The sequence below is a fragment of the Lactuca virosa genome, chromosome 4 (genome assembly GCF_052849685.1).
Source record: "Lactuca virosa cultivar CGN04683 chromosome 4, Lactuca_virosa_CGN04683_v6, whole genome shotgun sequence".
Classification (NCBI taxonomy): Eukaryota; Viridiplantae; Streptophyta; class Magnoliopsida; order Asterales; family Asteraceae; genus Lactuca; species Lactuca virosa.
Window position 1 is genome coordinate 97,283,365 of NC_136429.1, and position 72,089 is coordinate 97,355,453.

Consider the following 72,089-nt stretch of genomic DNA (forward strand, 5'->3'; position numbering starts at 1 on the left):
TCTTCAGACGAGTGAGGGGTACTGCAATCTTGGAGAAATCCTGTATAAATCTCTAGTACTACCCTGCCAATCCCAGAAAACTCCTGATATATGAGGGAGATTTCGGAACCTCCCACTGCATCACCGCCTCGATTTTGGCCGGATCGACCAAAATCCCATCCTGGTTAACGAGATGTCCAAGGAACTGAACCTCTCGCAACCAAAACTCGCATTTTGATAACTTGGCATAAAGCTGTTCTCGCCTCAAAACTCCCAAAAGCTCGCAGAGATGCTCCTCATGCTGCTCTCTGGTCTTGGAATACACCAAGATATCACCTATGAACACAATAACCGAGCGATCGAGCATCGGCCTGCATACCCGATTCATCAGGTCCCTGACTACTGTCGGCATGTTGGTGAGCCCAAACGGCATCACCACGAACTCGTAATGTCCATAACAAGTCTGTAAAGTGGTCTTCTCCACGTCCTCCTCCCTCACCCTGACCTGATGGTACCCGGACCTCAGATCTATCTTGGAGAACCAAGATGCTCCCTGCAACTAATAGAAAAGATCATCAATCCGTGGAAGAGGGTAACAGTTCTTCACCGTTAACTTGTTCAACTCCCGATAATCAATGCACATCCGGTGTGAACCATCCTTCTTCTTGACGAAGAGAATCGGCGCTCCCCACGGAGAACTGCTCGGACGAATGAACTGCTTGCCTAGAAGCTCCTGCAGCTGAGATGACAGCTCCTGCATCTCAGGCGGTGCCAATCAGAATGGTGCCTTAGCAATAGAGGCGGTACCTGGAACAAGGTCGATCCTGAACTTGACCTGCCTTTCAGGAGGCACTCCGGGTAACTCCTACGGAAACACATCAGTGAAATCTCTAACAACTGGAACATCAGAAACCGAGACCTGGTCCCTGACCCGTGTATCTACTACATACGCCAAATAACCGGCACACGCGTGCTGAATATACTTCCGAGCCCTGGCTACCGAGAAAAACCTTGAACCCATCCAGGTGCCCTCTCCATAAATAACCACTTCTCCCCCACTTGGGTTCGAACTACCACGCGCTGACCCTCGCAGTCGATCATGGCACCGAAACGACTCAGCGAGTCCATACCCACTATCACACAAACATCCCCCATGGGAATCGGGATCAAGTCAATTGGGAAGGATACCCCAAAGATCTCTATAACGTAACCCCGATAGACTGAAGAAGCAGAAATCTCGTGTTCGTTGGCAATGGAGACTCGCAACGGACACTGTAGATTTCCTAAAGGAAAACTGAACTCCCTACTAAACGATCGAGATACAAATGACTGACTCGCCCCCAAGTCAAACAATACAAGAGCAGGCAAGGAGTTCACTAAAAAACTACCTAACATAGGTACAAACATATGAGCATACAATAAAGATAATCAATGAGATAAGGAATAGAAACATACCAGCCACCACATCTGGTGTTGTCCTGGCCTCCTCGGCAGTGAGCCGGAACACACATCCCCGAGCCCTCGGGGGCTCTGCTCTACCCTGATTCCCGTCAGTAATCCTCAAGGTAGTCGGCACTAGAGCCTGCCCTAGCCTGGCAGCTAGTAGGGGATACTGGGCCTTCATATGACCCACTTGCTCACAATGGTAACAAAGTCTGACCCCAGAAGATGGAGTCTGCTGCCTACAATCCCTAGAAATGTGGCCCTGTTTGCCACACTTGTGGCACCCTGAATAAGATCGACAAACCCCATCATTCACCTCGCTGCACTTCCCACAAGTACGACCCCTCTGACTCCCCTTCCTGGAGTAAGCGGCCCTAAACAGTTTCGACGCAGGCTGTGACTGCGCCGGGGCCTGCCTCTGCTCCCTCAACTGAAGCTCAATCTCCAGCTCACACCACCTAGCGGCCTCCTGTAACTCCAGCAAAGTATCACATCTCTGAGTGGACACGAACTGGCTGATGTCCATCTTAGGCATGCTCAGATATCGGGTCATCTGAGCCTGCTCAGAAGAAAACTCAGGGCAAAACATCGCCCTCTCAATATACATCCGGGTGATTTCCATCACCGACTCTGTACCCTGTCTCAACTCCAAGAACTCCTGAGCCAACCTTTCTCGCTCAACCCTAGGAATGTAGCGAGTGCGGAACATCTCCCTGAACTGATACCATGACACTGCAGCCCTCTGCTCATCGGAGTATGATCCTGTAACAAGTCTCCACCAGTCCTTCGCTCCGGACGTCAGGAGGTTCAGAGCGCATCTGACCTTCTGGTCAGCAGGGCATGAACAAGTGAAGAAGCATCCCTCCACATCAGATATCCACGTCATGGCCACAATCAGGTCCTGAACTCCATCAAAATTCAGGGGCTTCGTATTATCGAAGTCTCGATACTGAAACACCTGTCCTGGCCTAACACCCGCAGCCGCCACAGCTGCAGAGGCTGCAACAGCAGCAGTCTCAGCAATGGTTGCATATCTGTCATCAAAATACTCCATCATCGCGGTCTTGATAGACCCAAACATCTTCGGAGTCTGACCCCGGAAAATCTCAACCACCTCCTCACGGATGATCTCCCTGACGCGATCCTCTGTCAATGTTGCCCTATCCTGACTGCCAGGTCCTGATCCTGACCTGGATCCGGTCTCAAATCGCCTCGTAGTCACCATACTGAAAATATACCAGGAAACTATCAGAAATTTCATATAATAACGGGAACAAACTCCAAACGAAACCCTAGGGGTTGTGACTTCCTTGCTACGCGTATGGGTCATGTGCTTTCAGTAGTACGGGACCATACTACTTTCCACACCTACCCATATTTGTCTCAAGGATCATCACAACGCCCTAACAATATACACAAGCATAGGCGAGCGCTCAATCCTCACTCCTAGAGGAATGCTAAACATCTCACACCTAGCCGACTTACCCCGCACAACTCATCCATGATACTTCCACCAACCCTACAACACTCGTGTATGCTAGCCATACATAACACTGGACCCTATGGACATTCGAATATCCAATCCTACCCTAAGCCCTTCATCAAACAAGAACAGTAAATAAGGCCAAACCAAACATTCTCAGGCTATAAGATCTTAGTTATATACAACCATGATGCATACACTAAGTAACTATAGTAATTATGTCAATTTCATATAAGGAGAACCCTAGGCTATCAGGCATCATATAATCAAGCAATTCTATCATGCAATTCCTGAAGATCTGTAGCCTATCACTAGCATGTTGTTCTAACATATCACAATATCAAATAACACTATGGTATTTTTCGGTCTACTTATTGGCTCCGGCTGATCGTACACATCGCATCCTCCTTTAGTACTTTGAAAACTATTTGAAAACCATTTGAAAATCTTTTCCTTAGTTTGAGACTGGATTCACATGAATGTTCCTCCAATTCACTCAAACCAAGGCTCTGATACCAACTTGTAACATCCATAAAATTCACAAAAAATTTAAACTTTTTCAAACATCCAAAAACCACCATTTATTACAAATTGTTTTTAAAATAGTCTGTCATCAGAGTAATCCCATAAATCATAACATAAAATTGTTGGATTAATGTCTAAGTCCATAACTATAATTGGTAAGACTTGACCCGACCCGGCATGGTCCATTTGGGTTGCATGGCATCATGCATTTGGATAGACTATAATGAGAGAAATAACACTTAAGGTTGGTTAATATATTATAAGTTCTAATATATTAATAAGGTTATTTAATTAGTATTGATCAAGAATTAATTTGGAATTAATTAAGTGATCAAAAGGAGACTAATTAAATATATGTGTTGATTGTGTAAATCATTCATTCTTATATATGTGGGCTTGTGATCCAAGATTCCTTATGTTAGACTAAGTCCATGGGGTGACCCATGGATACTCCATGGAGGTTAAAATCCATGGAGAATAAGGAATGGGTAAAGTTATGAGTTACATGGTGTAACCCTAATAGCCACCATATAAAAGAATCCCATGGCTCAAAAAATCGTGCACTAATGTGTGAGTGTGAGGGCTAGACGATTTCAAGGAGTGTTCAAGTTTCTCTCAAGTTATTTCAAGTGTATTTGGTGTTGTGTGAACCATTTGAGGTGTCACACTTGGGGCACTAGGCACTCAAGCTTCATGAAGACATTCTACATCAAAGAGGTATGTATTCTATCTTGTTATATTTATTATTTTGTATGCTAGATTAGGATAATACCTTGGATGTTCATAATTGTATGTATAATAGAGAAAACATAGATCCAAGGTATTTAGGGTTGCATGTACACTTAGGAGTGTTAGAATGCTCATAACCCAACAGTGGTATCAGAGCCTAGGCTTGTTTTCTTGTTATACTTGCAAAAGTAGCTGAAAAAATCGAGTTGGATGCATATATTCGATTGTTTTGGCTGGAATTGGACTAGGAACATTACCCTAAGATGTTTTTGGACTTATAAACTTGTTTTTGATGTGGTAATGTTCATGCTAATCCAATTTCTAAGATAATTGTCATAATTTCAAGATTTGTATTAGTTTGTATGTTCATGCTAATTTCTTGAAGATTGATGATTTGAATTATCTTGTTCTTATGAGGTTCTTAGATTAATAGAAAAGTTGTGTGAAATAGTTGTTTTCAATCCATTTTAATCTAAGAGTTGATTCCAAAGTGTGTTTTTGTAATTTTTCCTCAAGTTATATGAAAAGTCACATTTAAGAATCATAAAACTCATAAAAGTTGGCAAAGGTTACAAAATGAAGAGTCTAGTTCTAATTAAATGGTTTTATGACTCCATAACTTGTCCTCAAGTTATGGAGGTTCAAGAGTCTCTTCATTAAATTAAAAAAAAGTGTAACCTTAATTAGTTCCATAAGTTACAATAAAAAAAGTTATATTTTTTTATTAATTAGTTTAAAGTCTTCCATAACTTGTCCTCAAGATATGGAACTTGAAGAGTTTTTTTTTTTAATTAAAACTACTTTAAACTCATAAGTTATGGAATTAATTAGTTTTGAATAGTTTCAAAACTTGCCCTCAAGTTTTGGAATTTGAAAAGTTTTCACTTATGAATACTTTAATTCCAAGTTAGCCCTTAGAATTTTAAAAGTTAAAATTCAACCCTTATACTTTATAATATTATAAGTTAATAATATTTATATATATGTATAAGAGTAAAGTCAGTCTTACAGTTAGTAGGCCTCATTCGAGAAGCCGGTCTATAAGGGGGGTATAAGGTTACTGCCTATAAAATGGCAGTTTAATGGGTGTCCACTCTCACCCACCGCTTCCTTGACTGCTGGAGGGTCGTTAGCCGAACGGGTAGGACAAGGACTATAATTCTCCTTTCATTAAAAGTATTAATGATAAATACTAAGTAACTAAACTCTTATTAATACCCAATCTTAGTTACTTAGGAAAATGTGAATTTGGTGCTAACCCATGAAATTACACTTTGCACTTTGCTTAAGTCGTTAGTGGAGCGTGTGTGGTTAACCGGCACACTAACCTGGACTTAACAAGGTAGGCAAAGGGTAACTTAATATTTATTATAGTATCGGTGGAGCGTGTGTGGTTAACCGGCACACTGATTAAGGGGTAAATATTAAGGGTACCAAGTATATTTGCATGGTTATTCACACCTTGTTTTGTGATCCTCGGCATCCCAATCACAAAACCTGAAGGGCACACTCGAGATTGAAACATGCCTTTGAACAGTTCAATAAATCTCAAAGATCTAGGACTTTCAAATCCAATTAAAACCTAATAAATTATTTCGTTTTTCATGGTGGAAATTGGTGAATCGGCATTCACCTACCTTCAAATATTTTATAGCTTGGATTACGGCATCCCTCTTCTAAGTTATAAAATAGTTTGTTGGGTCCTAGCCTTAATATTTCATATTGGGTGTTATATTAAGGACTTTAAATCAACTATCTTGAATATCTCCCAAAAAGATGTCTGGTCTAGACATTTATGATCTTCCCAAATCTCTTGAAACAAGCTTTCCTAAATGAAGATGATGTCCCATGGATATCATACTTCTTTCACCTCCTCCAATTATTCTCCCTAACCCACAAGTTCCTAAAAAGTTTAAGGTCACTCAAGCCCTATTGGCAAGGCAAGGTCTAGGTGTGATCACATCTTGGAGATGTAGTCACATATTGACAAGCCGGGAGAGTTGGGTGTCAAAGTCTTGAGAAAGTTGGTGGCTCAACTACTTTCTAAGTCACATAGTGAGTTCTTTTGGGAATCCTATGAAACAGACTAAGACAAGACCCTTAATGATCTTATCTATTTGCTAAGATCAACTTCCTAAAACGCTATGGACATTGACAATGATGACACTGGATATCCAGTAAAGCTCTTTCTTCCCAATGGAAAGGGATCGGCCATAGTTAACTCGGTTGACCCAATGGTAAAGAGAGAGGCGAAGTCTGAGATAGTCCCATTATCAAGGGTCCATAGGTAACTATTGCCAAAGGAAGGGGCATTGGTTACGAAGCTGCCAAATTTACCTAAGGATGTTAAAGTCAATAAGTTTGGCTCTACTTCAGGTAAAGTCCATTGTCTAACTCTATTAAGTACATGCTGATTCTGATCGCGAAGATGGATTTCAATCGCATGGTTCGGTGATCAGAATTTTGGGCTATTACTTAAGAGTTATGATATTTATATTGCTTAGGAATAGATAACAACAAGGTTTTCATATGGATTGTAAGGATAAGTTTTTCCGCAAAGTTTTAAAATAAAAGAAAAAGGTTTTGATTTTATTTATTTTAAGTATCCTTACAATGGCATTTGTGAAAAGTTGTTGCTTATAAGATTCCATTGATAGCAATATTGGAAAAATGGATTTGATTCTTTCGGTTGTGGTAGTGTCTAATATTACCAAATAAGGAAAGATTCTCATCACCCAAGGTTCAATTGGACCGAAACTTGGAATCATGCAAGTTGTATAGTATGATGAATGAGAACTTTCAGCTTGGAAAATTAAAAACTAATTCCTTATGTGAATAAGGAAAGGACTAAGGGATCGAGTACACATTCTTGTGCACTGGTCAAGTCCACCACAAAAGATCAAGAAGACTATTCGTCATGATTTACTTAAGTTCAGTAAATATGATTATACTTATAAGTTTAAGTATAAGTCTGTAGCATTGGAGAAGTTTCAATGTGAGACAGAACGAATAAGAAGAATCAAAGTATGGCAGAAAGATAAAAGTTTCTCAAATCTGAAAAGATGGGAGAGTACTTTAGTATCATGTTTATGATCATCTTAATGATTAAGATACCATATCACAATTGGTCCTCTAAAGTCATCTTAGTGCATTCTTATGACTAAGAAGAGGAGTCATGAATTGTTGAAATGGTTAAATCAAAAAGATGAGTCATACTTCGTTCCAAAACAATTCTTAGAGTCATACTCCAAGATTGTAACTTGAGTGACATATCTTAAAGAGGGTTTGTTAACACTAGTCAAATGTAAGAGTAAAAGGTTATCTACTCTTGTACATTTGAAATTGGTAAGTTGTGATGTTTTGGATAAAACAGAGACCAACTTAGGCCAATTGTGTAAAGTGTTAGTCTTGATAAAGAATTCGCACTATCTCTTGAATATTTGACAAGGGAGTCTTATATGTCAAGAGGACAGTGGGAGTCTTAAAGCTCTTGAAAGTTTCAAGACTTAATCAAGAATAAAACCTAAAGTCCTTCACTAGCACACGACTTGAGGTTTATAACCTATCGTGTTGAAATTTTTGTGCCTATTCAATTTGGCTTTGCATAGGAGTTCTGAGAGTTCTCAATTGGTTGCACAACTACTTGGAAGCAATGGCAGGCACCTGAGCTGCCAAATGGCAAGAATTTAAGATTGCACAAGTTTAATCAATATGAGTTTGGATTTGTCACTAACCTTGTCTTGTGATTATGGTTTTGACAAATTCACATGGATAAGAACACATACACTATTAAATCTAAGTGTCATAAGGTTTTTCTCCGATTCATGAAAATGATGGTGAGGAAACACTTTCACTAAGTAGATTTTAGCTAGATAGCAATTGTGATATTTGCATTCTCAAAGTCGTTAGTGGAGCGTGTGTGGTTTACCGGCACACTAACATGGACTTGTGAGAAGTGGCAAAGGTCTAAACAATTGAGACTATGATTACGGCATCCCTTTTCATAGTTCTAAAATTTTTTAGACACGCATGTGAGCTATCTAAGAGAGGTGTATGATTTTGATAAAGTTTTATCAAAACAATCTAGTATCAGAAATCTGAACTTTGGTAAGAAAGTCAACTAATTTCTGAGTACATGTCAAAGCTAGTGGGAGCATAAGTGTTATGCTAATAATCATCATGTTAGTGGGAGCATGATAATTATGACAAAGGTTGCAAGTTAGCAATGTTAATTATAGAAAACAAAAGTTTCAATTCGTGAGGTTGCAGGGGTTGAAAAAGTTGTTTTGCTATAATTAAGGGAGAGGAAATTATACTTCATTTCAATTCTAAAAGCTTAGATTGAGATTTTAATCGTATTTAATCAAGGATATATATATATATATATATATATATATATATATATATATATATATATATATATATATATATATATATATATATATATATATATATATATATGAATTTCATGTTGGAATGGCTCAACATAAGGAAATTCTATATATGGGTCCATTATTTGCGTTCTAAAATTCGATTATGATTACGGCATCCCTTTTCATAATCTGAATTTTGAGAACTTGGCAAATTGAAATGGAAATATTATAGCAAAAGACTGGTTTAGTCTTTATGTGAGACATCATGAATCGTGTCCCATATGCTTCGGATATAGGATCGATTACATGTGCAATATTCATCCTTTCTAAAATTTTCCAAATGCCTGGGGCATTATGAAGGGAAAAGGTCTAGAATTGGATATGACTAAAATGATTAAGCAATTGTCGAGGACAATCTAAGGTTTACCAAAGATTGGTTGCTCAAGGACAGTTGGAAGTATAATGTTAATTCTGGAAGGACCATATTGACATAATCTGTAAGGAGGCAACTCTTGTTCAGAAGTGATAGTCAAAATGGAATATGGAAATGTTTCAAAGTTAGAAATTATTCAACCTGTGTAAGATTAGAAAACTTAATGCAAGAAGCATGTCCAAAGCAATGTACTTTGAATATGAGACTTAGTTTCCATGGAGTTGATCTCCATTGGAATACCTTATAATGACTGTTGACAAGTCTTTGTGACTTTGTACATATTCATTACAGGAGGGTCAGTGCATATAAGTTTAAAATCTAAACAGATTTCGATAAATGATAGGAATTTGAAATTCTCACATTTTTCGATAAGGATTTGGGAGTGTGAAATTAGAATCATTGAAATTATGTTCAATTGGTTTATTTCACAAAGTAAGGATCATAGACAAACATAGAGTGCATACTTGGTGTATGGCAAAGCTATTGTTTAAGAAAAACATAGTGTACATGCTTGGAGCATGGGACAACTAGTGTTTTTAATTCAAGTATAAAGTTGATAAAACCGAAACAATGAATAATGAGTAATCAGTATGGTGATAAATAAAAGTGTTTATTTATATTCATAGGGTTTGATACCATATTTGATTCATTTATTCTTGTGTTTCACTTTCCATGTTTTGACTTCCAGAATAACTAAGTCGCTCTTCCTGAATGATTAAGTTATTCAAACCATCCACAGTCGGTCATATGTTGGAAGTAGATATGAATCAAGACTGTCATGGGTTGGTTTGTAGAGGTCCAAGTTGGTGGACAAAGTGGTGCTACAACACTCATGAGTGCTCATAAGTTCTGAGTATTGGATCCAACCCGCGCTCATTTGAATCACTTCATGGATTTTATCACGAGTGATCATGAGACGATAATATCTTATATTCTTCAAACCTAGAGATATGAGTTGTTACTATGAGTTGGTTATACATTGATTGCACGAAAACGCATTGGTAACTCGATGTTATAAAACGTGCCTTTGTGTATGATTCAACAAGTAGTAGAACAAGCCATATGAGTCGAAGTTTATCCATTCCTTTTAGCTTCGGGATAAAAGCGATATATGTGGGCCCCTCGATGATTTAAAGATGATACATGTGAGTGCTTGGCCAAGCCAGGACTAATTTGATTTGTTCAATCAGTCAGTCATCATGAATCGGAAATCGGGAAACAACAAATGGACAGAGAGAATGATTGATAATCCATGTCTCAGTCCATATGATATCTAGAATGGAGGAATATATGGTCCTTTATCTAATGGACAAGTCATTGACAAAGGTCAGAGTTCATCGACAAGGTCAGAGTTCGACAGAAGCTTTTGAGAGCTACGATTGCTGATCGGTTCCTGAAGTCATACGCAATAATAGTTTTAGACTTATCCAAGTGGGAGACTGTTGGATTAATGTCTAAGTCTATAACTATAATTGGTAAGACTTGACCCGACCCGGCATGGTCCATTTGGGTTGCATGGCATCATGCATTTGGATAGACTATAATGAGAGAAATAACACTTAAGGTTGGTTAATATATTATAAGTTCTAATATATTAATAAGGTTATTTAATTAGTATTGATCAAGAATTAATTTGGAATTAATTAAGTGATCAAAAGGAGACTAATTAAATATATGGGTTGATTGTGTAAATCATTCATTCTTATATATATGGGCTTGTGATCCAAGATTCCTTATGTTGGACTAAGTCCATGGGGTGACCCATGGATACTCCATGGAGGTTAAAATCCATGGAGCATAAGGAATGGGTAAAGTTATGAGTTACATGGTGTAACCCTAATAGCCACCATATAAAAGAATCCCATGGCTCAAGAAATCGTGCACTAATGTGTGAGTGTGAGGGCTAGACGATTTCAAGGAGTGTTCAAGTTTCTCTCAAGTTATTTCAAGTGTATTTGGTGTTGTGTGAACCATTTGAGGTGTCACACTTGGGGCACTAGGCACTCAAGCTTCATGAAGACATTCTACATCAAAGAGGTATGTATTCTATCTTGTTATATTTATTATTTTGTATGCTAGATTAGGATAATACCTTGGATGTTCATAATTGTATGTATAATAGAGAAAACATAGATCCAAGGTATTTAGGGTTGCATGTACACCTAGGAGTGTTAGAATGCTCATAACCCAACAAAAATATGAGGAGGTGCACGATCAAGCCTTCGCCTTCCCGTGATCATCCAAAGTACCTGAAACAAAATTCACAACTGTAAGCACGAAGCTTAGTGAGTTCCCCCAAAGTACCAACACACACAAAATAACACATATAACAAACAGCATACTACGGGTCCAATCAACCATCGGGTTGGAATACCCCAGGCCCATCAACCATCGGGTTAGAATGCCAACATACTACGAGTCCAATCATCCTCAAGATGGAATACTCTGGGCCCTCAACCATCGGGTTGGAATACCCCGGCCTGTTGTCATACGCATAAAGCGATGAAGCCTCAGCCACCAATCAAATATGTGCACATATAACATATAATCATATAACGGTCTACAACCAGTCAAACAGATCTAACAGATCAGTAAGCATAGCAACATCCTATGTACCAGGATATAGATCATGACACAATAACAACATCCTATCTACCAGGATATCGATCTAACAGATCATAACAGTACTCAATCATACGACAAATCAGGATAACAATCCAAAGGGTCGGCCTTGGTGCCTTAGACCCTGTTAGTATAGTGAGGAAAACTTACCTCACAAGTAACACTGAATGATAAGGTCAAACTCCCAAAACACAGCTCCGAACTCAACTGCCTACAACCACCATGTAACTAACTTCATTAAAATCTCAAATACCAAAAATACCCTTTAATTAAAACTTTGTCAACCATGGTCAAAGTCATAGTCAACAGTCACGGTCAATAGTCAAGGTCAACAGTCCATGTTGACCCAACTCATCGAGTGCATCTACTAACTCGTTGAGTTCCTTCATATCTCAGAAAATCGTTAAAAGCTCGAGACAGCTCGCCGAGTTACCAGAGCAACTCGTCGAGTTCTTCAGCATCCAGAAAGCGGGAAAACCCGATTCAACTCGTCGAGTTTGCTAAGCAACTCGTCGAGTTTTCCTAGTATTAATACATTCAGTCGCTTTCCAAGCGAGTCTCATGCCTCCAAACTATAGATCTGGTCCCCTATGGTTGAGATACCACGTAAAGTTGCAATCTTTACGTCCATGCATGGCATCAAGGGGCTAACACACTAAAATCAAGACTTGATAAAGTTGGCGACTTTAAGTCCATAGAGGCCATGAGATGTCCAGATCTGAAGTCCTAGCTTCATAACATGCTCAAATCCCAAAGTGGGCTAATAATGGCCATAAACTTTCAAATGAAGAGATCTAGCAAAGGATAATCAAGATAACGACTTTATACCTCCAAATGGTTGCAACAACACTGAAAATCCCGGATCTGAAAAAGCACCAAAGAACACTCTTTAAGCTCACACACACTCAAAATGGGGAAAGAGGCATGATTAGGGTTTTCTATGGACTGATGGGACGGTGAGGGAGGCTAACAATGGGTCATAAGGTCTTTAAATAGGGTGCAACCCCCTGAAAATTAGGGTTTCATGTTCAGCCCTCAACTCGTCGAGTTGGGGCCTTCCAACTTGTCGAGTAGACCTTAAAGATACGCGGCCATTTAAAATTCTACATGACGAGTTGGAGCCTCCCAACTCGTCGAGTTGCCCTGAAAATGAGTATATATTAAGCTTTAAATTCATACATGGGAATTGGAGTGTTACATTCTCATTGGTTCTTACGTACACACAATGCTTGTTGAGAACATATGAACCTCTCTCTCTCTCTCTCTCTCTCTCTCTCTCTCTCTGTATACACACACACACACACACACACATATATATATATATATATATATATATATATATATATATATATATATATATATATATATATATATATATATATATATATATATATATATATGTTAGAATTCATTTGAGACGGACATAATTTTGTGAGACCGTGAATATTTCAATGTAAAATATCTATATATATATATATATATATATATATATATATATAGGGGTGAGATCCGTTGAGAACTCATAGTTTCCCGAGAACCCGAGAACTAAAGGTGGAGCGTTGGATTAAAATTAACTCATTTAGGGCATGAATGTCATCTTACAAATCCCATTTAACTTTTTGTATTATTGGAAATATTAATAAAAAGCTCTCAAATTAACATTATAAATCAAATTTTCAAATTTTTTTATAAAAATAATAATTTTCGTTTTTAAAAAAAAATTGCTGATTTTTTAATTTTTTTAGAAAACATAAATTTTTAAAAAAAAGTTCAAAAAAACATTTTTTTTAAAAAACAGTAAATTTTATAAACTTAGTAAATTGTTTAAAAAAAACTATAAGTTTTTTAACAAAAAAAAAATCATCGTTTTAGGAGCATATATACCTATTTTTTCAAGTGCATGTATACATATTTCTTATAGTATAGTATTCATAAGTAAATCATAAAAAAAACACATTTGTATTTACTAATTTATAAACACAATAGTACAAGTACTTTATTCGATACAAAATAAAATATAAAAAACTAAAAATGCTACAAAATTTCAAATCGCTTTCATGTCTTCGTGACAAAATTTCTATATTTTCTTCAATTTATCACTTTTCACATCTTCAATATTTTCCCAAAATTCTTCCAAATTTACAAGAAAATAAAAAAAAAATTGATTAATGCAAGAACATTCACAAAAATACATACGTATAAATCATGTAAGATTCATATGTGATTGTATCTTTTAATACTCACTTGTGATTGTATCTTTAAGATTTAAATGTGAAACTTACAAGAAAATTTTTTAAAAAATAATTAACGAAGAAGGCTCACACAAAATGCATGTGTATATATAGATGTAATTTATATGTGCTTCACTTGTGATTTACATGTAAATCACATGTAATTCATATGTGACTTACGTGTGAATTACATGTGATTCATATGTGAGTTACATGTGATTTACATGTGAATCCCATGTTATTCATATGTGAATTATGTAACATCCCAATCTTCAGGTACAGATTTTAAGCTTTATATATTGAGATTTAAGGGCAACTCGACGAATTGGAAGGCTCCAACTCGTCGTGTAGAGATTTAAATGGGCGCGCATCTTTCAAGGCCTACTCGACGAGTTGAAGGCTGAACATGAAAACTCTAATTTTTAGGGTTTGCACCCTATTTAAAGGCCTTAACTCTCATTGCTAGCCTCCCTTATTGCCCCTTTGTCCATAGAAACCCTAGTTCGTGTTTCATCTCTCATTTTGTGTGTGTGTGAGCTTGGAGTGTGATTTTTGGTGCTCTTTTGGAAGGAACTTGAAGCTTGAAGAGTGTTGATTGGGAGGAAGGTTGTAGATCCGGTGTCTACATTGTTGTGGCAACCATTGTGAGGTATAAAGTCGATACCTTGGACTTTTATTGCTTAGATCTTCTCCTATGGAAGTATATGATCATTTTTAGCTTATTTTGGGGTCATTCTTAGATTTGAGCATATCATCAAACTATGACTTCAGATCTGGACATCTCATGGCCTCCTTAGACTTAAAGTTGCCAACTTTATCAAGTATTAGCCCTCCTCCATACCCTAAGTTCCTTAATAAAGCTTTGATGGAGTGTTTTAGCCTTTTGATGTCATGCATGGACGTAAAGTTAGCAACTTTACATGTTATCTCAACCTAGGGGACCAGATCTATAGTTTGGGGCATTAGACTCGCTTAAAAGTGGTTGAATGAGTTAAGACAAGAAAAACTCGATGAGTTGCCTTGCCAACTCGGCGAGTTGGCTTGGGGTTTCTCCGATCTTCTAGACACTATACGAACTCGACAAGTTGACTAGGGTTTTCCCGGTTTTCTGAGTTCTGAAGGAACTCGACGAGTCAGGAAGATACACTCGACGAGTTGGGTCAACATGGACTGTTAACCTTGACTGTGACTCTGACTTTGACCATGGCTGACCAAGTTTGACTTAAAGGTTATTTTTGGTATTTTGGGATTTTGATGGAGTTAGTCACATGGTGGTTGTAGGCAGTTGAGTTTGGAGCTGTGATTTGGGGGTTGGATATAGTCAATCAGTGCTGCTTGTGAGGTGAGTTCTCCTCTCTATACTAACAGGGTCGAAGGCACCAAGGTCGGCCCTTTGGATTGTATCCTGGTTTATCATATGATGTTATGTGTAGTGATCTATTGGATCTGTATCCTAGTATATGGGATTATGTTATGTTTGATGATCTGTTAGGCTTATATGATAATTGTATGTGCTAGCTAGCATTTAATATTATGTGATATTATGTGATGGCGGGTGGGTTGAGGCGGTCCTGCTTTGTTCTCAAGGCCAATAGACCCAGGGCGGCCCGGATAGACTGAAGGCCCAAAGGGGCGTACCACTCAGGCCGAAGGCGCGGAGAACGGTCCAGACAGGCTGAAGGCCCGACGAGGCGGTCCAGACATGTTGAAGGTTCTAAGAGTGGGCCAAATAGGTTGTAGGCCCGATGAGGCGGTCCAGTCATGCTGAAGACTTTGTATGCATATTGTTGTTTATGACATTGTTCTGTTTGTATGGTGTTGGTATTTTGGGGGAACTCACTAAGCTTTGGGCTTACAGTTTTGGATTATGTTACAGGTACTTCGAATGATCGCGGGAAGGCGAAGGCTTAATCGTGCACCTCCTCACATTTTGTGTTATGATTTCTGGGATTTCTCTGATGTTAAACTATTTTTAAAACAATTTGTAAACAATGAATGGCTTTTGGTTTGTATAAAAAGTTTGAATTTTTTATGAATTTTATGGATGTTACAAATTACATGTGAATCACATGTAATTCATATGTGATTCACTTGTGATTTACATGTGATTCATATGTGAGTTACATGTGATTTACATGTTTATCCCATGTGATTCATATGTGAATTACATGTGATTTACATGTGAATCACATATAATTCATATGTGATTCACTTGTGATTTACATGTGAATTACATGTGATTCATATGTGATTTCCATGTGATTTACATGTGAATCTCATGTGATTCATATGTGAATCACATGTAATTCATATGTGATTCACTTGTGATTTACATGTGAATTACATGTGATTCATATGTGAATTACATGTGATTCATATGTGAATCACATATGATTTACATGTGAATCGCATGATATGAATGAATTACATGTGATTCATTTGTGAATCACATATGATTTATATGTGAATGACATGTAATTCATATGTGAATTACATGGTTAATTACCATATGATGGTTAATGAATTACAAGGACTTCGGTTGAATATGGATTTTGGAACAATTCCAAGGCTAAAACTAGAAGTTATGTAGTTGCAGATAGGATCATACTGGTTCCATATTCCATAAATTTTACCAAAGGTTGAATATGTCTTGCATTTTAAAAGTATAATAGTTAGTTTGCAACAAAATCACAAGTACAAGATTGATGGTGAACATGGAATATTTAGACAAATTCAACAAAAATAATCAGCCAAACGAATTGTACAACAAAAACCAAAAACTTCACTCCTCGACCTCTTCATTTTCATTTATTAGATAACCAAATCGAATATATTGGGCCTTAATTCTACAAACTAAAGCAATTTCATCTCATAACTTCAGTTGATCCAAACACAAGTTGAAATCGATAAATAAAAAAGGCATAAGAGAAACAGAATCCTGCGTACCCTAATTTTCAAAGATCTCTTTGCTTGTAGTAGGATTTACTTGCAATCGGATGCTAGTAATATGTCGTCAAGAAAAAGGTAGATTATATGAAAGAATTGAAAGCTACGACCATCATCAAGGATCGGTTTGGATCAAAATTATCTTAAATTCGGATCGATGTGCAAGAGAGAGATCTCCGGTGATGAAGGAGCGAAGCCAAGAAGAAGAAGAGCGAAAACCTATAAAGTAGTCTGGTGTGATTAATCGGAGTGGAAGGAGTCCGACGACAACCATGTATCCGATAAAAACGATCTTTGATTTTTCGTTCTTATTGACGTTAAAGGCGGATGCGCAATAGATTAAAGCCATTAAAGAAAGATAAAAGCCATCGGAGAAAAATCAGGTACATCATCGGAGATCACAAATCCTTCGTCGTCAAGGAGGCAAGATGAAGCGGAGAATTAGAGAGAAGTTTCATTTGACGTGAATCTAAGAGATTTAATTTGGGGAAGTATATTAATTAATTTATCCCTAAAATGCCCCCTTGTCTAATTTCATAAGATACCCACCATGTCCTATTTTTTCAATTATTTACAAAAATACCATCAAACTGATGGGTTTTATGCATAAGAACAATCCTATGTGGTCATACAAACCCTAATGCTTGGATCTAGGTTTCTCTATTGTACATGCAATGAATCCAAGACTTATAAGCCCTAATCTAGCATACATAATATCAAAATTAACATATAACATCAGATCTAGATGTTTACCTCTTCAAAGAGTAGCTTGAATCTTCTTCTCTTGAGCTTAGAATCATAATTGTAATTCCTTTAATGGATCACAAACACCACACAAGCAAGAAGGCAACTTTGAGAGAGAGGAGGATGCTAATTTTCGGCCTAGAGTTTTCTCTTGGGAACAAGTGGCCGAAAATTGCATGCAAGGGTCTCTATTTATACTATAGGCTGCTAGGGTTTCAGTCTAAACCCTAATGGACAGCTTAATGACCAAGCAGCCCAAGGAACCTTCTGGAATAGGGCCCTTGGACGAAAATATGATAATCCTTCATCATAATTTTGTTCCCCCTTAGTCCATTAGGTTTCCCAGCCCAAAACTCAACTATCACACACTTGACAGTTTAAGTCCCTTTATTTAATTAATCTCTTTTAGTCACCAAATTAATTCCTAATTAATTTATGACTAATACTAATTAAATAAATATGATTTCTCTTTTAATATATTATTCTTATAATATATTAATAAACCATAATATCCTCTCTCTATTTCCTTAAATTACCTTGTCAAGTTGCTTTGGTGAAGGCAACCCAAAAGGACCACGCATAACCGGGTCAAGTACATACCAAATATAGTTACGGGCTTAGACACTAATCTAACAGTCTCCCACTTGGATAAGTCTAGTAACTATATCTCACATATGACTTCAGAATCCAGTTTGCAATCGTAGCTCTTATACGCTTCTGTCAACTCTGATCAAAATCCTGTCCTTCAGATAAGGGATCGTATAATCCTCTGTTCTAGATATCATGCTTACAATACTTATTGTTCAGCATTTATTCCTCGATCTCTGATTTGTTCGACATAGAACTCAGTTGAACACATCAACCTCATCCTGACCGGGCCCGGCACATAAGTCAAACCAAATCATCGAGTGGCCAAGATATTGCTTTTATTCTCTTAGAATGAAAGGAACAGAAAAACTTCGACTTATATGATTTTATCATTTACTAGCTAAGTTACACACAATAATGCATTTTATAACATCAAGTTACTGATGCGTTTTCGCATTATCAATGTATAATCAACTAGCAAACAATAACCATATCTCTAGGTTTAAAGATTATATGATATTATCATCTTGCGATCACTTGTGATAACATTTCATGAAGTGATACTAGCAAGTGTGGGTTTATTCCAATGCTCAAAACATATTTCATAAGCACTCATAAACTTTGTAGCAAACCTTTGCTATGTCTAAAACCTTTTAGACAATCTACAAACAATTTATGACAATCTTCTTTCATATCTACTTCCAACATATGAGCGATTGTGGACCGTTTGAATAATCTTATTATTCAGGAAGTCAAAACATGCAAAAATCGAAACAATAGATAAATAATCAACACAAGATAGTAACTTTCTTATAAATAACACACCTTTATTTAATCATCAAATGTTGAATATAAAATTATCCATTACAAGTTTCCTACCTATCTAATCTAAACTAATATCGTCCTTTAGCCCAACGCTCCTAGCGTGCTTGAAATGCTTGACCCTACTCAGTCCCTTCGTAAGGGGATCTGTTGGGTTATCTTCTAACGATACCCTCTTCACAACGAGGAGTCCCTCTTCTACCCGATGTCTAATAAAATGGTATTTTCTGTCGATATGTCGAGATCTGCCATGATCCCTTGGTTCCTTGGTTAAGGCAACCGCTCCTTCATTATCACAGAAAATTTCCATGGGCTCCTTTATGGATGGCACAACTCCAAGGTCTCCAATGAAGTTCTTCAACCATATAGCCTCCTTTGACGCCTCGCTTGCCGCAATGTACTCTGATTCGCACGTTGAATCAGCTACGGTCTCTTGCTTGGAACTTTTCCAAGTCACTGCTCCTCCGTTCAGGGTAAAGACCCAGCCTGACTGCGATTGGTAATTATCCCGATCCGTCTGAAAACTAGTGTCACTGTACCCTCGCACCCTTTCATCACTCCCACCGAGGACTAGAAACCATTCCTTGGTCCTTCGTAGGTACTTAAGAATATTCTTGACAGCAATCCAATGCGCTCTACCAGGGTTCCCTTGATATCTGCTGACCATGCTCAAAGCGAAGGCCACATCAGGTCGAGTACAGGTCACAGCGTACATAATCGAGCCAACTACGGAAGCGTAAGGTACTCGGCTCATATCAGCTATCTCTGCCTCCGTACTCGGGCTCTGAGTCTTACTCAGTTTGGTATTGCATTGAATTGGCAACTCCCCTTTCTTGGAATTTTCCATACTAAAACGTTTTAGTACCTTTTCCAAGTATGTATCCTGACTGAGTCCTATCAGTCTCTTACTTCTGTTTCTCACTATCCTTATTCCCAGTATATATGCAGCTTCTCCGAGGTCCTTCATAGCGAAACACTTCCCAAGCCAGTACTTGACCTCCTGCAAGGTTGGGATGTCGTTTCCTATGAGCAGTATGTCATCGACATACAATACGAGGAAGCTCACTATACTCCCACTGGCCTTGACATACACACATGACTCATCTTCGTTTTGCAGAAAACCAAACTCTTTGACCTTCTCGTCAAAACAAAGATTCCATCTGCGAAATGCTTGCTTTAATCCATAAATGGATTTCTCAAGCTTGCATACTCAATTTGGATGCTTCGCATCGACAAAACCCTCTGGCTGATTCATGTAAACATCCTCAGCCAACTTCCCATTAAGGAAAGCAGTTTTAACGTCCATCTGCCATATTTCATAGTCATGAAATGCAGCTATTGCGAGCATTACCCTAATAGACTTTATCTTGGCAACTGGCGAGAAGGTCTCATCATAGTCAACTCCAGGTTTTTGAGTAAAGCCCTTCGTGACCAATCGCGCTTTATAAGTGTGCACTTTCACATCCATGTCTGTCTTCTTCTTGAAGATCCACTTGCACCCGACTGTCTTACGACCTGGTACATTATCAACCAAATTCCAAACTTGGTTGTCATACATGGACTGAATCTCGCTGTCCATTGCCTCTTTCCATTTAGCAGACTCTGGGCCTGCCATGGCTTCCTTGTAGCTATTAGGTTCGTCCAGATTTATTAGTGTACTATCACTAATAAACGTATCCCCGTCAGTAGTAATATGGAAACCATAAAACTGGGGTGGAACAATAACTCTACTCGAACGTCTAAGAGGTAAGGACTGGTCAATTGGTTCAACAGGAGTTTCCTCCTCAGGTTGAACGCCAGTGTCAGAGGTTCCTTCATCTCCTGACTCTTGAAGCTCTTCAAGGTCAATCTGACTCCCACTGTCTCCTTGACTTATGAGTTCTCTCTCTCTGAAAACTCCTCTTCTAGCAACAAAGACAACATTGTCACTTGGTCTATAGAAGAGATAGCCAAAAGACTTCTGTGGATAGCCGATGAAATAACACTTCTCACTACGACGTTCTAGCTTGTCGTGAGTCTCTCGTCTTACGAAAGCTTCACAACCCCAAACCTTGATATGTGCTAACGAGGGAGCTTTCCCTGTCCACATCTCGTGAGGTGTCTTGGCAACCTTCTTGGTGGGAACTAAGTTAAGGATATGGGCGGCAGTCTCTAAGGCATACCCCCAGAATGAGATTGGTAACGAAGCACGACTCATCATAGAACGAACCATGTCCAACAAGGTTCGATTACGTCTCTCAGCCACACCATTCAACTGTGGCGTTCTAGGAGGCGTCAATTATGAAACTATTCCACATTCTTTTAGATAGTCGTGAAACTCAAGACTTAGGTACTCTCCTCCTCGATCAGATCGAAGCATCTTGATTTTCCTGCCCAGCTGATTCTCCACTTCATTCTTAAACTCTTTGAACTTTTCAAAGGTTTCTGACTTTTGCTTGATCAAGTAGATATATCCATATCTGCTATAATCGTCTGTAAAAGTCACGTAGAAGCGACAAGCGTCCCTTGTGGTGGATCTAAGGGTCCACATACATCTGTATGTATGAGATCCAATACACCCTCACCCCTTTCACATGTACCAGTAAAGGGTGACTTGGTCATCTTCCCAAGTAAACAAGATTCACACACGTTATCGTCCCTAAGGTTGAATGACTCCAAGACTCCATCCTTTTGGAGTTGGGCTATGCGTTTCTTGTTAACATGGCCAAGGCGACAATGCCACAAGCATGCTTTGTCTAAACTTGTGGACGAATCAATATTCAAAACATCATTTCCTAAATTATCTATAACTAACACAGATTCATAAATCCCATTACAAGGTAATGCATTGAAATAAAAGACACCATTCAAATAAGCATTAATAGAACCATTACTATTATCAAATGAATATCTGAAACCTTGTCTAAACAAACCATGAAAAGAAATGATGTTTCTTGCCATATCTGGCGAATAGCAACAATTATTTAAATCTAGCCCTAACCCATTACTCAACACTAAGGAATAAACTCCGATCTTGGTTACTGGTGAAGACTTCTTGTTTCCCATGATCAAGTTATCCTTCCATGTTCCACTTCCCTACTTTTTCTTAGCCCCTGCAAATCAGAACAAATGTGGTAACCACATCCAGTATCAAGGACCCATGAAGTAGCAAGTGATGAGTTATTAGATTTAATTAAATACATACCTGCAAAGGTGGGCTTTATCTTCCCATCCTTAATATCCTGCAGATATTTAGGGCAGCTTCGTTTCCAGTGGCCCTTCTGGTGGCAATAGAAGCACTCTGCTTCCTTGGGGTCAGAAGAGGGTTTAACAGAACCTGCTTTGGTCCCACTAGAAGAGGAACCATCTTGGGTCTTGCCCTTATGGTGGCTCTTAGAAGGATATGGGCGGCAGTCTCTAAGGCATACCCCCAGAATGAGATTGATAACGAAGCACGACTCATCATAGAACAAACCATGTCCAACAAGGTTCTATTACGTCTCTCAGCCACACCATTCAATTGTGGCGTTCTAGGAGGCGTCAATTGCGAAACTATTTTGCATTCTTTTAGATAGTCGTGAAACTCAAGACTTAGGTACTCTCCTCCTCGATCAGATCGAATCATCTTGATTTTCCTGCCCAACTGATTCTCTACTTCATTCTTGAACTCTTTGAACTTTTCAAAGGTTTCTGACTTCTGCTTGATTAAGTAGATATATCCATATCTGCTATAATCATTTGTAAAAGTCACGTAGAAGCGACAAGCGTCCCTTGTGGTGGATCTAGAGGGTCCACATACATCAGTATGTATGAGATCCAATACACCCTCACCCCTTTCACATGTGCAAGTAAAAGGTGACTTGGTCATCTTCCCAAGTAAACAAGACTCACACATGTCACGTCCCTAAGGTCGAATGACTCCAAGACTCCATCCTTTTGGAGTTGGGCTATGCGTTTCTTGTTAACATGGCCAAGGCGACAATGCCACAAGCATGCTTTGTCCAAACTTGTGGACGAATCAATATTCAAAATATCATTTCCTAAATTATCTATAATTAACACAGATTCATAAATCCCATTACAAGGTAATGCATTGAAATAAAAAACACCATTCAAATAAGCATTAATAGAACCATTACTATTATCAAATGAATATCTGAAACCTTGTCTAAACAATCCATGAAAAGAAATGATGTTCCTTGCCATATCTGGCGAATAGCAACAATTATTTAAATCTAGCCCTAACCCACTACTCAACACTAAGGAATAAACTCCGATCTTGGTGACTGGTGAAGACTTCTTGTTTCCCATGATCAAGTTTATCCTTCCATGCTCCACTTCCCTACTTTCTCTTAGCCCATGCAAATCAGAACAAATGTGGTAACCACATCCAGTATCAAGGACCCATGAAGTAGCAAGTGATCAGTTATTAGATTTAATTAAATACATACCTGCAAAGGTGGGCTTTATCTCCCCATCCTTAATATCCTGCAGATATTTTGGGCAGGTTCGTTTCCAGTGGCCCTTCTGGTGGCAATAGAAGCACTCTGCTTCCTTGGGGTCAGAAGAGGGTTTAACAGAACCTGCTTTGGTCCCACTAGAAGAGGAACCATCTTGGGTCTTACCCTTATGGTGGCTCTTAGAAGGAGCCTTCCTCTTCTTTCCCTTTCCTTGGCCAATTGCCAACACAGGAGCAGCTACAGTAGAGGATGATGCAATAGATTTGTCCTTGAGGTTGCTCTCAGCTGTCCTCAGGAGCCCTTGAAGTTTACTCAGGGTGACCTCTTCCTTGTTCATGTGGTAGGTCATTCTGAACTGGTTGTAGCAGGAAGGCAAGGAGTGGAGGATGATGTCGATAGCCAAATCCTCATCAAACTTAACATTAAGTTTGAGAAGACGATCAACATACCTTTGCATTCTTTGCAAATGAGCAGTTAGGGATTCTCCACTCCCCATCCTAGCGGTGATCATGTTGGTAATGATCTCATAGCGCTCTTGCCTCGTGCTCTGGTGGTACCTGTCCAGCAAATCTTGATGCATCTCATATGGATACATGTCCTCATAGGACTTTTGGAGTTCGAGGTTCATGGTGGCCAGCATGATGCAATGAACTTTCGTCGCATCACGCTCGTGGGCCTCAAAGGCGGCCATCTCTTCAGGAGTAGCTTCTTCTGGGTTGATCTTTTCTAGTTTCTCATCGAGGACATATTCTTTGTCCTCGTAGCGAGTTATCATGCGAATGTATCTCATCCACTCGTTGAAGTTCGACCCATCAAATGTCACCTTTTGACACAGGTTCATCAACGAGAATGACCCAGAAGTGTTGTTGTTTGCGTTTGCGTTAGACATCTGAAATAGAAAGGAAAAAGTTTGATTAGAAATGAATCCCTAATTAAACACCCAAATGAGAAATTAGGGCTAGGATCCAACAACATTATTTACAACTTAGAAAAGGGATGCCGTAATCTAAAAGTAAATAATTTGAAGGTAAGTGAATAACGATTCACTAATTTTCATCATGAAAAACGAAAAGAGATTAAGTTTTAAATGTATTTGAAAATTCCTAGATTTCTTTTGAGATTCATTGAACATTTCAATGGCATGTTTAAATCTCGATATGCACTTCAAATTTGCGACTGGGATGCCCAGGATCGCAAACAAGTTGTGAATAACCATGCGAATCAACATGGTGCACCCAATGTCTCTATCACCTAATCAATGTGCCGGTTAGCCACGCACGCTCCATTGATCTATGATAAGCATCGAGCCACCCTTTGTCACCAATGTCAATCCCAAATTAGTGTGCCGGTTAGCCACACACGCTCCACTAACGTTTGACAGGGGTACAAAGTGTAATTCCATGGAATAGCATCATTTTCACATTTTACCCTAAAGTAACTAAGATTGGGAATTTATAAAACAATGTAGTTACTTTAATATTTCCATTATACTTATAATGAGGAATTAAGTGCCCTATCCTATCCGTTCGGCTAACGACCCTCCACCAGTCAAGCAAACGGTAGGTGTGAGTGTACACCCATTAAGCGACATTTTATAGGCAGCAACCTTATACCTACCTTATAGACTGGCTTCGTGAATGAGGCCTACTAGCGATAAGACTAGCTTATTCTTATATATATATATATATATATATATATATATATATATATATATATATATATATATATATATATATATATATATATATATATATTAATCTTGTAATAGATAAAGTATAATATTGAATTTTAAACTTGTAAAATTCTAAGGGTTGAAATTTAAAATTTTTTAAAATTAAACTTTTCAATCAAAAAATTAAATTTCAAAACTTGGGGCAAGTTTTGAACTTTTCAAAACACAAGGGATCAAATAACAAATAATACAAATCAAACAATTAATTTAGTGATTATCTATATTTGACCTAATTCAATTTCTTGCAAGATAAGTTACCCAATTAATTCAAAAAATCAATTTTAATCATATAAGGAATTTATTATCTAATCAATTGGTAATTATCTTGTGTTTTGGCAAGGATAATCTTTCAATAACAATAAAATTCGAATTTTATCAGTTAAAAACATATAAGGCAATTATTCTTCACCAAAACAGCAAGAAATCCCGAGATATCCTCTGTCTGAGTCCCAAACTCGCCGAGTAGCAATCTGAACTCGCCGAGTAGGGCCAACTCGCCGAGTCCAGATACTGACTCACCGAGTTGGTTCGGGCAGAGGCAAGAAAATCGTTTTTCAGCAACAATTCGACAATTGCATCACATACTACAGAAACCAATCAAGGCTCTGATACCACTGATGGGTTTTATGCATAAGAACAATCCTATGTGCTCATACAAACCCTAATGCTTGGATCTAGGTTTGTCTAATGTACATGCAATGAATCCAAGACTTATAAGCCCTAATCTAGCATACATAATATCAAAATAACTTATAACATCAGATCTAGATGTTTACCTCTTCAAAGAGTAGCTTGAATCTTCTTCTCTTGAGCTTAGAATCACAATTGTAATTCCTCTAATGGATCACAAACACCACACAAGCAAGAAGGCAACTTTGCGAGAGAGGAGGATGCTAATTTTCAGCCTAGGGTTTTCTCTTGGGAACAAGTTGTGACAACCGTCAAAATTGAGTCAAGTCAAAGTCAAACAAAGTCAACAAGTCAAAACCAATCGACTCAATTAACCCTTGTATATTAGGGTTTACACTATGTAATTACTGTACAATGCAATATCTTAATGAGAGAAACATCATTTGGAAAGTTCGTGTGTTGAATTTCCTAAGTAAACATTGAACCAAAACGATAAAACATTATTGCACACTCATCGGGAGTGTGTACGACACTAAAACACGGTTTAACGGGGTTTATGGACCTTGCGTTGCGAAGCCGGACACTCAAAAAGATCACAAATGAAACCTCTCTCAATCTCTTTCACTCAATCTCTCTCTATTAAAATCTCTCCCAAATCTCTCCCGAATCTCTCTCAAAAGTTACTTTAACTTTTTGTAATCATTTGGGTCATCTCGACCCTTAACCGGGTCAAAAACCACTTGAAACGGGGTAAAAACGGGTAAAATAACCTTAAGGAACCAAAACCCTCCTATTAGAAGCGAAAACTCTCATGAGAAGCCTCTCAGGACCGAAGCCTCTCATGAGAAGCCTCTCAGGACCGAAGCCTCTCATTAGAAGCCTCTCAGGACCGAAGCCTCTCAGGACCGAAGCCTCTCAGGACCGAAGCCTCTCATGAGAAGCCTCTCAGGACCGAAGCCTCTCAGGACAGAAGCCTCGCATGAGAAGCCTCTCAGACAGCCCATGCGAGAGGTCTCGCAGACGGCCCCTTTTTACCGGTTTTTTGACTACGACTTCGTTTTAACTCCGTTTTTCATTATTTTAACGTGGGATTTCCACCCAAAACTTTATTTTATAAACTAAGGCCCCAAAATATATAAATCTCCAGGGTTTTTATAAAAATATATTAAAAGAATTAGTGGTTGAACTAATTATTGAGGGAATATTTGTTTTTCCTTAATTTATGGCAAAAGCAAACCACCACCACCTCACTCTATGATTAGCCACTCTTTCCCACTACCCCTTGTCACCTTAGTGGACCTTTACACCCAATCTCCAGCTCTTCCCACGTTCTAAGAGCTGGAGAATTGGTCATCTCTCCTCATTCTCATTAACTTCTTTCATTCTACACTTAGCAACCAAAGAACACTCTCCAAAATTCTCTCATCTTTTCTCTCAACTTCAAGAACTTCAAGGATTTCTCCAGGGATTTCTTTCTTCAATTAGTAAGTATCTTCATCATTCATATAATTATTACACTCCATTCTACTCAAATCATTGATATCTTACACAAATTCCATCTTATTCGGTGTTAGATTCTCGAATCATCAAGACATCTTCTTAGTGTTCTTGGGTTGAACACTTCCTCTCTCTTACTTTCATCTACTGAAACCACATAGGGTGAGTTCATACCCCTACATTTACATGTTTTTCTTAAGTTTTAAGGGGGGAATACAAGTAAAATCATCAAGAACACAATTAAACTTTTTCTAACAGATTACATCAGAAAAGATGGACTTCGATTACGGACTGTTTTGGTCAACTTAAATATTTTAGTTTGCAAAACTGTTCCAGGTGCAAGTAGTTCAAACTCTTAGCTTTAAAATGGCTACTTGCACATCTCCATATGATTTTTCTACAATTTATGGTGATTTTTACAAAACTGCCTATCATTTCAGAGGCAAACCCGGACCAGTCTGTGATTATGAACATTTTCACCTCTGTTAGAAATCACTAAAAATCATGATAAAATTTACGAACAAACTAGACTCATATTCCAAACTCTCAGAATTTGCGGATTTGGATTTGGAGCTTTGATGATTTTTCTATAAATTTTCTAAGAACAGTAACAGAAACTGTATTCAAGAAAAAGCTGCTGTCAATTTCATTTCACCTTGTAACATGTTGAGCAAGGTGTATATCTTTTTGTGATTATATGTTATTGCAATATATGACATTTTATCTTAATATTTAGACACACATCAGTTTACAAATGGATTTGGACATATAAAATATAAAGAATAACAAGTGATTATAATCAAAGTACAACCGATACATTCAAACATTTAATAAACTATTTTGAATATAGTTTGCATACATTACAACGTACTACCCTTGGTTGATAAACTATAATAGGTATAGTTTATGATACATTACATAATACATACATTTAAAAAGGGTACATTTATACAAAGGATATTTTCATTAAGCAAGGTACGGCCATACGGTACCAAGTTTTCATAACACGTAATTCCGTTAATGACTTTATGAAACATTACATAACACATACATTTAAAAAGGGTACATTTATACAAAGGATATTTTCATTAAGCAAGGTACGGCCATACGGTACCAAGTTTTCATAACACGTAATTCCGTTAATGACTTTATGAAACATTACATAACACATACATTTAAAAATGGTACATTTATACAAAGGATATTTTCATTAAACAAGGTACGGCCATACGGTACCAAGTTTTCATTACACTACATGTAAATTCGTTAATGACTTTGTGAGACATTTACTTCAAATTACCATTAAGTCCTGTATTGTAACCAGAGTCTCCTTGAGGGAGAGCGTGATAGTTGTGTATAGATCTATATTGGGTTTGACAAACCCACACCTAAACTGCATGCAACAGTTAGACCGATAGGTCTGGGGTGACAAATGTCATAACATTTCCGACGCCTGAAGAACGTCGTTTCAGGCCAACTAGGTCATAGCATGGTTATAATAACTCACATGTGGTATTAACAAACATAGAATTTACGGGGATTTCACAAAAATCAAACGAGTTTATGTCGATTTAAACTTGCATTGTTTTACTATAAGGAACGAACACTACTTGTACATTTCGGTCTTTGGGTTTTAAGACTACATTTACACATTAAGGAAAATATTGGATTTTCTGGAACGAACACTACTTTTACAAGAAAAGGTTATAATAAACTCACACAAAGTATTAATGAATATTGGAATTTACGGGAACTTCATTAAAATTAAATGAGTTTACGTCGATTTAAACTTACATTATTTATTATAAGTAAGAAAAGTTACTTGTACATTTCGGTCTGTGGATTTAAGACTACATATACATTTTAAGGAAAATATTGGATTTTTCTAAAACAAATACCACTTTTACAAACGAAAGGCTTTTAATAATACCAAACAAAAGCTTATGAACTCACCAACCTTTGTGTTGACACTTTTTCAAACAACTTGTATTCTCAGGAAATCATTAAACAGGTAATCAAGTGCTTTTGAGGATGGGACGCTAAGGCGTCTACTATTTCATATTTTGTCAACATATTGTAATTGATTCGTAAACATGTAATTCATACAATGATGTAACTTTTTCAATTATATATATGTTGGTTGTGTTTGCTTGAATTACTATTACAATTGTTGTTATGATACTATACATGAAGTCCTCCACCCCCGGACGTTTCCGCCATCCTTGGTTTGGGGGTGTGACACAAGTGGCCGAAAATTGCATGCAAGGGTCTCTATTTATACTATAGGCTGCTAGGGTTTCAGTCTAAACCCTAATGGACAGCTTAATGACCAAGCAGCCCAAGGAACCTTCTGGAATAGGGCCCTTGGACGAAAATATGATGATCCTTCATCATAATTTCGTTCCCCCTTAGTCCATTAGGTTTCCCAGCCCAAAACTCAACTATCACACACTTGACAGTTTAAGTCCCTTTATTTAATTAATCTCTTTTAGTCACCAAATTAATTCCTAATTAATTTATGACTAATACTAATTAAATAAATATGATTTCTCTTTTAATATATTATTCTTATAATATACTAATAAACCATAATATCCTCTCTCTCTCTTTCCTTAAATTACCTTGTCAAGTTGCTTTGGTGAAGGCAACCCAAAAGGACCATGCATAACCGGGTCAAGTACATACCAAATATAGTTACGGGCTTAGACACTAATCCAACACAAACATCTTAACCATTTATTATTTTGATCTAACGGCTATTGTTTATTTCTCGGGTTCTCGGGAAACTATGATTTCTCAAATGATCCTTCATATATATATATATATATATATATATATATATATATATATATATATATATATATATGATTATCATTACCTAGAAGTGAAAGAGTTCGACTTATGTCCACGTCCTTGATCTACTTCCTCCTCCAATAAGAGTGTTTTGGGCGGCTATTTTTAACCTATTCGGTGGATGTAGAAGCAGCTTGGCTTCCTTTCACACCTCCTTAACCATAAAAGACTTCGCTAGTTTTGGGTCAAAATATTGGTTTATACTTTGCTTTTCTAAGCATTTATTGTTTTAGTATTGGGCCGAAACTATTATTGGTTTATTTGTAGCTTGGACTGAAAACGCATGTGTTTTCGGTCTAGTCTTTGTGTTTTAGGCTTGGGTGTAGTCCATAGGTATATATAGGGGCAAGGGGAGTGTTTTAGGAGAGCATTATTAGACAAGAGGGGTGTTTTTGGTCAAGGGTGTGGAAAGGGAAGCCATTGTCAAGTGAAGCATGTGCTAGAGAGAGAAAGTGAGAGGGAGAACTAGTGTGTGTGAATCTTGTGTAAGGATTATCATTCATATCATCAATACATTGAAGATTAAACAAGTTCTTCTTCTTCTTCTTCTCCATTCTATCTTGCATCATCCACTTGATTGGGATTCCGCACCATGAAGTGGATTGGATTGATACATCAAGCGATTTTAGGGACTTACAGTTGGTATCAGAGCTTGCATCGTATCAATCATTTTGGCAAGATCTTGAACGTTTTTGGATTTTTTTTCTTGAAGGATTTGGAATTTTTGGATACTTTTTAAAGAAATATTAGGGGTTTGTTCTTCTTGTTTTTCATAAAAACGAATTTTTGATCGATTTTTGGAGTCAAAAAGTGAAAAAATCGCGTTTTTTGGTCGTAACCAGCGAGGTGTGGCGGCGGTTTTCGGTCAGCAGCTAGGGTTTGCGAGGGTTTGCAGCCGAAATTACATTTGCGGTTCAGCAGTTCACACCAGAAAACGAGGGTTCGCAACCGGTTTGCGGTCCGAAGCGTTTACAGCCGAAGCGAGTTTGCGGTCCGAAGCGTTTACAGCCGAAAGCCGTTTGCGGTGCGAGGTCGCGCACGTGTTCGGCCTCAGAAGGTTTTTGGTGCGAGGTCAGCAGCACGTGTTCAGTCAGCACCCATTCTCGGTCCAAGCGAGTTCTCGGTCAGCGGGTGCGAGGTTCTCGGCCAGCAGGTGTTCGGCCCACGTGTTCGGGCAACAACGATTTTATAAAAAATTTTGGGTGGAACAAGGATCGAACTCGTGCCTCCCACTCTCACAACCCACCATCTTACCAATTGGTCTAGCATGCCACATGTTTGACATTTTCCCGGTTTAGTTCAAGTAGTATCGTGATTTCGGTTCCAAGTTTCGATTTTTTGACAATTTTGGCCCAAAAATTAATTCCTCGAATTTTAAAGTTTCATTTTCTAACCAAAGCTTTGAGTTTTAATTTTAGACTTCCTAAATTGACCTTTGACCTTAAAAATTGACTTTGACTTTCAAGTTTGACCTTTGACTTTAAACTTTGACCTTCTCGTTTAACTTTCAAGTTTTCAAGTTTAGCTTTTCGGTTTGACTTTTAAGTTTGACTTTTAAGTTTGACTTTTAAGTTTGATTTTTTTAATTTGACTTTTTAAGGTTGACTTTCAAGGTTTCAAGTCAAAGGGCATTTTTGGTAAACAATGAGTTCCTCAAACACCCCAGTCAATGAAGTTTCGTGCTCTCAATCTTGTTAAGCTACAATCAAGTTTCTTCGTGATCAAATCGATTTATTAAAAAGAGAAAATAAGGACCTTAAATATGAAGGATATACACTTAGGAAAGGTCAAAACCCCTTAAAAGAACAACTAGAGGCCAAAACCAAGGACTTTAGAACACTTCAAGAGGAATACAGCAACAAATGTGAAAATTATACATATGTTAAGGAAAAGCTTGCTAACTTGACTGGCGAACTTGATACATTAAAAGCTAAATATAAAGATTCATATTTTACCTTTAAGAAATTTGATGTGTCAAGTGAGGTAGTTGTATCGATGATAGAAAAACAACTAACATTTAAAGATAATCAAAACAAGGATCTAGGGTATCATAGTGTTCCACCTCCTTTCAATGACAACTATAACCCACCCCTTGAGACCAATGAGGAAGAGATACCTACTCAGTATGGCCAATCCCCTGTGCCCACTTCAGTTAAGACTGAAAAATTTGGGCCAATTGAGAGTGTTGAGGTAAAGGATTCTAATGTTTCTACTTCCTGTGCAGGTAAAGTAGTGGAAGAGAAGGACAAGGAGAACATAATTAATTCCAATTTTGTTGATTCTATTGACTGTCAAACAAATGTCTCCTTGAGCTCTGAATCTGTTGCTTCTAATCAACCTGTTGTTGGTAAATACAGGCCACCAAATCAAGCGAAGCAGACTACTTGCTGCAAGTGTGCTTGTGGGAACAATCAGAGACAAGGCAAGGGCACGCCACTAGGGGCAGGAAGAAACAAATCCTACATGAATAAACAGACGTGTTTTCATTGTGGAACACTTGGACACATTGCAAAAAATTATCCAAATCACTCATATGTTCCCTACTATGCACAAGGGTAGAAGAACGCGCAAAGAGGGAGATTTTCAAAAAGAAACCCTTCGAGGTCACAATCACGCATTGGTCACTGTAACGCGAACAAGGCCAAGAATCAAGCTCCCAAGAACAAGAAGGGAATGCCGACCAAGAAGAAAATATCAAGAGATGCTCCAGTAAAATCAAGACCAGTTAGGTCAAAGTCATCTCGGAAATCGGCTTCAAGTTCCAAAGCAAGCGATAAGGCACCCAACCGATCGAACAAGAAATGGGTTAAACCCGACTACAGATGGGTACCGAAGGTTCAAACTCCTAAATCCTCAAATGATTCTAACATTTATTCATCTTCTGTTTGTGATAAGCAGGACATGTCATGGGAGAGAGTACCTTGCGTTGATGACAAAGGTCAACCCAGTTTCAAAATGGATTGGGTTCCAAAGACCAATTAATCTCGCACTCTGTGTTGGAGCAGCTATGGAGGCATATCATCAGACTTCGGTTTGTTGATAGTGGTTGTTCCAAGCACATGATAGGGGACATCTATCAACTGTACAACACTCAGAACTTTAAGTGAGGGTATGTGCCCTTTGCAGGAAAGGAAGATAGAAGAGGATCACACATGGGGTTTGTTCTTAACGATGTGAAGAATTTTCGGATCTACTCTGAGATTGAAATATGCGTGTTGTTCTCATACCTTCTGGATGCAAATTCAATTGGTGAATTACAGTTTGAGTTTTCTTCTCGATACTCCTGAGCCTTTCTTAAAATGATTCGTTTTGAAGACAATCTTTTATTTTCTTATAGTTTTTCGTTTGTAGGTATTGTTGGGAAAGTGATATGAAGCTTAGTGCTAAATGGCAATCTGAAATTCGTGTAATGCACTAAATTTGAACTGTCTAGACTATGTGTTCAATGTGCTGGTAGGCACAAAGGATTCAAAAGGACTAGACATAGATTAAAAATGAAAGGACTTGACAGTATGGACTTAGATACTTCTATTTGGACTGACAATACAACACTCAGGTAGATTGAGCAGTGAGATAAACATGGGAACCTACAGGATACACTAAAAATCATTTGTATATAGAATTGTGGCTTAACATTTCCTCGATGTATGGACTCATGTCCTTAATTCCGGTATTGATAGGGCAACTGGGGGTTCTGATAAAATAGGTCTGTAGGAAATTATTTTCTTGCTTTCTATCTGTCAGTCATATGTTGCTTCCTTTGCGTGATTGGAACATATCCGACCTGGAATGCAATATATGCAACTCTATCTCTATGTATCTTCTTATTTATGCTATTCTTTCTATCTGTTAGCCATATGATGTCCCCTCTGCGTGATCGGAAGATCTGACCTGGGACACATCATATGCACCCTTCTATCTCTTTAATCCTCCATCTATGTTAGTCATATGTTGTTCTCTCTGCGTGATTGGAAGACATCCGACCTGGGATACAACATATGCACTTCTAAATCTAACTTCTTTCTTAATGATTGTCTACTCACCTAAAGTAAAGAGTTATTTGGAAGTTATTGATTACCGAGGTATGTCGGGAAGTGGGGAACACGTTCTAGTACATCTAAATTTGAACCATGTAATAGGTTGTCTATACATCTCGCTGCTGAATTTAAGTGGACAACAATATTCTTGGTCGTCGTCAGCTAAATGGTCTATTTAGGAATATATATCACAATGACTTGTCACTTATAATCTGTCCAATTTTTCAATATCCTTTGTGTTTAAGTGGATCACAATACTAGTGATTGACCAGATCTAAACATGCAGACGTGTGTTGATAAACGATATTGGATTGCCTGACAACTTTGATGCCAAATCAGTCTTAAATTTAGTTATCATTTTTATTTCTGTTAAATTTGTACATAATTTTCCTCTATGCACAAATTTAGGGGGAGAATTAAAAAATTTTAAAATCAAACAAAAATCAGAAAAATTAAAAATTTAAAAATAGTGTTATTTCTGTTTTATTTTTTTAAAGAAAATTAAAAAAATCCAAAAATATTTTTGTTTCTGTTTTATTTTTTTCAGAAAATATGAAAAATCCAAAAATATTGTGTGCTAAGTTTTTTTTATTTTTGTTTTTATCTCAAATTTTCTTTGTCTTGAAAAGTGAATTCAGATGTAGATGAGACCCATGGAGACTGTATCGAGATTTTCTGAGCCAATGCTTCATCCGTGATTGTCAAAGAACGTTCATTCGAAGGAACAAGAAATGAAGATTATTCTTTCAACATATAATCTTTCAACCCCAGAAGCAAGGTGAAGCTGACTTGAAGATTATGTGGCAAGTTGCAATGAAGCCTCCTCAATCAATTTGCTGCTATCCATGTACATGCTGAAGTGATCCAGAAGTTTCATTCTCTGTTCTCTCTGAAGATTCTCAAGTTGAAAGTGCAGATTTTCAAATATCCTTTCAAGAAGCCTCCACGCCCAACGTGCGTTCAAAGTCAAATTCTACAAGAAGCATCCACACTCAACGTGCGTTCAAAGTCAATTTTTTGAAGAAAAGCCCGACTGTTCAAGATGAAGTCATTCACATAGAAGATTCATTTGTTCATCTTGAAGTCGTGAAGAAATCGAAGACAAAAGCTGAAGCCAAGCTCCAAGTGAAGATTGAAAAGAAATGCAAGCTACAATCCAAGGGGGAGTTTGTTGGGTCAAAAGAAAAGAAAGCTATAAACCAAGGGGGAGATTGTTGGGTCAAAATATTGGTTTATACTTTGCTTTTCTAAGCATTTATTGTTTTTAGTATTGGGCCGAAAATATTATTGGTTTATTTGTAGCTTGGACCAAAAACGCATGTGTTTTCGATCTAGCCTTTGTGTTTTGGGCTTGGGTGTAGTCCATAGGTATATATAGGGGCAAGGGGAGTGTTTTAGGAGAGCATTATTAGACAAGAGGGGTGTTTTCGGTCAAGGGTGTGGAAAGGGAAGCCATTGTCAAGTGAAGCATGTGCTAGAGAGAGAAAGTGAGAGAGAGAACTAGTGTGTGTGAATCTTGTGTAAGGATTATCATTCATATCATCAATACATTGAAGATTCAACAAGTTCTTCTTCTTATTCTTCTCCACTCTATCTTGCATCATCCACTTGATTGGGATTCCACACCATCAAGTGGATCGGATTGATACATCAAGCGATTTTAGGGACTTACAGCTAGTGGGTTTTGCTCATACCCTTGCCACCGGCTGCTTCTAGCTTTTCCAGTTGCCATGATCGATGGCTAAGTCACTCCGACGAACATCTCTCCACGTTTTTCTCTATTTTCTACACCGACTCGAAAATAGAGATTCATATTAACGATGATGTCTTCTGTCTTCCTCCTTCTCTCTCTAAAGACCTGTATAAGCATCGGCATACAAACTTTTCGTTGTTTAATTGCAACAATCGGCATCATACGCCTGCTTCTTAAGAGGGTGTTTGACTTAGCTTTTGAGGGGCAAAAGTCCTTTTTGTAAAAGGACTTTTTACAAAAGTTGTTTTTTAAAATGTGTTTGTATTAGATTTTGAGGGACAAAAGTCAAAAGTTGTTTTTAAAAAGTGTTTGGTTTACCTTTTACATGTAAAATGACTAAAAAAGACATGCTTACATATTTACATTGATTTACTACTTTACATATATTATTTTATACTTAAATTTTTTTTAAACACATATTATAATTTTGTAACATTTTATTAGAAAATATAAAATATAAATTTCTTTTAAAATATTTATAATTTTTTGGATTAGACCATGACAATATTAAAATTACGTTCATACAAATTGTAAATAATTCATAAAAAATATCATAGATAATATTACATTCATCTTCGCATTGCGATTATATCTTGTGCAATAATATCCCGTATCGTTGCCATATATAAATCATCATCGCTCGTGCGACGTGTACTTGGACCTTCTTCGTAAACATCACTACTAGTATCACCTCGTACGGGATTGTAGGATTCTTGTTGTGCCCTATTTAACGCTTCATGAAGTATAGTTAATCAAAACACAAAAAATAGAACAACAATGAAAGAAAACAACACAAATAAGATGAAACAAATTGGAATAATTTCACAAAATGGGTATCTGTTAACACAAATATCGGTCCCTGTGAACAAAAAATTTCATCAGCTTAATCCATATTTCATCAATTTCACTAACTATTAATCAATATTTCATCAATTTCATAAAGGTATGATAATCACAGAAACATCACAGAACATCACAGTACAATCCAAACACTCTCAAAGATATGATAATCAGTATTTCAGAACATCACAGAACATCACAAGTATCATAATCGAAGGAACAAATCACAGTACAGTTCAAGGAAAATCAAAAATCGACATTTCTTTGCTACTGAAAATCGGAAATCGACAGAAACAAAAACGAAATCGGATTTTAATTATCGGAAATCGACAGAAACGAAAACAAAACTTACCTGATCGGAGACGGAGAAAGGAGACGCCGATGTTTAATTGCAGGAAGATCGTCGGTGGCTTGTGAACGATCGATCAGTGAACGAGAGATGAGAGAGAGAAGAACGTGGGTGAGCGGAGAGAACGAGAGAGTAATGAATCGTATTTACCTGAATTGATTAGGGTAGTTGGGGGTATAAAGGTAATTTAAGTTTCAAGTGGTTCAAAAGTTACAAAAGTTACGTTTCCGTGACTTTTTAAAAGACTCATTTTCCTTTTATTTAAAAAGTTTCTTTTAAAAGTTCTTTTCATTTTACCAAACATCTTTTAACTTCTTTTTAACTTTTAGGAAAAGATAGAATTGAAAATTCAATTTAAAACCTAAAACAAACACCCTCTAAATCTTACGCCTTTTACTGATTTCATTATCGCTATATGTTCTTCATCAATTTACAAAAAATTTCCCCCAATTTGTCCTCAGTCGAACCAAGCAAGGCGATGGTCGACATACTGTTACCTGATTTCTTTGAAAGCATCATTAATCTCAAGGATTCTTCTTCGTCTTCATATGCTGCTTAACCGTCTTCTTATTTCAGGTACTCGTGTGTTTTAATTTGTTAATTTGGAGGTGAGGAGACCACGTCGATGACGGGCTCTGTCTCCTTCTTCTTTTTCTCTTTGATTTTTTTGTTAATCCTTCTTCTTCTTCTTCAAGTTGACAATCATGTGATTACGTGGTTGCAAAATCTCCTAGCCTTCCACTCTCATGCTCTTACATGCATCTACTTGAAGGTAAAAACAATCTATCATTTGGTAGTTTTAATAGTCTGTTCCTGTAGCTTTTGTTGACTAGCTTCATGGCCATCTATGTCTATCTTGATTTTTTCAGAGACTTGGAGCTTTGGATTTGATAGTGAGATTAAATAAAATAAATGATAGTAGGAATTAGGTAGAAAAGATAATGATATCTTGTTAATTTGTGACAAGCTTGATAATTATTGGTTGCAAATTTATCACTTTGTTCGAATCTTCTTTTTCTTTTAGTTATTTCTAATTGTCCATAGCTCCCAAAAAAACTCTATTAATGGCATCACCGGGAGGTGCAAAGGTACACTGATGAATATCAATCATTTACAAGAATGTCGACATACGAAACCTATTAAAGATTAAGGTCGTTCTAAAAAAAATTAAGCTTAAGAGAAAGGATCCATGGCCTCTACAACATTGACTATGTCTTAGGTCAGAAAAAGGTAAATACAACCACTTATCGTTTCTTAAACATAAAAAAACAACTCCTTTACAATCCTTTACAAGGATATATAAAGTGTAAATATATGTTCATAAATTATAATTAATAATTGTATATTTAGAAAATATGAAAAATTCAATACCATTGTTAATCTCCATTTAAAAAATACATGTCTCTCATGCTGCTACGAACAATAGCAAAGATGTTTCCAGTTTTACGTCTAACAACTTCATAATCTTTTCAAGGTAATTGATACGTATTTTACTCAATCAAAAAAATTATATTCCCAATCTAAATCATGTTTCCTCTGGAATCACTTAAACTTAGTTTTTTGATCGATTCTCTAGGGTCGTGATTATCACGGCCCTTGCAACGTTTCCTAATATATATATATATATATATATATATATATATATATATATATATATATATATATATATATATATATATATATATATATATATATATATATATATATATAAAGGAATGATGATTGTATTACTATTTTTTTTACAATTTTCTATGAAAATTAATAAAGAGAAAGAAATCTTTACCTATCTGTATTTTTGGACAAATTACAAGTAATTGAAAAGGGCTAAAAAATCCGTAAATCATTTTAATATCCAAAAATAAATAAACAATTCAAAATTTGGCAAAAACTAGACGTTACAGAGTAAACTCTTGATCTTAAACAAAATAAAATAATTGGCTTGCAAAAATATTTGTTACTTAAATTAAAATTAAAGCTAAGGTGAAATTCTAAAACTAGATTTGTATCAAATGTCAAATAGTTCAAGCCTATTAAATAAAAAGGGATAATGACTTAAAATGGTAATATATTTTTCGATTTGTACACATTTGTTCACTGGGTTTTTTTTTGTCTATATTTACCCTTTCAACTTGTTAAATTGTACACATTCAGTCCTTATGACCGGTTATTCCAGGTTAGCCGGGAAAAATGACTTAATATGGTAATATATTTCTCATTTTGTACACATTTAGTCCTCAATATTTTTGTACACATTTAGTCCTTAATATTTTTTTGTTTCAAAGTAAGTTATTTTTGTTTTTGTACTCATTCAGTACTTATGAATGATTTCTTTAGGTTTTGCTCATGACATCTTACATGGAACAATCGTTGATGAAGTGTGTGGGGCTGTTGATTCTTATGTGTAACGTCTCATTTTCACAACAAAAAATTTTCATTTTAAATAAGGCACCCTAATTATAAATCCATTATTAAGACAAACCGTTTATTCCAAAATATATTAAATTAGAGTAATATAAGAAACGTGGAATCCTCAATACTGCTGATGAGTGTGTACAGTCCTGCCTTTGCCTTCCCACGATCAATGATAGAACCTGAAAACATAAACAACTGGGTAAACACAAAGCTTAGTGAGTTTCTCCCAAAATACCCCATACAACAAACGTATTATCATGCATAACGGGCTCATACTCATCATATTGGAATACCTTGCCCCAATCAGTCATCGGACTGGAATGCCAACATGCAATAGGTACAATCAGTCATCGGACTGGAATACCCATGGTTTGTTGGCCAGCCGCCTCAACCCAACCGCTCTTCTCGAGCCTCCTTACCTACGGCTTACAGTCGGCCCGCACCAGGTATCTTGGCCTACATCACATAGCAGGACCGCCACAACCTATCCCACCACCATATGTCGACATATAAATAATCAAGAATCAAGTAGGCACAAAAATACATGCAATTATCAATCATACATCTCACTATCGCCTACTAGTCCTCTCATAACACACTGTTCTGCTACCATCTAACATTTATAAAATACGTAACCAGAGGTGAGATAGCCACCCAAATAGATGATCATACTCTAGAGCCACAACCAAACAAGGAACATGCAAGAAAGCCTAGATTAAAAGTTCTCAGGCTATCCTACATGACTACATACAGCCCCTATGGCACTCCACTAGATGATAACCAACCTACCGGTACTCTAACCAGCATACTACTATTGTTGTATCCTATCATACAAGGATATATACATAAATCTAGCAAATCACTACGGCTCAGCAACATCCTATACACAAGGATACATAACCAACAATTCAAGGAATGTATAACCATAAGTAATCAGATGTAAGATAATAAGTAAAAGTATATTACTTTTTAACAGGAGTAATCTAAACGAAAGTTGTAGTAGACTAAAATACGAACGCATGGATATAAAGATCGTTAAATTCCGAGATCGTATGAAGAAGTTATGACGTTCAGAACACATGACCTAAGCAACCAAGTAGTCGAGATCGTGATGAACATAAGCATCAAAAGTCTCAAACATCTCATTAATGATTGTCTCACGTAAGATGTCATGAGAACAAGTAAGTAATTAATTCCTTTCCCAAACATAAAATGAACATTATCCCCGATGTTCACCAATAAGCATATACAGTGAAAGAAAATCAAATAAAAAGGCTAAGATAATAATTTTACAGATAATAAAGATACAGGAACTTGAGACAATACATGATTTGACAGAAATCCCCAAAGCTTGATGAAAAAATTCCACAACTTGGTGAAAAATCCCAAGCCTTAAAAAGCGATACTTTACAAAAATAACATTTTACCCTCGTCTTAAAAATGATTTTTTTTTTCACTGTCCAACACAAAACAGTAAATAGATGACTTAAATGCAATAAAAATAACGTAAAAATATATAATTAAAATGATGAGAGGATCCCCTAAATCTTGATTGTGTCATACAATGTGAAAGGATCCGACCACCTTTATTTGAAGTTACCCGAAGAGATCTTCAAGCGAGAATTGAAAAGTAATATTTTATCTCTTAAGAGTAAAATTTTGTGTCTCTTTGAGACATTTGTCATGTTTCATTTTCATTTTAGCCTTATAAATTAAAAAATTCGTATAGGCTACTTTTGAATCTTTCCAACTCAACTTTTGCATTAACCAAAATTCCCTGGACTCATCCATGTGTGAGTTCACTGTTTTGGGGTCCTATTATGCTCTTTCTAAAGCTCAATAGTAAGGTGGCATGTTTTTCCACCCAAATTTTTATAAAGGGAGATGCTAAAAAAATAAAACAAAAAAATGTTTTAGGAAAATTAAGACAAAATCATAAAATTTTTTAAAAACCAGAGACCGAATATGTAAAAAAAATAATATTGATGCAAATTTGTAAAAATAAAAACAAATGTTAGACTAAGTATCTAAACATATCATTCTATGTCATAGTGATATATTTTGTGATAGATGGTTACTCAACAAACATTAAAATACAAAAAATAAAAAGACAATTACCGTTCTATAAAAAATATATAGATAAAATAGTTAAATTGACTATAAAAGGGAAAATGACTTGGGAGTGTAATTATCTTTTCGTTTTGTTCACGTTGAGTTGAGTTGAGTTTTTTTTTTTTTTTTTTTTTTGTACACATTTGATCATTTAACTTGTTAAATTTGTTTACATATTATCATTGTTACCTACTATCTTAGGTGACAATGGTAACATATGAACTCATTTAACAAGTTAAATATTCAAATGCGTAAAAAAAAATTGTCTAAATATGAAACATTTTTTTTTTACAAAATTTTTAAGACTTTATATAATTTCTTACAACATTTTTATATGATTTTTTTTCTTATAGTTTTTTTAATACAATGTTTTAAACTTTACTTATTATTTTTTTTAACTTTTCTTATACTTTTATATAATTGTCATACAAATGCTTTTAAATCAAGTGTTTTCTGAATCTTTTAAATTTTTCTTACAATTATTATTATTATTATTATTATTATTATTATTATTATTATTTTTACATTTTCATATAATTTTCATAAAATTATTTCTAAACTTTCTTTTACAACATTTTTAAAACGTTTATAGATTTTGTATGAAAATTTGATACTTTTTATAACATTTTAAAATGCTTTCGTTTAATACTAGTTTAGAACGTTATATTAAAAAAAATAAAAAAAAAATTTAAAGTTCTAATTAAAAAGTATAAAAAATTTGTAATAATTTTGAAACATCTACATTATATAGATTTTTTTTATTTGCTACATAATATTTTATTTTTATTTTTTTAAAAGACTCCATAGTTATTATTACATATTTAATTTATTTACTTTTATTGTTGGACACTATTTACTTTAAAAATATTGCATATGCTTAAAAACAAAAGAAAAAAAATGTATAAGAGGCTATATAAAATATTTCATAAAAAACATATTCATAAATTAAAAAGTAAAATTTAAAATTGATCAATATTTAATTAATATTTATGATAATAAGTTTTTGCTAAAAATAAATTAATAGAAAATTGATTTGTCAAATCAAAAGACTATAAATTGGATAAATAATCAAGACAAAACTTCAAAAATGGTCCCTGTGGTTTCCGAAAATATCAAGTTTAGTCCCTAAGTTCAAAAAACCTCACAGATGGTCCTTGTGGTTTCAAAACTTTTAACAAATGATCCTTTTCGCTAACTCCGTTAACATTTAGCCGTTAAGTGAAGGGCATTTCTGTCATTTCACAACCACAGGGACCATTTATGAAGTTTTGCCTTAATTTTTTTTAAAAAGAAAAATAAATATAATTATTTAATATTAAAGGCCCCACCCCTCTCTCTCTCTCTCTCTCTCTCTCTCTCTCTCCAACAACCCCACCATTATTCCCTTCCTGATTTCCGATTGAGAGGTTTGATTCGTGGTTTCTAATTGAGGGATCAAGTTTCAGCTACTAATAATCTCCAACATGTATAATATAGTGGGGATAGTGTTCATCTGTTTTTGGTTCTTGGGCACAACTTGTTGAAATTGTCGTGTCGTTTGGTTCCTGAATTGTACATCTTGATCTCTCAACCTACTTGTTTCTTAGATCTGGAAGATAAGAACCCAGCAATGAAGATCGATGAAGAATTTACACATACAAACGCGATTTGAATCTTACCTTTGATTCTTGTGAAGAAATAACGTTTCAAGAAGGTTGGTAGAAGATGCTTGCGTCATTAAAGAAGATGAACAATTTTGCTGTGTGTTCCAACGTTTGTCACCACTAGTGAAAATGAAAACCACCATGGAGATTACTTTTCCCATCGATTTTTGGATCTGGGTCTTAAGCCACCACCACCTGAGTTTGTTAAGGTGGGTGGTGATGAAAAAGCAGGGGCAGTAGGAGGTGGGATTTTGTGTATGGTTTTTATTCTAAATCTATCTTTCTCCATCTCCGTTTCAGGTCTGGAATTAAGAACTTAATTCATTCCTAAAATACTTCTAATCGAGGTTCTGTGACACCTAACATCGACCCCAAGACACACACAATGAAGCTTTTTAATGTGTAATTAGATATCAACAATAGTAGCAAATCGTTTTCTAGAAGTGTGTGGGGAACTTGAGTTGTAGGTGAAGAACGGGGAAGAAGATGATGGAGTGGTGGTGTTGTTTCGTCTTTATAATTGAAAATCTCCTATTCTCAATCGTTTTCTGGTTATGTATCATTCAAACCTTCAAATCAATGATAAATAAAAGGAAGAAGGGGGTTTTAAATTTAGATCTTTCTTGATGTGAATGAATGTTACAGATGTTATAGATGTGTTTTGAAAGAGAAGAATAAACCGATCGAGTTGCACAATCTAGTCTTTCTTACGAGAGAGAGAGAGAGAGAGAGAGAGAGAGAGAGAGAGAGAGAGAGAGAGATGGGGGTGGGGCCCTTTAATATTAAATAATTATATTTATTTTTCTTTAAAAAAAATTAAGGCAAAACCTTCATAAATGGTCCATGTGGTTGTGAAATGACTGAAATGCCCTTCACTTAACGGCCAAAAGCTAACGGAGTTAGCGAAAATGACAATTTGTTAAAAGTTTTGAAACCACAGGGACCATCTGTGAGGTTTTTTGAACTTAGGGACTAAACTTGATATTTTCGGAAACCACAGGGACCATTTTTGAAGTTTTGTCAATAATCAATCAATATAGATCCGCTAAAAATAATGTTTGGAAAAATAATACAAAAAAAATATATGAAAAACAAAATTGTTATTAAAAATGAGGAAAATAACTTATCAAGGTAATTAACTTTTAATTTTGTTCACATTTAGGCAATTTTTGTTTTTTGTACATATATGAGCATTTAACTTGTTAAAATCACATGTAATAATGGTAACATATGAACACATTTAACAAGTTAAATGCTCAAATATGTACAAAAAAAAAAGTTCCCTAAATGTGAACAAGACAAAAAAATAATTACCCTCCCAAGTCATTTTCACGCTATAAAATAAGTCACATATCCCTTATCCCTTGGATCGAATAAATTTTCTTCTTGAAATTCAATACTACATTTCCATCAAACTTTTCATGTACATGTAAATGTAAAAAAAGTAAAAGTACATACATCTTTTAAACCTAAATCATATTCGGATAATTTAAAACAAAGTTAGAATTTGACAGGGCAAAAAAAAAAAACATGTGATTTCTGTTGTGCAATAATACTACAGCCTTTACTAATTTGCCTTCTTTTTTTTTGCTTCCAACTCCTCTCATGTTAATGAATTAATATTGTCAAAATTCATAAATATGTGAAAACCCTTTGGTTGGAATGTAAGGGTAAAATGGTCATTTTGTCTTATTCAGACACACACTATTCAATCCATAGAAGAAAAAGATCGTATGTTCCAACACTTCATACAATGGTTTGCCACTTTCTCATGTATTGGAAGCTACCTTTGCTGACATGGACAAGTTGATGAGTTGGACACCTATGTGGCAAAAAAATTCAAATCAACCAAGAACTACAATGTGCGATATTTGATGAAATATCAAGCAATCCAAATTTATTTTTTAACTTAAAGGTGAATTGAAGCCATTTTCATCCATATTTGTGAAATCAACTTATGTTCCATTGATAGTTGTAAACACCAGAGAGAAGAGCCCCTATAGAGATCACGTAACATTTAAAATGCCTCAAAGAAAAATAAGCTAACATTTAAAATGAGTAAATGAACTATTGAGGGAAATAGTAATTACAAACTACAAAGAATAAATTACAAAAAAGATAAAACTTTAGGGTGCGTTTAGTTGCGGAAAAATGGGCCGTTTTCCAGAAAAATTTTCCAAGAAAAATTCTCATTTTGAAAACGCGTTTAGTTCGTCTATTTTTCTAAATTTTTCACGGAAAATGAAATTTTTCCGTTTTTAAAATTACAAAGAAGTTAGAAATTTTTGGAAAACCGATAATCATTGTTTTCCATATTTTTCTAATTCCAAAATTTTTCTAAAATATAAATACCCACTCCCACCCATCCACCTCTACCTACCCTCACCTTAATACCCCCAACCCACCACACCCCTACCTACCTACACTCACTCCCAAGCCCACCCCCACCCCTACACACACACACACACACACACACACATACACACCCACACCGTCACAAACATACACACACCAACCCCCACAAACACACACACACACACCCACCCCCACCCCCACCCCACAAACACACACACCCACCCCCACAAACACACACTCACAAACACACACACACACACACCCACAAACACACCCCCACCCCCACCCCCACCCCCACCCACACCCACACCCACACCCCCACCCCCACCCACACCCACACCCACACCCACACCCCCACAAACACCCACACACACACACACACACACACCCACCCACACCCTCACAAACACACACACACACACCCACAAACACACACACCCACCCCCACAAACACACATCCACCCCCACCCACACCCCACAAACACACACACACACACACACCCACAAACTCACACCCACACCTACACCCACACCCACACCCACCCCACACCCACCCACCCACCCCCGCACACACACACACACACACACACCCAACACCACTACCACAATCACCGACCTACCATCACCACCACCACTACCCCATCACTAGCACCACCACCGCCGCCATCACCACCACTGCCACAATTGCCGACGCCACAATCACCGCCTGTCATCACCACCACCGCCTGTCATCACTACCACCGCTGCCACCGCCACCACCACCACCACCGTCGCCATCATCGACACCACCACTGCCCCCCGCCGCTTCCCCCATCACCGCCACCGTCCCCACGCCCACCCTACTACCGCTACCGTTTTCTAAAAATAAAAACCGATAGAAAAATACACATCTAAACACGTTTTCTAATTTTCTAAAACTGAAAATGAAAAATGAATAAGTTTTAACTAAACGCGTTTTCTAAATTTTCCAATGAAAACCGAAAACGGAAAACTGAAAAGGGAAAACGAAAAACAGAAAATGAAAACTGTTTTTCCGTAACTAAACGCAGCCTTAATGGCTCCAAAAACATATTTCATCAAACATAACTGAACCTATTGTAATGATAATCAACTGAATCTGAAATAATACCTTCAAAAACCTTGGACACCATTAAATGGCATTGTAGCTATATTCCTCATTAAAGTAAGATGCTATAACAAACATCTTGATGAAAGTAAATTGCTAAAAAACATATGATCAAGATATACCAGAGTTGAAGACATGAAGATCCAACAAAGTATTATAATACCCTTTCTCTATTTCCTCTTCCTTCACTTCATGAAGCAACAATGTTTCAATAACAAAATCTTCCCAATCAATATCAACTTTCTTTGCCTTTCGTTTTCTCTTTCTTGAATTTACAGAGAGTTGACTTTGACCACTCTCATCATCTAAACCATTTTCAGCAATTGGTGGACGCCTTATCTTCTCAATTCTTATCGTAGCAGCCTTTATCTTCTTTTTTCTTTTTTGGATTTTCAAACATCCATCAATGAAAGATTTAGGCATAGCATTTAAACCAACATCTTTTTCCAATATTTTATCAAGAAAAAGCTTCTTGCTTAATTCAGAATTCCCACTCCAATACTCAGCCCCATCCATTAAAAAATCATATCTTTCACTTCTTTTTTCATTCCTATTCTCTAGTGTCGCCATTGATGACTTCATTTCAGAATATTCATTCAAGTATTTCAAGTAAATAGTGGATAAACATTCGGGTGAAATGTTAAGCTTCTCCAAATCTTCAACTTCCCAATCGATTGAACCCCGTGATTTATTATTATCATTATTATTATTATTATCATCAAACTCAAAATCTTGAACAAAATATCGTCCATCTTTATTCAAACAATCACTGACTAAACCATCCAAATCTGCACCTACTTCCTCCAAATTCTTGATTTTGTTTGTGGGATTAGACATTGATTTCATCTCCATGTATTGAATAACTATTGGGGCGTTCTTCATGATGTTCTTGACATTCACATCATTCCCCCATGGAAGACGAATTCTTGCAACCTCCACTAACTTCTTCAAGAGTTCATTGTACCTTAATTTGCAGGTTGCAACCACCACGTTCAATTGAGAAGCTAAATCTTCAAAATCAACATCGACAACATCATTAAGTTGACAAACGAAAATAATCACAGCCACCACCACAGGCACCGGCCTCCTCCCTGTTGTCACATACCACTTAATCATACACTGAATCAAGAAAATCCCTTGTTTCACCATTCTTCCAATTTTATCCTTCCCGATGTTACCCTTGCCCCCAAGAAGCTCTTTCATCACTCGATCGAACAACCCCACTATATCAAAGTCCGGCAATTTCAAATCAAGGTGATCGATAACGCGGTATACCATTCGACCTAACTCATAGTTATCGCAACCAACGGTTTCACATACGCTCGTTAAAGGTAACCACTTGTTTGCTTTTCGCATAACTACGTATATACAGGCGCCGACGAGGACATTGAACCAATTTCCTGAACCGTATTCTTCTTCGGTTATGATCTTTATCATGTTGTTAACCTCATCGACACGATTTTCTAAATCAAGTTTGTATAATATATCTGAGACGACTTTTTGAGCTAAGTAGATCTTGGTTTCACGATAAGAGTAATCATACCGGGATCCAGAAGTGCCTAATCGGACGTTGGTGCCGATTATTCCGTCGGCGTTGAAGGTTTGTTGTTCATAGTTGTCGAAATCTTGGACGACGCCGCATGAAGAGCATTCAAGATTCCCGGTGACAGTGTCGACATTTAGGTTTTTCGATTTGCAATTCTTGCAAGAACCCATGAAACTGAAATTGGTCACTAGTGTCGATGCAGCGGGGGTGGGGTTTGTTTGCCGACCAAGGAGAAGGAGAAAGAGGGTTTAGATTGTTTGAATTTTGGGCTAACTAAACAAAAGCCCTCCTATTTTAATTTTAATTTTTTTTAACCCCGTATTTTATTAGAGTAGTGTTTATCAAAATTGTTAGTAAAAATGGTAATGAATAAATAGCTGGTAATTAAAAGTTAGTAGTTTTTATTTGTTAATGAATATTTGCTAAAAAATTGTTAGAAACTTTTAAAATGTATAAAATTATTTAAAAAAATAATATATAAAAAAATATATATAAATATACTTTTTAGGAAAATTATAGAAATTGATTTTAAAACCTCAATAGTTTTTTTTTTAAATGTTACATGAAATATTTTTAGATTTGAAATTCTTTGTTTAAACTAAAAACTAATTATTTTTATTCCTAAAGGAAGTTTTTTGTTAAAATCTAAAACTAGAAGTTTCAAAATGTTCGCTGCCAAACACTCCTAAATCCTTAGCGGTCCTTTTTTAATTATTTGTGACTTTAGAGCACTCATATTTTGGAGAAAAAAAAATCATGATGGCGGCGACCTTTTATTGTCGATTTAGCTAGTAGAAAACATGATAAGATAGAGTTTTTTATTTAAGTTACTTAAATTAATATATTTATTAGTTATCTATAACACCATACTAAAAAAAGAAAAAAATAATAAAAAAAAAATTGTATTTTTTGTTTGAAAAAGTTGTTTAAGGGAATTTTGTTTATTATTTTGGGAAATCTCCAGAAAAGTCATTAAATTTTAGTCCAATTTATGATAAAGTCTCAAACTAAATTTCGTTTACAGAAAAGCACAGAATACCGGCTAAAACTTCGAAAAAACCCTTTTTGGCCGGTTTCACAGATTTAGCCGGTATTCTGTCCTTTTTCGTTAATTTCCTCAAAATTTTGGGACTTTTTCGGAAATTACCTGATAACCAAAATATTGAGACTTTTTTGAAAATTACCATGGAATTAATGGATATTATTATTAACAAATCATTTATAAACATAACAAATATTTTTATTTTAAAAAAGGAAATACACTTGTTGCTAATTTCTATGAATAAATTGGTGGTCTAAGTACTCCTCTATTGCTTATTGACCACATCAAACTCTTTATGATGCTCCAATGCATCGTTGTGGGTATGATGGTGAGACGTACTCAGTGAGTGTTCCTCTAATGTTGGTGTTCCTCTGATGTTGTTTAACCTAACTACCACTCAACATACATTCCTCACATGGTAACAACCATAGGCTAACACACATCTATTAAATGTGAGAAAGTTAATCGTGAATGATAGTTTATATGGAAACAAGTAAATGGTGATTATCTAGTTAAATTGTCATTCAAAGTTTACTTTTCACTATATGTGTAATTTGATGGTTGTTATCGACTAGTGTAAGGAGGTTAAGTGGTTGTAACGTCTGGTTCCTGGTATGTATTTTAACTTATTAATTATGCAATTTAATAGATCAACTCGACGAGTTGGTAGCCGCAACTCGTCGTGTTGAAAAGTTTTGGACCGCATGTTTTAAGTGACCAACTCGACGAGTTGGGAGGCCTCAACTCGACGAGTTTGGGTGTGTCCCGATTCTGTTGAAAAAGGAAGAACTCGACGATTTAAGGAAAAACTCGACGAGTTGATTCGAAATATCGCGATTCTGTGAATTATGGGAACTCGCCGAGTTGAAGGATGACTCGACGAGTTGAGTCAACTCGGAGCATTGACTTTGACTTTGATTTGGATGTTTACTTTGACTTTGACCGGGATATTACTCTGATTTTTATGGATTTGGATTTATGACTTATGTACATGTTCGGATGTTTTGACAAATATCGTTTATTTAGTATTTCTAAAATGAAATTTTTGGGACCGTGTTTTTAGTATGTTACAGTGGTATTTAGATTAAAGAACATAATGATAGATCTATATGTTCAATAATCATTGTGTAATGATAATCTCTAATAACATGTGATCCTATAATGTCACACCTAGTAGCAAGTAGACACTTATTGATTGTGTATTAATAAATATTATCAACTCTTATTTAACTGAAGAAACATACATAGTACATCTCACTATGACACCCACAACGATACATAGGAGAAACATAGGGAGTTGGAAGTGGTCAGCAAACAATAAAGAAGTACCTAGTCGACCATTGTATTCCTAGAAATTAGAAACAAATGTATTTCCTTTGTTTATAAAAAAAATATTTGTTATGTTTATAAATGATTTGTTAATAATAATATCCATTAATTTCATATTAATTTTCAGAAAAATCCCAATATTTTGGTTATCGGGTTATTTTCAAAAAAGTCTTAATATTTTGAGCAAACAAACGAAAAAGGACAGAATACCGGAAAAATCTACGAAACTGGCCAAAAATGGTTTTTTCGAAGTTTTAGTCGGTATTTTGTGTTTTTCTATAAACAAAATTTAGTTTAGGATTTTTTTCATAAATTGGATAAAGAGCACTCATATTTTGTTTATGATTGTTGTCATAAATGTTTTTCACATTAGACTACATATTTCTCGTTATCTTTATCCTTTGTCTTTGTTTCTCCTTTTCTTTCTCATTTCCAACCCTAGCCGCGTGGAATCGGGAAGAAAGAATGTATGTAACGTACAGTTAAAACCATTTACTTCCCATGTTACACTACTAGCTAGGGGTGGCAAATTTAGCTATCGTGTCGTATTTTTGTCTGACACGATACGAAATGACAAAGTTTTATGTAACGCGAACACGATACGACACGACACGACAAAGATAACATAAAATAACAATTAGTTTATTTAATTAATATTTAATCATACATAACACGACAAATAAATGTTAAATCGTGTCAATTTCGTGTCGAATTTTGAACACGAACACGATACGACATCGTGTTTTTTACACTTGACACGAATACAACACGAACACGAATTCGAATTTCAGTTTCGTCCCACTTTTGTTATGTGTCGTGAATTTTTGTCGTATCGTGTCATCGATTGTCACCCCTACTACTAACGGCTCGTATTTTCACACGTAGAGTCATAGAAAGCTGGAGGGTCCAGATAGAGATCACGAGGTAAAGAAAACTTTCCTCATGGTCAAAGAAGAAACGAGTATGATTATACTGGTCTGATATAACTTTAAAACAATTTTACAATTTTTCTCCTTAATCTTTCTTTTATTGATCATTGATTTGTGAGTTTGTCAATTTACCCCCCTTAAGTTTCATCTTTTTCATTTTATTGATTTTTATGTAACTTTTCTATCATTTAGTATTGCTTATGACACCCAACCCCTTTTATTTTAAATTAATTTCCATTTAGACTCCTTTTACTTAATTAGGATATTACTTAATTAACTTTATTATGTTCTTATCTCATATGGTAACATTTTAATTAAATTTTGTCGACTTTGGTATTTAAATTTCTAATTCGTAATTACGGGTGTTACATAAAAATCTCTAAAATATAAAATATAGAAGGTTCAGTTATGTGATTGCATAAAAATATTCGTGGATCATCTTCATAATTGAAGAAACAAAGGTCTCATTTATTTTGATGTGAAAGTATATTGTTTTTCAGGTTGATTTTAATGAATGTTTTTTCATATTTGAACGTTGTTCATTTGTAACATTATTCACAGATAATCATATATTCATAAATATATGAGCAGTATTCATGCTTATAATTGTCTTGGGAAGAGGAAAAGGCATCCAGAAACAAACATCAAAAGAAAAAAAAAAACACATTGCTCAACTGTTTTATTCTCCCACGATAACACGCAGTTTTAGCAAAATTGATTGTAATTAATTAAATGGCTCTACAAATAAAAATTGAATATCTATTTTCATAACAAACAATGTTTAGATTTATCATTTAGTTCAGATTAACCTTAAACGTAACCCTACACCTCTTTTTAAAAAAAATGCTATAATCGAATCTCTTTAACCCTTATCCCTCTCCCTCAACTTTTCCTCTAGAATCAAAGCTCTTCAACCCTTCTCCATATCCCTTAACATTTCCTCTCGAATCAAAATTTTCAAAAATCAATGCAATAACGACTGTAACATCCCATAATTAAAGACCAAAAATTTCGTTTTTAATATAAGAAAACACTTAATAGCTTTGTCCCAAACATTGAAAACATTTCATTTAAAACAAATATCAGAGTCTAATCTCAAAGATCACATAATGCGGAATAATATGGGTGAATACGTTACGATCGTCCCGAGCTCCTTATATGTAAACTGAAGGTACCTGAAACCAAAAATGTAAACGGCAAGCACGAAGCTTAGTGAGTTTCCCAAATACCACATACCATACATATCAACTGGGACATACATGTCATACATATCAACTGAGCCATACATGTCATACATATTGTGAGCCATACATATCAATCATATATCAAATAAGGTGCTATGTGTCGCACATAGTCTTGCTATTATGCCACGGGCCGCCACGTGGTCTTTCTTGCCAAGTCGGGGGTCACCCCATGGGTCTTACAGAAAGAGCCGCCTCCTGGTCTTCCATGCAAGTATCACAAAGAAAACTAGCATACATACTACTCTACTTAGCTAATAAGCCTACAGTGTGCCAGGAGCCACCTCCGGGTCTTTCATGCATATTGCGTAGGGCTAACCCCCAAGTCTTCCTATCATACATAATAGCATATTGTGTGCCAAGAGCCACCCCTGGTCTTTCATACATAGTGCCTAGGGCTAACCCCCGGGTCTTCCTACCATACATAAACTAAATGGGCCGGCATTGTAGCCGTAGACCCATACAAACAGTGAGGAGACTCACCTCACAAGGTGATTGTTGAATCCCGCGAATAAACCCATTGCTGCTAGCTGGAAGATCCCCAAACTGCTGATCTTTCGACTCCCCGAGCTACCGATCATCATACAACTAGATAAGTCCGGGATTCTTATAATATTGACCATAAGTCCTCATTGGGGTAGAAGATCACTCCATCGCTCACACACTCTTGTCCAAAAGTCTTCAAAAGTCAAACTAGGTCAACCTTGGTCAAGGTCAAAGTCAACGCTCCGAGTTGACTCAACTCGTCGAGTCACCCCCTGACTCGCTGAGTTTCCATGCTACTCGTAGTCGCAAAACCACGAACCAACTCGTCGATTCCCTTCACAGACTCGTCGAGTTCCTTCGGTACATAATCGGGACAACTCACTTCGACTCGTCGAGTCCCTCCCTGGACTCGCCGCGTCCCTCAGTCTGTTTGGTCCATCTTAACAGATTAAGCTCCTACACTTCAGATCAGAACCCCAAACTTCGTCTATATACTGGAAATGACCTCTTAAGGGTAAAGTTTCCAACTTTACCCACTCCTAATCCTTCTTAATGAGTTTAGCTCAAAACCCTAGCTCCTTAAGACATAAATCTTTGTCCAAAATCCTTATTACTCCAATCCAAAGCAGGAGAACCAAGATCTAGGCCCTAGACACCCAATAAACACGTAAAGCCTCAAAATTTACTTACATGCATGGCCCTTTGGGGCTAAAATGGCCATAACATCATCCTTAGGGTTTGCATGCGGCTCTAATGGCATAAAGTTTGCACCTTTATGCCTTCCCAGCCCTCAAAGACTTCAGATCTGAAAGTATAATCAACTTGGGACATCCATGACCCATAAATAAAGCTCATTGGTCAAAAACCCCATAAAAGTGACAAAGAAGAGATCTAAGTGCATAATGATCAAGGTTGGAACTTGCTTACCAGAAAATGATGAGGAGTGCAAGAGGTTTCTGGATCTACTAGTCTCTTCTTGTATCCTCAAAGCTTCCCCTTCTTCTTCAAGCTTCAAAGCACTCAAGAACACTTATAAGTGGCTCACAAGCTCATGGGAGGCACTAAAGTTTCGTGGGTTAGGGTTTGGGCAAGGTAGACTGGGAATGGGGCTGATGGGAGGAGAATAAGATGCTTAAATAGGGGACAAAATCCCGGATTTAGGGTTTCCCAAGCTCAGACCAACTTTTCGAGTCGGTCCTCCAACTCGTCGAGTAGGTCACTTAACCCGCGACCCCAAAACCCACTCCTACTCGTCGAGTCATTCCACCGACTCGATGAGTTGCCTTCTTGTCTTGAGGTTTTCCTTTCCTTTCTTGGTCTTCTAGATTCTGGGTGTTACAACTCTCCCCCACTTAAACTAGACTTCGTCCTCGAAGTCCGCTACGGCTAACTACCCTGTAACCTCTCACGACATTCCTATACGATGCATACTTTGCCTGCTCGGTCCAATCCTCGAAGGACCGCTTCTATTGGCCTTTCGCCCTGCCCCCCTGAGCGAAATGCTAATCCTCGAAGGTATCATCCTGAGAACAGTCCAATCACTATAACCTTGAGTATATCACTCTTACCCAATCGGCAATCCTTCTGGTACTCCCTGAGTACTGATGTTGGATATCCAACGGGGTTCACCCCTTCACCCTGCGCAGTTGCTGGCCTTCCCAAGGCAATTTTCCATAAGTAATAGACTCTTCGCTGTAACTAAATCTCCAGCCACTCCCAGTGCTGGTCCCTTCGTTGTTACCCACTGAATGTTTCCACTTACTATGTCCAGATGTTGAATGCTCCACTCAGCGTGTAAACCAGATAATCCTTTGAGTAAAAGATTCTCCCTTGCAACGATTAGACTCAAACAAGAGTTGCGCAACAGAGTCAAACCCCTTACTCTGAGAATATGTAATCCTATTGTGAAGGACTTTGCATATCCCGATCAACTAGCTGCTCTACTCCAGAGTTGTCTTATCACTACCTGTCCGAAGATACTAATGTCTCTTATCCGCTTTCCGGACGAACCGAGACCACCCTGGTCCCCACCGATCTGTTATTGTCTGGAATACCGGACTCTCACCAGTTACTGAACTAAAGAATACTTTCTCAGTCGCTTCCAGCGACTTCCGAAGAAACTTCGGCTACTGAAAACTACTATATCCACTTTGCCACTCATGGCTCCATTATTCCTGTTGATCCTCGCAATCACACCGTCCAACTATCCGTTGCCACCGAACCTACTACAAAAGATGAAGGCTACCAGAACTGTTCTAGCCTTATGATGCGTGCAAATAGCTACACCTAATTTTATATTTATAACCTAACTAACTTAACTAACTAAATTGCACCTAGTGTGAAATCCCCAAAATCATGGCCATAAAAGACCGGTTTCATTTATGCTTTTAAAATAATTTTCAGAGTAAATCCATTGATTTAAAAGAGTTGCGGAATTTGTCCCTAAAACAAAACATGATAAAATAAGGCTTATCAAAGCATTTCTTAAAGAAATGTATCTTCATTATATATCAAAACTTGGGATGTCATGTTCCGATACAGACCAAAAGCATAAACAATACAACATAGACCTTACAACAGTTACATATAACTACTGGTCTATAATCCAAAAATATCTTGACAATGTCATCCAACTTATGCTCTCGTGCCACTACCAGTAATACAAAGAAAACTGAGTGGGTCAGGCTTGGGAGCCTGGTGAGCATATAGGGTTTTCAACCCACAATAAATAATTATATTTTATTTCACCAACCAACAATAACCCAATTACCCATTCCCGTTGTCCTCACTTTACGTCCCTAAAACAATTAACCCAAGGGACCTAGCCTAAGGATTTTCATCGGGGCGACAACACTGCTTTGGGGGTTTCCCAACAATTTATGTCAAATAAGGCAACCATGGGGGGGGGGGGATGGAGTACAACAAATGAACACCTAAGTTCATTAACACCTACAGGTTATGAGCCTGCTAGCGTTCCACTGGACTGTCTAGAAAAGTCCGTGGTCGTCATCTAAACTCCGCTAGACGACTGAATCAGCAATAACAACGAGGTCTCTCATCATTTTATTTCATCACACAACAACTGTCTACCCATGTTTTACCCAACATATTAGTAGATAAAAATATATACATTTATATACAGCTTAAAACTTGTACAAAACATCCATTCAACAACTAGTTCAAATAAACAAATAATATATAAACACATAGCACGTGTTTTATAAAGAATACTTCATATCTATGTGTTAGAAGAAAACGAATATACACTCACTTGATCAGAAGATGATCGGACAGCACTACGGCTCTAAGAGTAGTGTTCTTTGGTGAAACCGGGAGATCTTCACACACCGGGCTTCTCGCGGGCAGGGCTTCGGCTCGGAAACTCTTTTCTTCTCGGGATTTTCAGAGCTTCGGGACTCGCTTCGGGTCTCGGGATGATACCGGGGCTTCGGGGGTACTTCGGGATGGCTATAGAGGGTATTGGGAGTGAGAGAGAAGAGATGGAGCAACCAAATTCGGCTGACCCTCGATTTCTATTTATAGGGCCAGCATTCAGTACTCACGTCGTGAGTTTCCAATTCTCACGTCGTGAGCCTAGTAGGTCACTGCGTTCATCATTCGTCCACTTGCTCTGGAAGACGTCCATAACTTGCTCACGTCGTGAACACTGTGCTCACGTCGTGAGCTCCGACACAGCCTCGAATTTTGTGTTCCGAACTTCAGAAATTCTTATCTTTCGCATACGAGCTTTGTTTTCGACGTTCTTTTTGTCCACGCGTAGGTGAGATCATGCTCTACAACTCTCGTTTAGACTCCGTTGGCTAATTTTGACTTTATTTTTATTATATTATTTTTAGTAGGCCGGGACAGGAAAACTTCGTTAGAAAATCATATCTTCTTCATCTGACGTCCGTTCTCGTCTGTCTTTTTTACCGTTGGACTAATATCGATGAGATCTTCGATTCTCGTTTAGATTGTTTCGTCTAGAAATCACTCGATCTCATATTCGAACTTCGGGCTGCATACTGCTAAGCTGAAACTTAGAAAAATCATAACTTCCTCATACGAAGTCAGATTTAGACGATCTTTTTATGCACGCTCTCGGTTTAACGTATTCTACGACTTTTGTTTAGATCACCAAGGCTAGATATCGCTCTATCTTAAATTCGTATTTTACGTCATACAACGTCGTGTCGGTTCTGTCACGAAACTTCGACAGGTCATAACTTCTTCGTTATAAGTCGGATTTCGGCATTCTTTATATATTCGGAAACCTTGTCACGGCCACTTCGTCTTCATGTATCAATATCGGTTCTATCTAACATTTCATTTTTACGCTTATTTTTATTCTTAATTCAATTAAGCCACACAATTAAGCATAAAACACATAATACTCAAATAATACATTCTTATCATTTCAAAATGAGTTACAAGGGTTAACCTAGACTATTACATCAATATTAATGCCTAGCCCAGAAACACGGGCGTTACAATTCTCTCCACCTTAAAATGATTCCGTTCCCGGAATCACACATCAACAAACAAATGCAGATAGCGACTCATCATGTCACTCTCCGTTTCCCAGGTGAGATTTGACCCATTCGTATGTTTCCAACGGACAAGCACTAATTCGACCATCTTGCGTCGCAACTTCTTAGTTTTTCGGTCAAGGATTGCCTCTGGTTCTTCAGTTAACCTCTTGTTCTTATCAATTCTCAATTCCGAAAGTGGGATCATGTCGGGAACTTCTCCCGTGAATTTCCTCAAGTAACACACATGAAAAGTGTTATGAATTCCATTTAGTTCTTCGGGTAATTCGAGTTTGTAAGCTTGGTTCCCAACCCTCTGAAGAACTTTAAACGGTCCAATAAACCTTGGACTCAACTTTCCCCTTTTACCAAATCTTATAAGTCCCTTCCACGACGAGACTTTAAGTAAAACCGAATCTCCAACTTCAAAAGTCATCGGTCTTCGCTTTTTGTCAGCATAACTCTTTTGACGATCCTGAGCTGCTAACATTATTTCCCTAATTATTTTCAACTTTTCAGCAGTTTGATGGACTATCTCCGGTCCCATAAACTGCTTTTCCCCAGCCTCAAGCCAACAAGACGGCGTACAACACTTTTGTCCGTACAAAGCTTGATAAGGTGCCATCTTTATGCTCGAGTGGAAACTATTATTGTAGGAAAATTCTACCAAAGGTAAATGTTCATCCTAGTTGCCTTGGAATTCTAGGGTACATGCTCTCAACATATCTTCAAGCGTTTGTATCATCCGTTCGCTCTGACCATCAGTCTGTGGATGGTAAGCTGTACTTAAACACAACTTGGTACCCAATTCCTCTTGTAGACTTCTCCAAAACCTTGAGGTGAAACGGCTGTCACGATTTGACACAATCGTTAATGGAACACCGTGAAGCCTCATAATTTCCTTCACGTAAGAATTCGCAAGCTTATCCATGGACCATTTCTCATTGGCTGCTATGAAGTGTGCACTCTTAGTGAAGCGATCAACGACCACCCAAATCATGTCGTGACCATTCTTTGTTCTGGGCAGTTTAGTGACAAAATCCATAGCAATGTCCTCCCATTTACCCATCGGCACAGGTAGAGGTTCTAAACTCCCGTATGGTTTCTGATGTTGTGTCTTGACTCTCGCACAGGTCACACACTCCGCCACATACTTCACAATGTCAAGCTTCATCGTCGGCCACCACTAATAGGGCTTTAGGTCCCTATACATTTTAGTGATACCGGGATGTATCGAGTACATGGTTTTGTGAGCTTCTTCCATCAGAAGATCTCTTATCCCTCCTGACTTCGGCATTCAAATTCGATCTTGGAATACCTTCAGTCTGTGTCTGTTTATACCAAACACTAACGTTTTGCCCAAACGTTCCACCTTTCAGTCATTCTTTTCAGAAGCTTCCTCTTGAGCTTTCTTTATACTCTCCACAATTTTCGAGACAACTTCTATTCTCAACGCTCTTGGCCTTTTTCTCTCAAGATTGACTTTCCGAATGAGAGCATCAGCGACAACATTTTCTTTACCGGGGTGGTAAAGTATCTCACAGTCGTAGTCCTTAAGTAATTCCAGCTAGCGTCGCTGCCTCATATTCAATTCCTTCTGACTAAAGAGATATTGGAGACTCTTATGATCAGTGAAAAGTTTTCACTTCGAGCCATAGAGGTAATTCCTCCATATTTTCAGAGCAAATACTACCGCTGCCAACTCCAAATCATGAGTGGGGTAGTTCTTTTCATGCTTTTTCAGCTGTCGAGACGCATATGCTATCACCTTTTCTCTTTGGGTCAAAACACAACCCAACCCAACACCAGACGCATCGCTATAGATAGCGAAGTCTTCAACTCCATCGGGTAGAGAAAGAATCGGTGCTTCACATAGCTTCTTCTTTAGCAACTCGAATGCTTCTTTTTGATTATCAGTCCAAGCATAAGTAGCTCCTTTGTGAGTCAAAGCTGTTAATGGAGTAGCGATCGAAGAAAAGCCTTGGATAAACCTTCGGTAATATCCGGCTAATCCTAAAAAGCTTCGGATCTCCGTGGGATTTTTTGGTTGTTCCCACTTCATCACAGCTTCAATCTTTGTTGGATCAACCATTATCCCTTCTTGGTTGACCACGTGACCTAAGAATTGGACTTCTCGAATCCAAAAATCACATTTGGAGAACTTTGCATACAACTTCTCCTTCTTCAAGACTTCCAACACTTCTCTCAAGTGTCTGCCATGCTCCTCTTGGCTTTTCGAATAAATCAGAATGTCATCTATGAACACTATCACAGATTTGTCAAGGAACGGATTGCAAAACCTGTTCATTAAATCCATGAATGCTGCGGGAGCATTGGTTAGTCCAAACGACATAACCAAGAACTCGTAGTGTCCATATCGTGTTCTGAATGCAGTCTTCTCGATATCTTGCTCTCTCACCTTTAGCTGATGGTATCTTGACCTTAGGTCGATCTTTGAAAAATAACTTGAGCCTTGCAGCTGATCGAACAGGTCATCAATCCTCGGCAATGGATATCTATTCTTTATCGTCGCCTTATTCAGTTCTCTGTAATCAATGCACATTCTCATACTCCCGTCCTTTTTCTTTACGAATAACACCAGAGCTCCCCAGGGTGATGAATTAGGTCTAATGAAACCTTTGTCCAATAACTCCTGAAGTTGCATCATCAGCTCCTTCATCTCTGTTGGTGCTAATCGGTACGGTTTTTTTCTATTGGCGTCGTCCCTAGTAACAAGTCAATACGGAATTCTACTTGTCGATCAGGCGGTAATCCAGGAAGATCTTCGGGAAATAATTCCGGATAATCTTACACGACATGAATGCTCTGCATCTCCTTTTTCTCCTTCTTTGCATCAATTACGAATGCCAAATATGATGTGCATCCTTTGGCCAAACACTTTCTGGCTTTCATTAGAGAAATGATCCCATAATTCACTCTGTGTTTGTCCCCACACACCATAAATGACGCTTTCCCAGGCGGGTTTACTTTTACAATCTTCTTCTTGCACAGTATTTCGGCATCATTGGCACTAAGCCAATCCATTCCCAGCACGATGTCGAAACCATTTAACTCAATAGGCAATAATTCCCCGTGGAACTTATTCCCATTAAAATCAATTAAGATGTTTTTCATACGATGGCTAACAGGTATAAACTTGCCACTAGAACTTCGACTAATAAGGCATTATCTATTCTATCAACAGGCAAAGCTAGTTTTCTACCAAATTCATGCGATATAAAGGAGTAGTTGGCTCCAGAATTAAATAAAATTTGGGCAGACAATTTTTTTACGAGAAAGGTACTTGAAGCGACATCAGCTTCTTCTTTGGCAGCTTCCAGTGTCATCTGGAAGGCTCTCACATTCGGCTTTGGTGGAATGTTGGGTCTTGCTGCCTCCTTCTTCTTCGGACAGTCTTTCAAAATGTGCCCCTCTTCGTTACATCCAAAACACACTCTTTTGCTGGACGGACACTCGTTGGCGTAATGCCCCGTCTTTCCACACTTGTAGCAGGTCACTTCCTCACTACATTTCCCAGAGTGATTTTTCTTGCACTTCTCACACCATTTCGATTCGCCCCCTTTTCCTCCTCCAAACTTTTTCGAATCAGACTTCGAAAATTTACTTTTCTTGCTGGAACCTGAAGTTCCTTCAAACTTTCTCTTTTCACCAACTTCAACTTTGCTGGCGGTTCTTCCCTTGATCATGTCCTCAACAGACTTGGCAGCCCAAATAACTGCCTCTAGAGTAGGTGACTGACGTACTGGCACCGCGTACTCCCATGGGAGTCCTTTCGCGTACCGGTCCACTTTTGTCAGCTCATCGGGGACGATGCGCAAAGCAAACTCCATTTTGTTTGTAAATGCATTGGTGTATTCATCAACTGACATGCTGCCTTTTGTCAATGTCAGAAACTTATTCTCCAACTCTAGTAGATTTTGGGCCGAGCAGAATTTGCGCTTGAATTGCACCAAGAACTCTGCCCAAGTCAGTTGCAGTGGCTCATTAGGGCTTCAGGTCTTTCCCAGAGTGTTCCACCAACGAACAGCGCCACCCCTGAACTGAGGTACTACATATATGGTTTGTAGTTTTCCCTTGCAACCGCATGTCATAAAGGCCAACTCCATTTCTGAGATCCAATCCATAACTCCGATCGGATCTTCCTTTCCAGTGAAGGTCGATGGTTTGCAAGTCAGAAAATCTTTGTACTTGCATCCAAGTCCATCATTTCCTCCATCCTGGTTGACTTGCCTAACAATCGGTGGGTTGGCTTGACCAATCACCCCACTGAAGTTTCCTCCATCCGACGACCCTCCATTCACTTTGGGCTCTTCAACTTGTATTGAAAGTTCTTCACGATTTTGTTGAAGCAGACGTCTAGTTTCTTCCATCTGATGATCCAACATCGTCTGAGTCATCAATTGTACACCATCCATTGTCATTGGCTCGGGTGCTGCTGCTACGACAGGTATTTGCTCGATTACAGGTGGTTGATTCCTGTTTTCGTTCACGTTTCCAACTCCGCTTCTTGTTCTTGCCATTGTTGATCTATACACCGAATAAGGTGAATTTAGATCCTTATTCACGATAGATAATTAAATTATCCAAATCATTCCGAAGCGTTTACATGCTAGTTCTAATACCGTAGTCGCACGCTTAGAATCCTAAACACATAAGGTCTCCAGATCTGGTTGGCAATAAACCGTAGATCTGAACAAATAATATCATATATGGCAAACATATAACATTTAGCACATAAGAGCATTTTAGGCAACTTTCCTAAAATAAACTAGTACTCGTGTCTTAAATATAACAGACACTCATCTCTCAATATTCACTTACCATTCTAAGTTTAAGTCTAGAAATCCTACAAATTCCTAGTTCGCTTAAACTAATGCTCTGATACCAACTGTGACATCCCCAAAATCACGACCAGAAAAGACCGGTTTCATTTATGCTTTTAAAATAGTTTTCAGAGTAAATCCATTGATTTAAAAGAGTTGCGGAATTTATCCTCAAAACAATACATGATAAAATAAGGCTTATCAAAGCATTTTTTAAAGAAATGTATCTTCATTATATATCAAAACTCGGGATGTCATGTTCCGATACAGACCAAAAGCATAAATAATACAACATAGACCTTACAACAGTTACATATAACAACTGGTCTATAATCCAAAAATATCTTGACAATGTCATCCAACTTATGCTCTCGTGTCACTACCTGTAATACAAAGAAAACTGAGTGGGTCAGGCTTGGGAGCCTGGTGAGCATATAGGGTTTTCAACACACAATAAATAATCATATTTAATTTCACCTACCAACAATAACCCAATTACCCATTCCCGTTGTCCTCACTTTACGTCCCTAAAACAGTTAACCCAAGGGACCTAGCCTAAGGATTTTCATCGGGGCGACAACACTGCTTTGGGGGTTTCCCAATAATTTATGTCAAATAAGGCTACCATGGGGGGGGGGGGGGGATGGAGTACAACAAATGAACACCTAAGTTCATTAACACCTACAGGTTATGAGCCTGCTAGCGTTCCACTGGACTGTCTAGAAAAGTCCGTGGTCGTCATCTAAACTCCGCTAGACGACTGAATCAGCAATAACAACGAGGTCTCTCATCATTTTATTTCATCACACAACAACTGTCTACCCATGTTTTACCCAACATATTAGTAGATAAAAATATATACATTTATATACAGCTTAAAACTTGTACAAAACATCCATTCAACAACTAGTTCAAATAAACAAATAATATATAAACACATAGCACGTGTTTTATAAAGAATACTTCATATCTATGTGTTAGAAGAAAACGAATATACACTCACTTGATCAGAAGATGATCGGACAGCACTACGGCTCTAAGAGTAGTGTTCTTTGGTGAAACCGGGAGATCTTCACACACCGGGCTTCTCGCGGGCAGGGCTTCGGCTCGGAAACTCTTTTCTTCTCGGGATTTTCAGAGCTTCGGGACTCGCTTCGGGTCTCGGGATGATACCGGGGCTTCGGGGGTACTTCGGGATGGCTATAGAGGGTATTGGGAGTGAGAGAGAAGAGATGGAGCAACCAAATTCGGCTGACCCTCGATTTCTATTTATAGGGCCAGCATTCAGTACTCACGTCGTGAGTTTCCAATTCTCACGTCGTGAGCCTAGTAGGTCACTGCGTTCGTCATTCGTCCACTTGCTCTGGAAGACGTCCATAACTTGCTCACGTCGTGAACACTGTGCTCACGTCGTGAGCTCCGACACAGCCTCGAATTTTGTGTTCCGAACTTCAGAAATTCTTATCTTTCGCATACGAGCTTTGTTTTCGACGTTCTTTTTGTCCACGCGTAGGTGAGATCATGCTCTACAACTCTCGTTTAGACTCCGTTGGCTAATTTTGACTTTATTTTTATTATATTATTTTTAGTAGGCCGGGACAGGAAAACTTCGTTAGAAAATCATATCTTCTTCATCTGACGTCCGTTCTCGTCTGTCTTTTTTACCGTTGGACTAATATCGATGAGATCTTCGATTCTCGTTTAGATTGTTTCGTCTAGAAATCACTCGATCTCATATTCGAACTTCGGGCTGCATACTGCTAAGCTGAAACTTAGAAAAATCATAACTTCCTCATACGAAGTCAGATTTAGACGTTCTTTTTATGCACGCTCTCGGTTTAACGTATTCTACGACTTTTGTTTAGATCACCAAGGCTAGATATCGCTCTATCTTAAATTCGTATTTTACGTCATACAACGTCGTGTCGGTTCTGTCACGAAACTTCGACAGGTCATAACTTCTTCGTTATAAGTCGGATTTCGGCATTCTTTATATATTCGGAAACCTTGTCACGGCCACTTCGTCTTCATGTATCAATATCGGTTCTATCTAACATTTCATTTTTACGCTTATTTTTATTCTTAATTCAATTAAGCCACACAATTAAGCATAAAACACATAATACTCAAATAATACGTTCTTATCATTTCAAAATGAGTTACAAGGGTTAACCTAGACTATTACATCAATATAAACGCCTAGCCCAGAAACGCGGGCGTTACACCTAGGCAGTGTACCTAGTCAAATTATAGAATAGTCGGGTAAGTCGGGTGTCGATCACAGGGAACAATTTTGACTAATTAATTTATCTACTACTAAATTAACCTAATTATTAACAAAGAAAAGGGTTTTATCTAATTTTGCAAGTTTGGATGAACTTAATTATTTAACACAAACTCAATCAATAAACAAACACCTCTGTTAGTTCGAATCCACTTTCACTCAATGGGTTATAAATTAGTTATGACAATTACTGTTGGTTACCAATTAAGATAGTATTAGCAATTTAGTTCTAAATCTACTAACATTAATTAATTCATGTAAATCTATGTATGGTCACACAATAGCTAACACAGAATCAAATATTAAATGAACTTGGAGCTATGTAAGATTGATTTGGTAAACACACATTATGGTCATAATCATGAGTTCTCTAGCACAACTTAATTTTAATAATCCAATTGCTTAACTAAGATTGGTTTGATCTTAGCTATAATAAACTAGTGTTCACTGAATTATTAGGTATTCAAATTCATGTAACTTCATATTCACTAACTACACAGAATAAGAATTTAAAGCAATCAATTATCAAACAAACATGCTAGGTAAAATCAATCCAACACAAGTCTTAACCAACTAGTAAATCAAAGTTAAAGTAAATACACCATGAGTTCTAGCTTCATCTAGCTAACAGAAGCAGCTAGATTTAGCTGGACATCTGTCACATCTGGCATTTTAGCTAGGAAACTCTATTCCTGTGTAACCATTCATCTATGGTAAAACATATACTCTAAGTAAATCTCACTCAATGATCATTTAGGTTCACCATTCATGTTCATCAAAGAGTCTGAAGCCCTAAGATCCATGGTTTAAGTCCATATTGGACTAGGAGTTCCTTATTGGGCCTAATGGACCAATAAGCACCCAATTCAACTTTATTGGACTTAGAAGCCCTAATTGGATCCTAATTGGACCCAAATTCATAAATCTAAAACATTTTGGACCATTTGGGCCTAGAATGATTCATTCTAACCCTAATGGGCCTTATTGGGCCATAACTAATCCAATTAACCTTAGTGAGCCATAAGCCCATTCTTTTATTCTATTTTGGGCCGTAAATGCTTCCAAAGGCCCAATGGGCCGAAAAAGTTATGTTTAGAACCCAAATATCCTAACTAAAGTTAATGGGCCCAAACTACTCCATCCTTTCTTCTTGGCCCAAAGTCTCGGACATGTGTACAAAAGAGAAGTATAATGGGGGGGTTGACTTGGAGATGCCACCTCCATTTTATACATCATGTATCCATGCAAGGACCACCATATATATGTGCTAGTCACCTCACCTCTCTCTCCCTTCTCTTCTTCTACTCTCGGCTGAGCATACACACACACACACACTCCAATTGCAAATTTCTCTCCAACATTCACAAGAACACTCCTCCTTTCCTCTCTAATTTTCTAGACCTAGAGCATCTTCAAGAAGGTTTCCACCACCAAAAATCATTATTCTTGAAAACTTCTTAAGTTCGAGATCCACTCAAGAAAGCTTGCTAGGATCAAACATCTTCTTTATTTCTTCTTCAAAAACCGAAGCATCAAGCAAAGGTGAGTTCATACCCCCTTGTTTTCGGTTTTCATATGATTTTTGGGGGAGAATGCAAGTAAAATGTGTAGATCTATGTGTTATATGCATGTTTTGTGTGAATTCTTAATTTATTTGGTAAAAATGTGTTAGATCTTAGTGAATCTCGAAATTTTAAGTCTTATGTAGCAAAGATCTATGAACTACAACATTATATACATCATATTATCAAGCCAAAAGTGATTAAACATAGTACAAAAAGAGGTTGAGAATCTAGTGAGACTTGTCAGTTGGCACCACTGAGTGTACAATCGTAGCTCGTAGTTATAATCAGAGTTTCCTGGTAGGAAAGCGGAAGTTTGTGTATAGATCTATACGGGGTGACCCCCCACACCTTAGTTGTTCGCTACAGCTAGACTAGGCCAGTCTAGGGCGACAACATCCTTAGCAAGACTGACATTTGGAAAAATACCAAGACGGGCGACCTAGTCATTATCATGCATGGTTATAATGGCTCATATAGGGATTCAATACCAAAAGTTTAACCTATCGAAGATAAACTCTTCGATTGTGTCAATGCAAAACAAACTATTTAACGATACAAGAATCTAGATGTTGTTATAAAACAGAAAATATCGGATTTTCTGGGGAAATTATTCATATACATTATCATTTATTCACAATACAATGAATCTAAACTACACTCTTATAAGTTAGAACTATGAAATTCACACATGCATTTATACTTGATTTTCAAAACATTTTTAGACATTTTACAGAAAATATCGGATTTTCTGGGTTTTTATGAAAGATACAAAGACTTTTACTCAAACATAGTTATGAACTCACCAACATTATATATGTTGACCGTTTTCAAAATAACTTGTATTCTCAGGTAATCGTTAAGCTGGAAGATTTGCAAGTGTGTATGGTTTCGTTTTATGTAATGCACTTATCGTAATTTTAACAATTTGAACTTATGAATTTTAACAATATACTTGATGTGAACAATGTTAGTTGTATTATGTAATGTTGGAAATGATCGTGTTATGATTCATGTATATTCATTGTGATGATTATTCAATTGTTAGTCACACGAGCCCCCGGACGTTTCCGCCGTCTGGTTCGGGGGTGTGACAGGTTGGTATCAGAGCAATGTTTATAGTGAACTAGCATATCTAACCATACATGATATGAAAATATAAACACAATGGGATTAAATAACTCTGAACAAAACAAAAATCTCACACTTATGTACGCATACTAGGACAATAATCTAACAACATCTAATAAAAGCTTTTGGAGGAAATTGAACATTATGATTAAACCTGGGCAGTTATGTAGTCATATTAGGGATAAATATAGTTTGATCAACTATATTTATTCAGAATATGACCAACATGTGTTCGGGAGTAATCATAGCGGGAAATGAATCCAAGAGCCTACCTTACTCTCCAAAAACTCTAGGAACCCAAAACTTAAATAACTAAAAATATTCTATAGGAATAATCAAAACGTGATTTATTTACGCACCCTTGTGCAGTCAGTATGGCCGGTTTCGACCACCCTGGAGATCCCTACTTTCCCAATCAGGGAAATTACAGATGGCTAGAGGAATCCGACGACGAACCTGAAGAGGACCCCGTGGAAGAGGAGGAACCGGAAAAAGAGATCGAAGAGGGACCTGCGGAACCTGTGGTAGATGTTGAAGAAGAAGAGTCTGGTGAAGACAACGACGGTGATTCGGACACTGAGTCTGTAGTCATCAACCCACCATACCCAGTGAGGGTGCCAACTCATCGAATGGTCCCTAACGGCCCTACCCCTCCCTGGGGTATCGACATTTGGAGATAGAGCAGACAACAGGGACAGCGACCCCCGTTTGGCATGGCTCGTGAGTTCTATGACTTGAGGGATGGAGGATCGGCTGACCGAGCACTTCCATTCATGGTGAGACGATTGAGGGACACTGGTGATCTGACTCAGAGCACCGCCGATCAGATGCACCAGATGCGAACTAGAGGTGAGATTCAGAAGATGGAACAAGAGTTGTGGAACCTCACGGTTCAAAAGTCCAATATCGACGCATACATATCCCGGTTTAGCGAGCTATCTCTTCTGTGTCCCGGAATGATCACCTCATAAGGGAAAAAGATTGAGAGGTTTATCTGGGGATTGACTGCACCTATCCAAGGGAATGTCATTGCGGCAAACCCTGAGACGTTTGATAGCGCCAAGAGACTGGCCAAGAAATTGTATGATCATGGCAATAAGAAGGGTGCCAAAACAGTGGAATTAGAAGTTAAGAAAGAAGAAGATAACAAGAAGGGGAGAAACAACAAGAGAAAGGGAAAGTAAAACTCGGAATCGTCTAAGAAGCAACAAACGGTGTCTGTCCATGCTGCAACACAAGCTACCACCATACCACATGCTCCAACCTCATCCACGCCAAATGCTTCCAAGCAGTATTCAGGAATTCTTCCCAAGTGTAACAAATGCAACTTCCACCATCATGGAGAGTGAAGAGAGATGAGTTGCACAAGGTGCAACCGGAAGGGCCATACAACAAAGTATTGTAGGACTCAGCTCCCATAGAACCAGATGACAAACAAAAACAACAACAACAACAACAATAACAACAACACCAATGCTGGAGCCAGCTATACCTGTTACGAATGTGGGAAGACCGGGGATTTCAGGCGAAACTGCCCCAACACGAACAATTAAGGGGTATGAGCAACAGGGAGAGTGCTGACAATGGGTCAGGGTGAAGCAGTGCAGGACCCAACTGTTGTCACCGGTACATTCCTACTTAACAACTCGTATGCATGCATCCTATTTGATAGTGGGGCGGAACAAAGTTTTGTTAGTAATAAATTCAAACACTTGCTAAATCAACAACCCCAGAAGCTCAAAGAAGCCTTTACGGTGGAAATGGATAATGGGAAATCAGAAACAACAGAAGATATCTATATAGGATGTACGTTAGCACTAAACAATTACACCTTCCAAATAAACTTAATGCCTGTAAATATTAGGAGTTTTGATGTGATCATCGGCATGGATTGGTTATGCCCCCATCATGTTGATATTATGTGTCACGAAAAGGTCGTTCGCCTTCATCTTCCTAATCACGAAACCCTAATAATCTACGGAGATAAACCTGGCGCAAACCTTCGCCTTATCTCATGTATCAAGGCACAAAAGTGTCTATAAAAGAAGAACTACGCATTCCTTGCTCATGTGGTGGATAAAACCAAAGAGGAAGTGAGCATTCATAACATCCCAGTGGCGTGTGACTTCCCGGACGTGTTTTCAGAAGATCTTCTGGGAATACCCTCAGAACGACAAATCGAATTCCGAATCGACCTAGTGCCTGGAGCCACTACAATAGCCAAATCAACCTATAGGTTGGCCCCCGCTGAAATGCAAGAATTATCAAGCCAACTGGGAGAACTCCTGGAGAAAGGATTCATCAGACCCAGCTTCTCGCCGTGGGGAGCTCCGATTCTTTTCGTTAAAAAGAAAGACGGATCCTTCAGGATGTGCATCGACTATAGGTAATTAAACAAACTCACTATCAAAAACCGGTATCCACTTCCACGAATTGATGATCTATTTGACCAGCTTCAAGGAGCTAGTTACTTTTAAAAGATAGATCTGAGATTCGGTTATCATCAACTCAAAGTCTGAAATGAGGACATTCCTAAGACGGCTTTCCAAACTCGTTACGGTCATTACGAATTCGTTGTAATGCCCTTCGGTCTAACAAATGCCCCCGCTGCATTTATGGACCTCATGAATCGAATCTGCCGCCCATTCCTTGATAAATTCGTGATCGTTTTCATCGACGATATTCTAGTGTACTCTCGAAGCGAAGAAGATCATGGCCAACACCTTCGACAGATTTCAGAAACCCTACAGGCTGAAAAGTTGTATGCAAAACTCTCCAAGTGCGAGTTCTGGCTCCGCAGTGTGAACTCCCTGGGCCATGTAGTCAGTCAGGAAGGAATACATGTGGACCCCTCCAAAATCAAAGCAATCGAAAACTAAGCAATTCCGTTAACGCCAACAAAAATTTGCCAATTCTTGTGTCTTGCAGGCTACTACCGAAGATTCATTCAGAACTTCTCCAAGATAGCCAAACCCCTCACCACGGTGACCCAAAAAGGCGTACCCTTCAAATGGACCGAAAAGCAAGAGCTTGCCTTCCAAAACTTGAAACAAGCCCTCTGTAGTGCTCCAGTGCTATCCCTACCGGAGGGAACCGAAGACTTCATAGTTTACTGTGATGCTTCGAATCAAGGTTTAGGTTGTGTCCTCATGCAACGAGAGAAGGTAATTGCTTATGCATCCAGACAACTGAAAACGTATGAAGTAATTTACACCACGCATGATCTTGAACTGGGGGCGGTGGTCTTCGCCTTAAAAATTTGGAGGCACTACCTATATGGTACCAAGTGCACCATCTTTACAAACCACAAGAGCCTCCAATACATTCTAAATCAAAAAGAACTGAACATGAGGCAGCGAAGATGGGTTGAGCTGTTAAATGATTATGAGTGTGAGATCAAATATCATCCAGGCAAGGCTAATGTGGTGGTCGATGCCCTGAGCAGAAAGGAGTATTCAAGTCGTTGTGCGAAGACTCTGTCGATCACCATCCAATCCCATCTTGCCTCACAGATCAAAGAAGCTCAAATGGACGCATTGAAGACGGAAAATGTCGCTAGCGAGTCACTACGAGGAATGGAGAAGGAGCTCGAAGCTAGAGACGACGGAACCCACTACTTCATGAATAGAATCTGGGTTCCCAAAATTGGGGGATTCAGAGAGATAGTCATGCATGAAGCCCACAAGACGCGATATTCTATTCATCCGGGTTCAGATAAAATGTATTTGGATATCAAGCAGCAATATTGGTGGCCTAATATGAAGGAAGAGATAGCTACTTTCGTGGGCAAGTGTCTTACTTGCGCCAAGGTGAAAGTGGAATATCAAAAGCCCTCAGGACTATTGCAACAACCAGTGATACCCGAGTGGAAATGGGAAAGGATTACTATGGACTTCGTGACCAAATTGCCAAAGACAGCGGACAGATTGGATGCTATCTGGGTAATCGTCGATAGATTAACAAAATCCGCTCATTTCCTGCCAATAAAAGATCCTACAAGATGGAAACGCTGACCCGAATCTACCTTAAGGAGGTTGTGAAACTACATGGAGTGCCAGTATTGATTATCTCGGATCGAGATAGCAGATTCACTTCAAGGTTCTGGCAATCTCTTCAGAGGGAAATGGGAACACAACTAGATATGAGCACCGCCTACCACCCACAGACGGATGGTCAGAGTGAGCGTACCATCCAGACACTCGAGGATATGCTCCGAGCTTGCGTGATTGACTTTGACAAATAATGGGATGCCCACTTTCCTCTGATCGCCTCTATGCTGGGCCGAAGTGGGTGGCACTCAACTAGCAAAAGGGCAATCGCCAGCCAGTGCTCTTACAGGACCCGAAATCATTCGTGAAACAACCGAGACGATAGTCCAAATCAAAGCTCGACTTCAAGCATCGCGAGACCGACAAAAGAGCTATGCTGACAAGCGGCGAAAGCCACTACAATTTCAAGTCAGGGATCACG

At 37.6% G+C, this 72,089-nt stretch overlaps 1 protein-coding gene and 1 long non-coding RNA gene across 4 annotated transcripts; both read right to left on the minus strand.

Moving 5' to 3' along the window:
- Positions 1-36,320: 36,320 nt before the first annotated feature.
- LOC145109930 (uncharacterized) lies at positions 36,321-37,185 on the minus strand. The gene is made up of 2 exons (XR_013709342.1): positions 37,052-37,185; positions 36,321-36,582 (listed from the first exon to the last, which is right to left on the minus strand). It is a non-coding gene; the product is annotated as an uncharacterized LOC145109930 (long non-coding RNA).
- A 7,439-nt stretch (positions 37,186-44,624) lies between these two features.
- On the minus strand, positions 44,625-48,509 carry LOC145106554 (POLLEN-EXPRESSED TRANSCRIPTION FACTOR 2). 3 transcript variants are annotated; one of them, XR_013707596.1, is made up of 2 exons: positions 46,700-48,509; positions 44,625-45,037 (listed from the first exon to the last, which is right to left on the minus strand). XR_013707596.1 is itself a non-coding variant. In XM_079043509.1 (2 exons), the coding sequence occupies exons 1-2, from the start codon at positions 48,410-48,412 to the stop codon at positions 44,985-44,987; spliced, it is 1,647 nt and encodes a 548-aa protein (XP_078899635.1). In that variant the 5' UTR covers positions 48,413-48,509; the 3' UTR covers positions 44,626-44,984. The 3 variants fall into 3 exon arrangements, 1 of the variants encoding a protein (XP_078899635.1); XR_013707597.1 differs by having other exon boundaries at positions 44,625-45,212; XM_079043509.1 differs by having other exon boundaries at positions 44,626-45,037; positions 46,819-48,509.
- Between the last annotated feature and the right edge of the window lie 23,580 nt (positions 48,510-72,089).

Bases quoted from the DNA above. Each gene is read 5' to 3' on its own strand.
- LOC145106554 (XM_079043509.1), bottom strand. From the start codon at position 48,412: ATGGGTTCTTGCAAGAATTGCAAATCGAAAAACCTAAATGTCGACACT. The intron at 45,038-46,818 runs GTATATCTTGAT...TTTGCCACATAG, and splicing joins TCTTCATGTCTTCAACTCTG to GTGTCCAACTCATCAACTTG.